The 60,948-nt window shown below is 39.6% G+C and overlaps 1 protein-coding gene across 1 annotated transcript; it reads left to right on the forward strand.

Annotated features, from left to right (window-relative positions):
* The first annotated feature begins 8,741 nt into the window (after positions 1–8,741).
* Positions 8,742–60,206, forward strand: LOC124162230 (mucin-2-like). Its single transcript, XM_046538689.1, has 10 exons — positions 8,742–8,911; positions 13,900–13,943; positions 31,653–31,939; positions 33,051–33,186; positions 36,629–36,796; positions 37,520–37,698; positions 40,122–40,257; positions 41,949–48,172; positions 52,140–55,018; positions 59,477–60,206. Exons 2-10 carry the CDS (start codon positions 13,911–13,913, stop codon positions 59,926–59,928), a joined length of 10,494 nt encoding a protein of 3,497 aa, XP_046394645.1. The 5' UTR covers positions 8,742–8,911; positions 13,900–13,910; the 3' UTR covers positions 59,929–60,206.
* Positions 60,207–60,948: the final 742 nt, after the last annotated feature.

The raw sequence follows: 60,948 nt of genomic DNA on the forward strand, positions 1-60,948 counted from the left end.
ACGCTGAGGGGAGTACTTAGTTAATATGGTAACTGAAGAACGTGTACATACGAGAGTGGTTGATACAAACGTCGCGAAAACCGTGGTATGAACCAGGCATAAGTTGGCATTTGTTCAAAGCAGTCAAAAATTGACTGCCGAGGAATTTATGGTAGAAGCCATCGACCTCGAAAAATCATACCAATACGTTGATTTTCATCTTTCTTGGTCTTTTGGCCTTTTTAGCAAACACACTTCAAGGAAGATATACCACAGCAAATAGAAATCATTAATTTCGGCATAAAGTTCACAATAATTTGAAAATTTGCTTGGAGAAATCGTTTTTCAATCAATAATCGATTATCAGTAACACATATAAAGGGTAACAGTTGGCCTTCGACCAATTGCAAGCGCTAGAGGCTAAAGTTTTCTCTTTGGTAAAATATATAATCAAATTTTAACAGAAATCGCGTTATAGTGATTTCACCATAGTACTCAGCGATAATATTTACTGTCCATAATTCTTGAAAATTCTAACAATCCATTCAGAACTTAGCAAATGAAGAATAGATCATATATCTTTATGATATCTTTAAAATATAAATCAAAAAAAGAAACAGAAGCTTTTCCTTCGAATTCTATGTGTACAGAATTAATGCAATGAACATTAACAGGTCTGAATATTAAAAAATCAAAAGATTTTTCACACAATCACTAAGGAAAAAACTTTACGTATTTACTTATTTCTATACCACCGAAAATAGTTATAAACGGCCTTTCACATCGCAGTTATTTATATGTTAACAATATAACGTGCACAAACAACGAAGCCCTGGATAGGGATGACTTATCCAGGCGAAACTCGAACCCGCGACCTCCTGTTTGGCAGGCGAGAACTATACCCTGCCGCCACCGAGGCCAGCAAAAAACTTCAAATAACCACGTCCACGTAAAATTTCATTCACTCGCTTCATTTACACTTCTAAAATCACTGCCAACGAGCCATATTATTGTCGTATCAACCTCAAATTATCAAATGATTACTTCGCACCTTTCCACTATTAAGGAGTTACGTCTACTCTTCCGCGTTTAGCCACAACGGGGACCCAGCTGGGTTTACAAGGACACCCTATGCCACTAGACGGCATTCCTGCGGCTAACCTGCTGTAACCTTCCTCCACCCGGATGGACAGTCAAAGAAAACCAGGCAGAAAAATCATGACTACGGAGATTTCAACGCTCGACCTCCCGATGCCGCTCCGGTAAAAACGTCGGTGACGCTTGACGACATCCCGACACATCCGAGACCCGCTCCGTCCATGACTTGGGGAGAGAATCAATGTATTGCGCACAAGTTGCCCGTATCGTGGATGCTGGGACGCAGGGATGAATGGAAGGTCAAAATACGTGCACTTACGATTTCCTGTATTGCTTTCGGTTACCATGACTCCGCACTTTGCTCGTTCCATTCCCAAATACTCACTCAGCAGGAAAGCAATAACAACTCCGCATGAAATTTTTAAGCTACATACTAATAACAGCGAATTAGGCTGTGAGCCACAGCCAGTTGGAGGCTGCACGCTAGCTTAGATTGTTTGATCAATTGAGAGTAGATATCTTTAAGCGCGACATGGAGAACATCATATTAGAGCCCCAATATATTTCCAGTTCCGACAGAGGCGATAAATTAAACGAAGTATTTTGCGAACTGATAGATACAGTAATTCGTTTTTCCAACGAACCAGAAAGGACTTTAAAAATACCAGCAGTAATTTCGTACGAGCATTTGCTTTTTACATTCAAGTGGCTGGTATCCTAACACCACCTGCCACACGCCTATTAGGCGGCTTGCGGGGTAGTAGGTAGATGAATAATTTAAGGGCAAACTTTCGGAGGAGAGCTACCACAAATTCATTCATTTATGAGTTGTGCATGGAATTCCTATCGGATTCTCAATTCAAATGATGAATTAGGGATAAATCATTGACCATAATCAGCTTATTGCATTGCATAATTGAATTATGAGATAGATAGGTTTTCACAGTGGAAAGGAATAATGGGTGAACACGGTGTCGGTGCTGGCCCGCCTTCATAGAAAGTGGGACCACAACAGGCCATCGGGAAAGGGTACCATCGCATTCGGTACACGGACTAATGCACTCGATACAACATGAATAACCGGAGAGAACTACTTTTTTATGTCAATTTCACCAAAACGAAATTAAATACGGTAGAAAACTGGACAAAGGGGATACGTTTTTTTTTCGAGCTCTTTGCCAATTGTATTGTACATATCTATAGCCTTTGAAAAGCTAGTGCAGGAAGTATGCTTGCATCAATTCGCACGATAGACAATATTTCTGTTTTCATCGTTTCTCCTTTTTTTTGAAATTCTATTCTATTTAGGTTGTATTAAGAGATAAAAACGCGGAATTCCACCGAGATATGATTTTGAAAAAACTTCGGACGTATTGACTACTAAACAGCAGTGATGATGGTATTTTAAGGGTTTTTTAGCTAGAATTTTGATGAATTGAACAAAAAAAGCAAAACTGGCCAGTGCAGGTATTTGATTATATTGACGTGAGGGTAATAATTGCTTGAGGAGGAGAGAGTGAGATATTTGAGGGCTTCAGTAGCCAGCCTACCCTTAGCAAAATATGCAACGGGGTCCTCATTGCTTAGTACTATCCAGGACCGGCCTTAGGGTGGGGCGACCGCCCCGGGCCCCGCGCTTTGGGGGGCCCCGCGTTCGTGAAAAAAACATTAAAATATACGATAGTTTTGAAAACGCAATTTCAACTATTACTTTATAGTTAAGTCCGTGCTAGACAAAAAATAATACTATGAAAAAGGAATAATAATGCAGTAATTTTTATTGTGCAATTGCATTTGTCAGTACAGTACTGTGTCGTGTGAGTGATAACAACGAGTGAGAGAACTTGACATGAGTGAGAGCGGGCGCGGGAATTTTATGAATAAATATAATTATAAATTTTATTTGTATTAAACAATTTTGAACTCAACTGCGTGATGGTATCATAACGGCGTAATTACGAAGTCTGAATTTGGGAGGGGAACACATACTTAGCCAGAGAGTGGTAGGGATTCGAAATGCTCGAGTTTTTAGATGGGGTATAGAGTTTAATATTATAAGTGAAGGGCCTCGCACTGAAGGTTCGCCCCTAGCCCCGCACCTGCTAGGGCCGGCCCTGGTACTATCGGACTGAATATAATAGTTCAGCGCTAAAATTTTACGACGCATGAAGCCTAGAAGACATCACTTTTCAATTTCACGCCACCAAATCACGTTTCTTACTTTTTCACTTAGAGCAAGTTAACAAAAGTTAGAAGGAGAAAGAAGTAGGAAGACATGGTGTCTTTTCTCCAAGAGCGTGAAAGCCTAATTTCGAAATATTTACTTATCCATGTATCAATTTTTGATTAATTCGGCGTTTTAGAAGTGGAACTTGGAATAATAATGTCTTAGATACTGGATTATTCTAATATTCCAGAAGTAATTATTTATCATAAAATTTATGTAAAGAATTATCCAGTGTCTAAGACATATTTATTCCAAGTTCCACTTCTAAAGCGCCGAATTTATCAAAACCTAATGCATGGATTCTGAAAAAGAAAGTTTTCATCGAAAGCATTTTTCCACAGCTTTAAAGAAACACCAAAAATAAAATAAATCTTGCTATTACACGATTTTTAATTTTATTTGTCTTATTCTTATTTTGAACTAATAAATCAAGTTAACAATAACGGTAGAATGTTTGTAAAATTTAATGCCAATAGTATGGATTTTCAGCCCCAAATAGGATTTTTATATGATACTGATTTAGTGTCTTGGAGTATAGGTCATTTATAAGGTATTTGAGATGCAAATTTTTGCCAAAGTTTTGGTAAATTTATACACTTTCATTAGGGCTTTTTTGCAATCACTTTTATTTGTTAATTCTAAATTTTTAAATAAAATACCTATGCTTCCAGACACGGAATCAACGATATTAGTCCTCCATTTCAAATACTTCACTGCACCGTATTGAATTGGACGAGACTGTGTACTGAATAGATTGCTCATATCAATAATATACCGCGTTTTGTAATCTCGGGTGGGGTTTAAGACATTTTTGCATTAAATAATTATCCTCCATGAAAGGAAATTCTTCTTTCTCCCAGATAATCAATAATCGTATCCATCCAGTCAACAGCCCTTTATTTGGTTAGGTATGTAAGCATTATGGGTGACCTCGTTAAAAGGCCAAAAAATGTGTCAATCACAGAGGATACAGTTTCCCCATCGGGGCTACCAGTAGTTTCCCTCTGATAAACAGAAATTCACGCTGTCATAACCGCACGAAAAAATTTTCCCATCCTTAGCATACATTACGCATACAATGCTCCACAGATTCCCAGGAAACGGGTTTACATTTCCCCACTGCCCCCTTTGACGTATTTATTTCCCCATGACATAACTTCGGTAACTTAATCTTGTTTCGTATTTAACGTAATGATTACTTGCTTACATTCCTTTGCTTAGTGCAAGAGTAATTATATTTTTCGGACCAGCTCTCACCAAACGTTCCTTCTCTTTCTTAACCAAATAAAAGATCGTACACCATTGAAATCTTTTCTCCCACCGTTAATCTTGACTCTCACAGAGAATCCGAAGCACTCCAATTCAACTGTGAGACCAATTGATCGACATGAAGAGTCCCAGACTCCAAAGAGAGAAATTAATCACTTTATAGCCTTTACATTGTCCCATTCATACTCCGTCGGCTGAGTTTTCACTAACGATTCTAAGAATCACATAGGAAATATTTCACCATCCTGGTTAGAGCTCTTTTCGGAATATTCGGACACTAATAGCTCTTTTCCGGGTCCGAACAAAATTTTCTCTGTGAAGACATCTTCTCTTACAAACATACGTACGATTTCCAGCAAAACTTTCCTTCAATATTAAAGGTAATACTTCGGAATTTCAATCGAAAGTCTTTAATGGGATCACTATTTCATCGGAATTCATCGCAGCAGGATTTATTGATTATCCATTCCGACAATCAAACTTGGATATGGTGCACTTGAAATTTTAAGCACTCTCTAAAGAAAGGATGAATTAATTTGTTACAGTCGTTGTAGGTCATTATCCATTGAAATTGTAGAAAAATATACTTTAAACTGACGTTTCCCCAGTTATGCAGAATATATTCATGATATTTTGAATCCATTAATGAAGATTTAACTAAATAGCTACAAAAATAGATCTTTACTTATCTTTCATCTGAAAATGTTCATAGCATGAATGAAAAGCACTATTTAAAAATATGAAGGATATTTAGAAATTTTTCGATGATTTTTGCCCGTGGTCATTGAAAAAAAAAACTCAAAATATGTGTTTTTACATTCAATATAGTACACTAAAATATTATAAATAGAATTTTTTCTACAGTTTTTAAGCGAATATTGAGAACCAATAGTTTCCATTACATTTCGAGAGGTACGCTTTCGGCCGAAAGAGTGGCCCTTCAATTCATCATGTTTCCATGTTTCCTTCTCATTAAATATTTAACGATCAATAGAAACTGGTCAGATAAATTCACAGCGCAAAAAATATTTATCCCAGCTGTGTGACTTACTAATCAAGATAATTGCACAAACCTAACTGGTTGATACATTTCAGGTGAATCTTTATGCAAGTAATTAACAAGCAAGCAAGCGAGGAAAATACAATGTCAGTCCGAAAGTACCCAAATAATCTCAATCAGTACACGGGTATTTTTTCCTTTCCATCCGTATAAATAAGAAGACTACATTCAAACACCAAAATCTGAAATTCAATCAGACTGCTTTCTAATATTATAATACTAATATCATTACCAAACTTCCCGAAGAATTCAAATTCACTTTACACCTGAGCGCATGCCATACTCAAGTATATTTTATTAATCCCAGTAATTTATTAATGGCTGTAATTTATTAATGCCATTATGTCTGTCAGTATTTTATAATGCCAGTAATGTACATGATAATTTTTTTGTTGATTTTATGAATTCCATTGCTTTAAAGTTATAATCCGAATTACTCGTGTTATAGAAAAATTTTATATAAATTAAAGAAACAAGATGAATTCGCCGCAAAACCAAAGTCTTAATAGACCGTCTTAAAAGTCGTTCGACCTTTGTCAACACTTAGTAAAAAAGCGCAAGAAAGGGTGAACTTTGACCAGAGGAAGAATAAGATACTATATGAAATAATGTACTTTGGATAAGTATATACGTATTAATCTCTCATAAAAACGACGCCAAAATAGCTCAAATATGGACAATAAAAGCAAAAGATAACATTAGAATTGGTTTCAGCTCCTTTGACTATTCATGACGCAATATTTAATTTTACATAAGAACAATGAGACGGGTTTAAATGACTATTTAATTTTTTAAATAGAGAAAACAAGAAATTTAACCACAGGGTTTTAATTTCTAATTCTGCGACACATCGGTATCATCACTGGGAATCGGGTAACATAAATGGATTCATCAATATGTTGTACTCCTTTAATTGTCGGAATTAATTTCTAATAAACACCATCCGGTCAATAAAATACGTAAATATTCATAAACCATTCCAAAAATTAACACTTTATACAATTTTAAGACTCCGGTATAGATGTGGAATATAGGAGGTCGAATAGCTTGAAATCACTTATTTGTTGATTGTTCTTTACATTGCACATGTGCTTTAAATAATACACACATTAATGAATATGATTTTACAAATAAAGTTTCGCAAACGAATCCATTTCTTTAAGTGAACCATGCTACACTTCATAACAACTGTTTTACGGAATGCTTCAATTATTTTCAACTCTGAGGATCATGACCAAGGAAAATAGCACGATATATTATAGGACTACCATAGAAAGCAGCTTAAAGGTCATGTATAATTTGGTACGTTCCAGAACGTCATAGCTATTATTATCTGATTAAACTGTTGATTTAAGTAAATTCGTAGTGGTAAATATATCCATGGAGGAAAATAAAAATCCCATACGTGGGTAGTATATTATTTCATGTGGCCCGGAAAGCTAAAGGTCCGTTGTTTGATTCCCGGTCCAGGGGAGTTTTTTCTCATGGCAATCCATGTATATTTAACCACCACTCATGCGAAAGGCTTCAAAATATTACACTTCGAGTATTGATCAGCGTCAACGCGCGCTCGAATTTTATTGTGTTAGCACTGAGGTTTCTAGTTTCTAGGGAATTCTTTCGAATTATAAGATTTAGACCTGTGCAACACTGCCATGTCTTCACTAAATCCCCATTTTATCGGGAGATGAATAATTAATCAACAATGGAAAATTTTTTCCCATGAATAGTCGTAGAGTCTCTGTAGTGCCTTGCTAACTCGTTTGATATACTTCGAGTTACCGAAGAAATTAGCCAACGTCAGCATGCGTGATGCATTATCTTCTTAAGCAAAGATAATGCTAGCTGTAGCTGGCCTAATCCATTAGCGATCCAGAATAACCGTCCAAATCGCAATATTTAGGCTTGTATAACACTGCTATTCCTAGTCTCAATCCCCATTTTATCAAACGATGCCATAATTAATCACCGAACGAAAATTTCTGCCTATGACTTGTCGTGGAATCCTCGTAGCGAAAATTGGTACATGTTTCTACATCAGTTTATGAACGTATTGGCGGCAGCATACCAACCTACATTTTAATGTACTTCAATTACTTCCTTTTGAGGAGGATATCGTTAGGCACAATTTACCACCTCAAGCAAAGTCTCTCAAAATCCTGGATAACCATTCAAGTCGCAATATTTAAGCCTATGTAACACTGTCATTCCTTCCATTAGACCACAGAATCTTTGATTTATGAACAATTCAAAAATCAAGACACGCGTGTGCAATATGACTCCGCGCACCATAAAATTAGCCATTTTTTTTAACTTCATGAACTCTGTAACTCAACCCATGGAAAACTATTACGTCCACAACATTTATCTTCCACAATAAGTTGCAAACACTAATTTAGATTAATAAAATGGCTTTTGCGTATTTTAGAACGCATATTTAATTGTAAAATAACGAAAATTTTTAAACACTATTTAGTCTACCCCTACATCTACATCTACATAATACCCCGCAAGCCGCCTAACAGCGTGTGGCAGGGGGTGTTAGGACACCAGCCGTTTACAGCTAAAAAAAATTGAAGTGCTCTAACGAAGTTGGGACTAGCGTTTATTAAAGTCCTTTATAAAAATAAAATTCCCTAAAGTCCCTAAATAAAAAATAAAATTGATAGAAACAATTCTTAATTCATTTGCAATTTTTCTATTATGGCATGCACTGAAGTCTAGATACAAATTTGCTAAGTACAGTGGCACATCATTTTGACGCCGGCTGTAATCACCGAACGAAAATTTTTGCTCATGACTAGTGGTGGAATGCCGGTGGAACGCGCCCCCTCAACGTAACCTCCATCCATCCCCCCTCCAACACTTTCCACTCTCATCCTCCGGCGACAGGATCCACCCCCACCCACGGGACGCTTTCCTTCGTCTCTCGGAGGATCCACCGCGGAGGATGGGAAAGCCTTCCGACTCCCACCCACAAACCCCATCTCCCCAACGCACACCTCCCCCTATTCCTCTCTTGCACCTCTTCATCTATCCCATCCTCTCCACTCCTTCACTGTACCCCGCTCCTCCCAGCACATATATATAGACGCCCCCTGGTCCCGCGCCCGAGCAATTCGCCTGCGTCTGCAGCGAGGCGAAGACCGAGCTTTTTTTTGTGTGTGAAAAAAATCTTTGCGTCGTCCGAGGAACCAATGCACCATCACATGGTGCGCTGAGCGAGCCGAGGATCATCCCCCCTTTCTACATTAGCAGAGGGGACCCCCCGGAAAAAGGTGAGTTCGTGTGGGAGCCTCCAGCACCCCCTGAAGTTTTTCCGGCACCCCGCGGGAGGAAGCCGCGCACTGTTTCCTTGGATACTGCATTGTGTGTTTTGTGTGCTAATCCGTGCCAATGCTTGATCGTGTGATGACTCTTCGAGTGACTTCAACGCTTGGTGTTAGCGAGTTTGGAGTTCATTTGTTTACTGTGTGGACTATCCCTGGACGTACGCTACGATTTTGTTGCTAATAGGTGTGAGATTCGGCAGTAGAAAGAGGTGAAACAGGTCTAGTGAACAAAGATGGACTATGAATGCTCTTTATATGGCATGTAATAGCTCGAATTTTAATGTTATCATCGAAATTGTACCTCATTCAGACGTAAAACTTAGAGTGCACAGCAGTGTATCCCTAAATCTAGATACGGCATGACTGTGGTTTCGTTTTTCCAGTGTAAAATACATCCTAAAAGGAATAGTAGCAAAATCAGTGTTTATAAAATACGCTATAGACAAATGAGGCAAAGACGCGAAGCATGTCTTCGGCGGAGCCGGCGAATTTAAGGTCAACAGAAATGCATCGTAATGCCTGCGTCTGTCATCTTGCAAATGGAGGATATCATGCATAAATCCTTAATAGATATCCTAAATAATCGGGTCACATAGCTAAAAATAAAATACGTCGTAAAGGGACAGTGAGTTAATTCCTAGCTATTTCAGTAAAGAGATAAAAACAGTTCTTTTGACCGAAATATACGAGAACAATTTAGCTTCTAAAGTAAGAAAAAACCGCAGTTCTAACACATTTAAATACGAGCGCGCGTTGACTCTAAACACCACTTGAAGTGTAATATTTCGGAGCCTGCCGCGTGAACTGCGGTGAAATATTTATGAGTTGCCATGATAAAAAATTTCCCTGCACCGGGAATCGAACCACGGGCCTATAGCTTTCCGCGCCACCTGAAGTAATGTACTACCCATGCATGGGCTCTTTATTTTCCTCTATACTTATATTTATCCCTACGCATGTACTTTAATCAATACTCGTGATATCCTCCAACATAAATAGACCCGATGCATGGGAACAAGAGATTAATCTAGGTTGAACTACCTAAAAACCTAGGAGGAGATGTTGAAAAAAATTCTGGCAATCGCAAGTAAAAAATGAAAATGAAACTACTAAGTAAAAGGCTACTTTAATCAATGGTGACAAGCAATCTCTGCGTGGACATAAAACAGGCGTGTTCATGTGCATCCTTAAAATGAACACGGGGAGATAATGTCATTTGGAGACGACTATCTCTCGCAGCATTTGTAATGCACCATAGAAAGAGGAGAAAGTTTTGAGGGATTGAATGGCCCATTTATCTTCCACCGAAAAGCCCGGAGAACGCAGCATGCAACGAATTTCTAATCTCTCGGGAATTACATCATGAAACATAATCCATCTTGTACGGTGAAAATGAAGGAGAAGAAAACAAATTACTGAAGAGGACCCTCGGAACTGCTTCACACGCAATCAATCTTTAATACTCAAATATCCCTCATACACTAAAAACTTATCCCTTAAGTCACTTGAAACTCTTCAATGATTCATGTGAAAAAATTAATTACCCAAAAAATTGTTAACGCTCAAAGAAATTTTAATGCCCTTACAGAAATTTTCACTATTCACTCGTGCAATTTTTCGCATAAACTCAAAAAGGAATGTATATTTTACCTTTACGCCAATATTTTTCCCAAAACTTACTTTCTCTAGTTATCTTTGAGGCGCATCCAAAAGTTTATGATTGCGTATTTATTCGTACAGCCATACCTCCCAAGTACAACCATTTTTTCCCCATCGAGGCGGCGATTTAAACCCTTTCCTTGTCAGAATTCATAATTTTTTACTTAGCAATTTATGCAATTCCGTCCGACTTGTTTTCCAATCACTTTATCGAACTAATATTGCAATTAAAAATTCTTCTAAATATCGTATTCATCTTCCAAAGGAAGGACGTTTCCGAGGCGTCTACAGCAGTTATGCGGGCTCGATATAGCCGCTACAAAGTGAGACAGCTAGGTATAAATAAATTCCGAAGATTCAAGCATGACGGACTGAAATTTTTCCATACTGAAATAAATACTTGAAATTTTCCACGATTATAACATAGATTACGACCTAGGTTTCAGTGTAATTACATCATCTTCATCACCTTGAAAAGTCCTTAACTTGGAAGAAGGTACATTTTTAAAACTTTTAAACTGCAATATTAGTTCGATGTGATGCTTTGAAAACAAGTCCTGTAGAGTTGTATAAGATGCGAAGTAAAAAATTATGAAATGCGACCAGGAGACCTTATTACGTCCCCTCGAAGGGGAACAACAGGTAGTAGTTAAGAGGAGTCGTTATTTTGATGAATACGCAACCATAAAAATTAGTTTCTATCACTAAGGTAACTTGAGAAGCTAAGTTTTGGGAAAAATGGTAGCGGAAAAGTAAAAAAAAATCTGTTTTGGATTTCTGTTGAAAATGGGTGAAAATGAATTTTTCCGAAAGAACGTTTAAATTTCTTTCCAATGGTGAACGATATCAATTTTTATTTTAATTAATTTTTTCATCACCTTGAAGATTATGTAGTAACATTGAAACCTAGGTCGTAATACATTTTTAATTGAAGAAAATTACAAGTATTTACTTCAATACAGCTAGGTATAGCTTTCCTAAATACCGGAAGACTTAATGGGAGGGACCCAACGAAGAGAGTGAAAAAATAAAATGAAAAAAATATACAAAAAAACAAGTGAGTCCTCAACACGTCAGCTTCGGCAGCTGGAGGATCGTCAGTGTGGAGCATCCGGAGACTTGAACGGGCGAGAGAGACGCCATATGTACACACGGATGGGTTAGAAGAGAAAGGGAGAGTTGTGTGGGAGCCAGGCTACGCAGGATGGGAAAATCTCTCGACGCACACACACGTAAGAGTGTGTCAATGTGCCTCATTGGCAAGACGATGGACCCCGCGTCCTTGGGCCGCCGAGCAGCGGTGGAGAGGAGAGAAAGACACGTCGCTATTCGGACTATGCGACTTGTTGCGGGAGGAGAGGGGCGGGGGAGAGTGCTAAAGACTACGGGACGGTGGAGTGGGGCAGAATTGCACAATTCGCATAGCCCGCGGGGAGAATTTTTTGAAGACTTTGTGAGAAGAGTTGGAGAGGAGGATGGGACTTTCAATGGGAATATGGAGGTGGGGGGAAGGGGGGCAAAGTCTCAATTCTTCCACCCTTAAGCTCTCACCAAACACTCCCAAGACCACGAAATGACCGCTTGGGCCAACGGCCACCTCCAAAAAAAGGGAAAAAAAGATTTTCCTTCCCATGTCAGTTTAAAAAAAAAGTTGAGAAGTTCTCACCGGGGAAGGCTGTGTGCTGGAAACACGATGTAGGCGTTTTTGATTAAGATTACAATGACTATGATGATGCTGGCCACCAGATCCTCGGCGCGGGACGATATTATCGACAAAATCGGGAGATGATGCAAATGGGACAGCCGATCGCGCAGGACCACGGGGGCTATATCGAAGGCATTTGACCCTCGGGCGCCCAATATCGAATCTCCTTTCGAAACACTATCTGCTGGATGATGCTCACGTCTGGACCTATCATGCGAGTCCGGTGACTGAATGGTGTGCCTCTAGGAATCTTGCGCAATAACACAATCAAGGAAGCTGTGTTTCGTAACGGTTTTAATGCAGACAGCACCATTCATCTATAGAGCATCCATGTAATAAATAACTGCATTTAACATTTTTAACTCGGGGAATCATTCCCGGTATGCCATATTTTATGTAGCGGAAGGGGATGCTCACAAACTCAGCTAGAATAACTCATGCCATTCGATTCAAAAATAAAAAGGGAAAGGATAGAATAACAATGATGCTAACGAAGAAAATTCCAGGAAAAGTTTATACACGAGAGTTGAAGATAGTAGATAGAAAATCTAAGAAATTCACCGATATAACAAAGCGACCGTACTTGAGAATTTCAAGGAAAACAAATACCAAATAATTCATAACGTATTAGAAAAACGTGGAACGAGGGTAAAACATTGGTAATGAATTTTATAGTTTCCATGAGTCGAAATTGGGTATTTCCACGATCTGGTGATTTTATGATGATCTGTACTCTCTCTCTCTCTTACATTAAAAGTATCCGAAGCCATAAATTCCAAATCTTTTGAGACAACCACTTTTTCAGTGCATATTCGTGGCTAGCAAAGCCTTTACTTCGACTTTTTACTATAAATACCTAATTTACAACATGTAAAATGTATTCATAGAACAAAAATTGAAGCTACAGCTCTACTAGCTCCAGAAATATGCATTAAATTTTCATCCTAAATGTATAAATTGTTCATCCTAATTACTGTCAAGTTGTCTCTTGTAGTTTTGTAATTCACAACTTTAATTACTTTAATAATTTATCACTTGAACAAGTATATACGTATAAATTCTAATAGAATTTCTGTAATTGAAGCATATATTCACGAGATTTTTTCAAAAACGACGTCTTGATACACATATTTGCTAACATTAAAACCGTTTTTTCATAATTAACTAATTTGAGCACATAATAACTTTAAGTCGTTGAGTGCTGCAATAATTTCTACTAAGATATTTCTACAACAGAGTAAATGATTCTGTCACCCGTCAAATCCATTTTTTTAAGCTTTCCCAACACCTCATTAATGAATATAAATTATTGAGTATAAATATAAATTGTAAATAATAAATTATACTTTAAATAAGTGAATAATATGCACCGATTCACTTAATTAAATATCTCCTCCCGAGCTGAACAATGATGAGATGTTTTACTCAACTAGAATGCGTACGCGATAGCCGTGATTGATTTTAATTTCCCCCCCCCCCCCCCCCATTACATGTGGTAATAGACATAGACGACAAAATATGCCAGCACCACGTTAAACATGAATCTAACTCTCTTTCTCTCTGTTTTCAGGATCAACAGCCATGTGGTTGGTGGCCGCGGTCTTACTGCTGAAGGTGAGTGAGCCTATGAGAACGTATGCATGGTGGGAAACGGTTGAGAAAGACGGTCCCGCCTTAAATGCGTATTGTGACCGAAAGGGAAAGTGAAGAGATTCAAGTTCCCAGTTTGTTTCTCAGAAGGTGACAGGGAGTGGAGCGGGGGTTGGAGGGGAGGGGAAGGAGTGGGATGGGCAAAATGAGGGGAATTGAGGAGAGAGGGGAGGGGGAAAAGAGGGGTAGAGTCCGAGAGAACTTAAAGACTGATCGCAGAGGTGTGATTAACTCGACAGGGCCATTGAGAACCGCACATCCAAGATCTCGCTTTGCCCTTTAACAGCTGCACGCACTTATCGGCATGCATATTCACGATCAAATGGAGTTACAGCGAAAGAAACTCTCAATTCAAGAATTTTGTAACACCGATTCTCACATCTCCATTCAGTCTCCAGGGCGGTAATAAGGTCCGCATCGAAAAAAGCTGCCTTTCTAACAACCATTAATCAGGGGCGTTTTTAAGAGTTTTTTGTTGGGGGGGCAGCTATTCTGCAGGGGTTTTAGAGGCTATGGAACTGCCCCACATTAAAACGGGAGGTATTTCATAGCCCCTGAATGTTCCTGGAAACTTTCCTTATATTAGGCTCTGAAAACAGCATTTTAAGCACTTAAAAGACTAAAATTTAATTAAACCTTTAATTTTTTATTTGATTTAAATTTACTTGAATCCACAGGTTTCGTACTTTTTTTTTGACAAATCACCATTTAAGCCAGAGGTTCAGACTTCCTCTAGTTCCCCCAAAACCCCGTCCATCCCATCAACCAAATATTAATCAAAAGGAAACACTATTAGAATCGCCCTTTACGTTTTTCATGAGCAAGAGAATCCAGGAACATAGGGATCAAATGGATTTGTTTTACCCATAGAGCCGCTAAAAAATTAAGCTACTATTTGTTGCGGAGCTATGCGAAAAATTTAATCACGCATGCTATTACACATCTTCTGCTGTAAATGCCCAAAATTTCATAGCCGATTATCAAGCTTGTATAATTATGCATATAATTATTAATGTAAAAAAATCTATCGAACTTCAAATGAGGTAAATGCTCTCCCGCATGCCAGAAGTTTTCCCAAATGTTGGCTTAAAATGGGAAATAATTAAACTGAGTGGAATGAACAAATATGTTGGACCTTTTTAAAATGAATATACTCATGCGTCACATGACTTGAAGACTTGATGCTTAATCTGACGTGGCTACAGGATCAATTAAAATTAAGATATTAATTAAAGAAAAAATATCAATATTTGTCATTGCATTCCCAAAATACAAGGTTGGTATGGAAACCACAAATCGATGGGAAAATATTTTTAAAATTTAAACAAAGAAATCTCATCAATGAAATAGCACTCTTCTCAGCATCATTTGTCCCACTCTCCACAATATAGTCCTGCACTTTGAAAGATATATTGACATCAGTGGCTATCAATATATGTGACATTTTCCGGGTTATAATTAGCTTAAATAAAAAGGCTACGCCAGGAAAAATACAGCACAAAATTGTATTTTACTTCAATTTATCCCTTGTAGGTGCAATAACATCAAATTCCACGGTTCCAGACGATATATGACGGTGAAGCATACATACAATATTAGAAATAGCACCTACAGAATACTCACATTTCATTGAACTATCCTGATTCCTAATAAAGGAGTTGCGACAAATATGTTAACTAATAATTGTTGTACTAATTATTGGATATGTGAAAGCCTAAACCTCTACAATCTGATTTATAGCATCTACTTCAATAAATAAGTCTTCAAGAAGACGTGAACCAAGTGGTTATAAAGTAAAGCAAGAAAGTAACCCGAAGTAATTAAAAATCGTCGATTTTAAATAGCGACAACATCCTTTCGCTACTTAGCAAAGGAAATACGTAAAAATGGAAGCAATTGTACATGAATTTATTTTATTGGAAAATCTGTGAACATTTGGCAATAACAAAAAGGATTCAAATTCAACGACCAAAGAAATATCATTTAAACATCGATCATTTTCTCTCTCTGAAATCATTTTCTCTACCATTTTCGTAAGTATCTAGACATAATGTCGCTCCGTGAATCGTTACTCATGCCATGACTGGCTTGGCATTTCCTATTATATGAGCTAAAACCTTGCAGAATAAAACCATGTGGAGCTGTTAGAAGGAGGTCACAATAGAATTGCTGAGAATTATGACCTCAACCGGTTGTGATAGCTCAGTTGACTGAGAGCCCGCGACCTTTAGCGTATACCTGCGTAAACATTAGGAGAGCATAGAACGCTCAATTCAGTAATATAAAGATTTTAGCAGTAGCGTAGCATAAAAATATAGACATCCAGCTGTGTAATTGTCCATGACATATAGACAAAGTTATAATTTCGGGTAAAGAAAATTTCCAATTTATTTCCCCCGGAATTATTGAACACTATGTCTAAAAAGCATGATAAAACCTGTAAAATCTTGAATTCACTTCAAATAATTTAACAAGACGAGATCCTATTGACGTAATCATGTCCTGAAGATATAGTATCACTATATTCTCTATTGATATTTCAAAGCATTTCATTCATGAACGTATTCCATTGAAGTGGAGCCCGAGATAAGAGATAAAATATCAAATCATCGAGTCGACACTTATGCAGATATAATGGTACTTTTGAATAAATTGGATTCTTGTATTTTTATGTTATTTTATTTTTGTAATGCAACAAGCACCAAAGAGAGAGCGGTGATCCTTACAAGCACACGTGAAATGTCTGTATCACGAAGTCTTTGCTGTATCTTTGCTTCGATGTATCTTTTTTTTTTCATCAACTGAATTAGTAATAAAACGAATATTAACACACTTCACTGATCTTAGATGACTGCCGGAAGTAAACACTAAAGTTCCTTCCGCAAAGTCACCGAGAGAATCACGTCGTCAATAAAAACAGGAGATATCGAGGACACATCAAGACAAGGAGAAAATAACCTGCCTAACTAGAGAGCGTTAAATGGGCATGACGAGATTGCCAACCCGAGGGTTCGATAGGAAAGTTCGAATAGAAAACATTGTTTCTCACTAAGATTATCAGCTCAACTAGTTTCAGTAATTTAAGGTTTTTCTCCAACTCTAAACGATATACAATATACAAATAAGAGGGTTTTAAATAGCTAAGGAAGGATTCAGTTAGATACTTTAGAGCACAAAAAATTATAAATTGAAATGTGCATAAAACTTACGTAATGAATTGATATGCATTTTAGTCTCCATTAAATAGGAATTTTTCACATCCATTCAAAATAAAAACAAAGTAATATTTTAATAAACTTCAAATATTAAAAATTTTCACCGTGGTTCCAGCTCGCAGCGACAATATTAAAATTCTCTGGTGGTGTTACCCATACTCGGATATTTAAAAATTGCTCTGTTACTGTTTATGGAGGATGTGCGAGATCCTAACCCTCTGCATTTTGATTTACAGTACTTACTTGCGTTAATAAAAAAAACTCTTCAAACAGACGTTAATCTAATGCTTCAAAGGAAAAACAAACAATTATTCCGAAATAGCGTAAAAGTCATCTATTTTAAACAGCGCCTACATCCTTTCTCCACTCAGCAAAAGGAATATGTAAAACTTTGTAGCAATTGTGCTTGAATTCATTTTAATGGCAAATCAGTCAAAATTTGGCAACAACGAAAAGAATTAAAATTCAATTAATGGAAACTCTAATAGATAGAAATTGCGATCATATACGTGCAGGGCCTGAATGTTTCAATGGGACCTCGCTTCGGTAAATTCAGTAGAGTGAACTCAAGAATTCACAGATTTTTGTCATGCATTTTAGACCCAATGATCAAGATATTCGTCGACAATAAATCATAATTATTCTCTACCCGAGGTCATAACTTTGTCTATATCTCATGGACAATTACAGAGCTGTTTTTCTTTTTTTTATGTTACACTAAGCACCGCTTCATTTCTCATGCCACTGGATTGAGCTACTGCTATTTTTTTGCGAAGCATATCATCAAAAGACTCGAAGATGAGCGTGACACGACTTTTTGCTGCCGGAGATTGAGTGGGATGCCAGAGTCTTGGAGGCTGGAAACCATTAAGAGGAGAAGACACTATGGTACGTGAGATTGAAAGTCGTTGGCGGGATTGATTTGATGTGGGTCCTCATTTTGACTCTAGGTGTGTCACTCACATCCGACTCGGGGAAAATATGGGCGCGCAAAAAAAAACAAGCTCTCCGAGAAGAAAGTTTAACTCCGGAATATGCCAATATGGATACGCATGACAGCCGAGTTCGTCGAGAGAATCCACGAAGTAAAAACCATTTGGATGCCGCATCATTCAGGAGAAAGCGGTCGAGGCAATTGGAGAAATACATAAAACCAAAATTGCTCCATTAGCACAAAATACTACGCGACTAGAATATGTTCCACAAGGTTGGTTTAATTTATCAACTGAAATTGTCGAAAGTCGGTATGTATTAAAAAAATATAATGAATACTAAAAACATCAGAAGGTATAAGATACCTAAAATGATTTAGAGGATACAAAAATATTCTGGTTTTTAATTTCTCCCAGTAACTTTTCACTACTTTCTCACCCTAAATATCCTATTAAAAGTATTCAGTTGGCTCCTGTAACTCAATGATAAATTTATGTGTACGTTCATTTAGAGGATACACGTCTTATTTTTAATTATTTTGCTTTCATAAGAGTCCTGAAAAGCCTCTATGCTAGATGAAGAATATGAGCGTTGAATGAATATCAATAGATATTACAACCTTACATTTCGGATTAAGAAAATGGAATTAAGATCATGATTCAATTTTTACCTGAAGTTCGAATAAAAATAGAATAATGGTCAAATCACCGCAATCACGATTTTAAAAGTCTACTTTTTTCATGGTAAATTAAATATAAACCATTTCTACATACAAAATACATCTAAAAAATACATCTAAATACATACAATTCTATATACATACATACAACTATAAATTCGTGTAGGAATTATATTTACTACTATGCAAGAGTACACGAGCAAATACGCAAACAGAGAGAAATTACTATAAGGGTGTGGAAATAAGACGAATATGTATTCCTCAACTTAGGCTCGGTATGAGTTTTCAATGTTTACATACGTTTTCCACGTCACTGCCGGTTGGTGACAGAGAAAGTTGGCGCTCATACCAACAGAGGGTAATACTGAGAAAATTCTGCGAAGACTTGAGAAGAGATGATCTTAGAACTTGACATTCATCTAAAACCACAAAAAATATCCTGAATAATGCATTTTAAACTAAGATAGGTTTTAAAGTTGCTCCTTCTCGACAAATTAAAAAATATATTACACAATATTCAAACATTGCATTTGATTTAATAACACTGGAATAACATTTCGAATCTGTGTCAGAGAATTGCAACTCTTATATTTCACGTTGAAATTATAGCACCTGATGCTGTTTCTTGCTAGACAATTTACTTTTCTGATACTTCACTTACAATTTAGCAAAACTATGTTGTAACCGCGAAACAAATAAGGAGTGTCAGAATGGAATATCTAATTCACTTAATTTCAACATAATATTTTTAAAGTTAAAGCATGATTATCTATCAATTGTTCTCAGAAAACGGTTTAATTAACCTATAAAAAAGGTCATCATATTCCAAATTTCTCCAACATAATTAGCAGTGATCAAAGAAATTATTTCTACCATCGTATCACACATAATCAGGACTGCACTATGATTATCAATTTGTAATGGCTAAAAATTCTTATTTACGACAATAGGAATGAAATAAGAGAGCTATATTACGAAATATAGAGGATAAAAATTCTTTTATCCCCACGGATATATGTTGCCGCTGTAAATAGTGGACTTAACTCAAAATTTGAATTAATTCCTCTCGGGTTTCCAACCGGGTTAGGGTCTGTATGATTTATATTACCATAGAGTAAGAATATATACGTAGAGAATATACTTACTCTATGATATTACTCAAGCAATTTAAAGATAGCGCGCAGCCGCCGGGACTCTAGCGGCTCCCAGTCAAAATTGTTTAGCATTAGTGCAACCTAGTCCGTAATACCTAGTCCTCTTGACGTAATTTTTATTTTTTTGGCCCTTACGTCCCTGAAACAGGTTTCATTGAGTTCTTAATTTGTAAAACGCTCGGAATACCTTTTGTGTTTTAATTACCTTACTCTTTTTATTTGAATATTTAGTAACATCATGAGTAATTTAGCGCCGTTGGAGATAATTTCCATGTCAAATTGAACTTACGTATTTTACTTCTCGCTGAGCGGAACGAAATACCTATAATTCCTCAACTTCACCAGTGATATAATTCCGAATTTTAATCGGTTGTCCAAAATGTCCCCATTGCGTCATAGGGTGCAGAACAATCCATTTATCCCCCACGAGGAATACCACTGAAATGTAATGACTTAGATGGAATATATTTGAGAACTTGAGTGTAATAGCTTAGTTACTACCAATAAATAATTCCAAGTCATTACAAAAAAGGTACGTCAAAATTCTAGTCTCTCTTTTTAATTTATTTACAAGTGAATTCTCTTTCTTTTTCATTTTATTGTTGTAAAAAACATTGCTATAACTGTTATGTCTTTTAATTATCAAAACTATGCACTCAAATTCATTTTGTATTTTATTTCTCACTGAGCTGAACGAAATACCTTTAATTCCTCAAATATTGGTGGTAAGTATATTTCCATTAAGTTTTGCCTTTTTTCCCTCTCTTATAGTTTACCTTGAGGAAGCTACGTAGTAAAGGACCCACCCTGCACAATCGCCCTAATGAAAGTGTATTATGTGTGTACCGAAACGTTGGCAAAAATTTGCATTTAATATTCTTAATGACCTATACGCCAAAGACACCAAATCAACGTCTATTTTATCGTCACGAGTGTAAATTTCGATTATTATCCCTAAGTATTGCTTATTTCCCCCTATCTCCGACTGGAGAATCCTCGATTGTATACTCATATTTTTTGTCCCAGCGCATCTCCGTTCACCATCTATTTTCTCCTCGACATCCCTTCGCGCGCTATGACGTAAAAATAACCACGCCCACTCACTCCACCCTCCGTCCCAGAATTCCACGCACCCCGCCTTCGAATTATCCGTTGAGACCACTCCACCTGCTTCGTCTTCTCCCGGAGACTCTTCGACAAAATCGTGTCATAGCTGTACTCCTGCCACAATTTGCATATAGTTTTGCAGTGTATACAACTCCCATTTCAGGAGAAATCTGCAAACTTCAAGAGGTGGTAGTGGAGATATTTTAAGCATTTTTTGTTCATAAACTTTGGGTTGCAACTCCATAGTTACCGAGCTATTAAAACGCAAACGGATGGCCTCTGATGAAAACGTTTTTTCTTGGGTATTCACCCTTTCCGACATTTTATTTATTACTCTAGATTTTTAAGGACATTAAATAATTAAGGATGGAGGAAAATGTACGATTATAATTGTCCGAACCAATTTATCTCAAAATGAGTAAAATTGCGCAATCGTATGGTTGATACTAGCTCAAAGGTCTCGTTTAAATAAGCTCAAAGATTAATTTTTTCAGACAATTATAATCGCACCTTCCCGCCCAACCTTAACTTTTCAACTTCAAATAGGTTTAATTAATAAAAAAATCAACCAAAAAGAAGTTTAAATGAATTTGTGGGGGCTGATACTTTGTGGGAATCCATTGTAGGATATGAAGTAAAATACTGGGATCTTTTCCGTATAAATATTTATTTCAAAAGGAGTCAATATGTTTAACCTCTCTGCAGCACTGCACTGCAAAGTCTGTGGAGTTAGTCCTGATGATTCTTCAGTGGAGTAAAACATGTTTACGCCTTTTAAAATAAATATTTATGTGGAAATGGGCAAAGTATTTTACTTCATTTTACAAGAAAAGGAAATCCCGGTCGATAAAACGTCTGACGAGACCTTGATTCCCGTGGAAACTTCAGAGAACTGCGAGGCATGAGTGCGGCAAAAAACAATTTATAATATATCACTGAACTTCCTACCCTGAAGAGGTCAAGGTTGAGCTCACCACTCTTGACTTAACCAAAATTCCGATTTCGAAAGCTTAAACATATCTTGGCGCGGAATGGAGAGCCGGCATAAGAACACCAGTTATTATTTGGAAGGCAATTTTACAGCCTTTGGGAGCGGTTAATAGTTGTGACTGCGGAATAATTCTTTGATTAAGTCGTTATTGTCTGCAAAATGTCTAAAGTAAGAATTAATTAACTCTGAGGGAAAAGAATGCTATATCAGATCGATAAAAACCTGGAATGACTCATTCAGTGAACTCAACATCAAAAAACAATATACTGCTATACGATAATTCCATTTTTAATGCAATATGACCTTAAAAATAAAGGTCTACCACCCCTAGACTATCTTCTTAGATAACCAACTATATTATCACTATATTATCTTCTTAAATAAAAAGTTATTCCACAACCCCATCCCTAAGCTACATTGCGTTATTACAAACTTATTTAATTACAAATTCTTTCATTCTGTTCAACGACTATCTAAAAAAATGTCTTGCGCAATATCAGCGAACATATATGAATCTTAAGCGTGTACTTGAAATAATGGTGCACCTCATCTGTAATATTGTGTAGGCTTTGTTTCGCAATATTTTACCTCTTAATCCACGAAACTTCAAGTTAACCCATCACCACGTGAAGCCAAAGAATAGGATTGGCGGTAGCTGAGAAGGAAACTTGGGGCAAGAAAATTCTTAGCATATATATACCCAGTCTTCTTTCTGCTTACAACCTCATAATTAAAGGTTATGAATTGAGTAAACTTGCAAAATTCAGGAATTATTGAATACAAAGATCAAAATCTGACTGTTATTAACCTTCCTCTTGTCCAATAAAGTCATGCAATAGCATTATCGCAGTTATAGCGGCGTTGTGCGACTATTATCCAAATAAATATATCATGTGAGAGATGGTATCGAAAATCTCTACCCAAAAGTGGAAATTTTTTATTATCGGTTAACATTGACGGCTCCTTTGCTTCATTGATTATTTTCTATCAATTACCGAAAAGTAGCACAGCATAAATTCATAATTTTTTCGGTCGACCAAAAACCAATATCTATCTATTTCCCTCTCCCTCCCTTAAACCAATCTCTGCCTCCTTGTGAAATGTCTCCCTCCCGTAGTTCCTTATGCAAATACATATTCTTCTTTCGTTGGTATAAAAACCTTTATGCTTAAATTCTAGGGATTATTAAGTGGGGTCAATGTCTGGTTGTAAATAAGCTCTTGGTGAGAAAATAGCTATGAATTATTTGCAATTTTTGTTTCCAATTTCCACTGAAGCTCACATCTTGTTCAATTATCAGACATATTATTTCTTAACCCACAGTTTTCTGGAATTTCGAAACTCGAATAACTCTGAAGCATATAGAGTAGAATGCTATCATCAATACTCTTACTCAAACTTATTTCCACGGTGAAATAGCAAATACAAAATTTACGTCAAATATACCAAAACCTTTCATGCAAAAAGTATTATCATAAATTCTTGAATAATAGCAACCCGCCGCTTTTATTTCAATGACTAATACACTCTCAAGTGTGATTAGCTTCAAAGCATTAGAAATTTAAAGCCAGCACTGACTAATGGAGTCAAGTCAAAACACACGAAGACGTAGATGATATACGTAAAGACGATGCTATCGCTCCAGTCTGCCATCCAAAAGGTCACGGATTTGAATAAGGCCTTTGAAATACGACGTTTATCAGTATAAGAATTCTAACTATGGATAAGATGTCGCAATGCTACAAAAGTATTGACTCATCACAAAAAGTCTCTTCCGGCAAATTGGCGCCGAAAACTCAGAGAAAAGGCGCAGGAGGAGTGGGGGATAAGTTTCTAAACTTAACTGCCTTATAAGAAAGAAAAGAAGCGTACATCTGATAGAAACTAGGTAGTAAGATAAGATTCCACACTTCGTTAAAAGAACTGCTTTCACAGATCCTTACTGTGGTTAATGAGGTACAATTTTCTTCAGAAGATACGAAGAATGCTTAAAACATTACCATATTCTAAGGATTCGTGACATAACTTTTTATAATGATAATTTTTATTACTCCACAATATTTAAAATCAAAGAAATAAACTAAATATTAGGAGATTTAGGTAACCTTGAAGAACCTAGTAAGAAGTTGAACCTTAGGAAGAAGGCTTGTGTTTAGATTACCATCATTATATAATAATCTCCCATGCATTGGTTTAAATAGCGGAAAAAAGGAACATGTACCAATATTAAGAAAAATAATATCTTTGAATAAATATATAGTGGTAATTTTCAATGACCAATCATGATATCAATATGTTAAGAATACTTGAAAACTTCCGCGTCCCTACACCAAACTTACATCCGTTACATAAGTTTCTCAAGGATCCCAAGCTTCATTCCTGTATCATAAGATATCCAAGCGTTTTTTACGTGAATATTGGTTCGTAAGGGAAGACGTAATCTCTCCGATAGTCGAAGGGGCTTGCACAAACGGGCTGAGCAAAAGTTTTGCCGCTAAAAAATACGTCACATCCAGGATACGACATAAATTTGACCACAAATTTGGGTTACATGACACACCGTTTTATTACGTGAATATTGATTCGCAATGGAAGGCTTAATCCCTCTCGCAGTCGAAAAAAATTGCAGAAAAGCGAGGAAAAAGGGAATTTGGCGCTTAAAATTACGTTACATCCATAATTCGGCGTAAATTTGAGCACAAACTTAGGTAAAGTGACACGCCGTTTTTTTGCGAGAATGCTAGTTTGTAAGGAAAGACGTAATCCCTCCGATAGTCAAAAAGAATGGCATAAACGAGCGGAGCAAAAGATTTGGTGCTAAAAAGCACGCCACGTCCAGAATTTGACATAAATTTGAACATAAGTTTAGGCAAAACGACACCCCCTCCTCCTCCCAGTCCTCCATTGACGGAGTCGACACGAGAGTATATTCGTGGAAGGACGCGAGCGAAGAAAGTTTAATGCTTTGCGCTGCCGCTAAATAATATAGGGAGATGGGGAGTTTGGAAGGTGGAGAGGGTGAAGAGGGGAGGTAATGGCGGGGAGGGACAGCGGCGGGTGCTGGAAGGAAGGCCAACAGGTGGCACGACTATGACCTTTCAACTTCTCTTCTCTGCCATGCGTCCCAAGCTTTCTCCCGCCGGCGGGAAGCCGAGAGAAACTTAGCAAAGCAAATAGAAGTGAGGAACACGGGGAAGGGGCAGATCGAATCTCAAAAAAGAAAAAGAGATAGATTAAACAAAAAAATGGCAAAATCAGGCGTCACCTCACACGATGTTTTACCAAAAATTGACATTTATAAAATTCCAAGTTAACCCATTACCACATGGAGCCCACAAAAAGGATTGGCGGTAGTTGAGAAGGAAACTTGGGGTAGGGAAATTCTTAGCATATAAGCAGTCTCCTTCCCACGCACAATCTGATAATTATAGAGTTAGAATAAACCTGCAGAAATCAGGTGTTACGGATTACTAAGGTCAAAATCTTCCTTCAAATACTTCACTTCAAACTAGCAAATACAAGCCAGGAACATGGGGAAAAGGTAAATTGAATCACTAAAAATAAACCGGGATATATTGAACAGTAAATAATAAAAATGAGGCATCACCTTATACGAGCACTTAAAACTAATAAAATCTGTAGATCTAAACGTGATTGAGTGGAATTTTTCCGTATTTAAATTAATTAAGCAATTTTCCACTATTATAAAATTTATTACGACCTAGTTTTCAATGTTACTTCCTTGGGGATAATGTAGTAACATTGAAGCCTAGGTCGTAATCAATTTCACAATCGTGGAATATTGTAAGTATTTATTTCAACATTTAAAACTAGCCGTGAAGAACTCCCTATCTCACGAATTAATTTCCCCCATAGTCACCTACCCCAAAGAATCTTGTCCGCCCCTGCAACCTTGATCCATTACTTCAAAAGCTCTCTTGTTCTCAAAGCCCACGTGTTGAATCACATTAAAAGGACCCATCTCTTCCTCTAAAATGGTCTCATTTATTTTTTGTTTTGACGACGCGAATAACTCGAATAATATTTACGCTGCCATCTTGAAATATTTATGGTAGATAGAGCTGATTATCAGCAATATTAGAAAAAAAATTGCATTTGATAAAATGATAATAAAAAATCTTTAAATTTAGGCAAAGGACAAATTTTGATTGTAGCCTACTATATATACTCTGAAAAACTCAGGATGACAACGTAAAAAAAAGCAATAGACTCAGGTTTTCTTTTGTGATATTTTTCAATTAAGATGAGATTAGAACGCACAAACTATCGCAATGTTTCACATTGTACTCAAACTTACACAACCAAGGTATCGACCATCACCTGTCGACAGCTAGGTCAGTGGATGACCTTGAGAATGTCGGTTACCCGTCGACACCTAAGCCCGTGTAAGTTTGGTAAATTACTTAAGTACGTGAGTTCCTCTATCATCATGACCACTTTAGTTTTGATCGAGTTATTCGTCGTTAGAAATGATTCATCAAGATGGAGAAATAGTCCGTCCGTCTTGTACGTCAGAGAACTGGCTTCTTCCACCGGAGGTTTTGACTCAAATCCTGGGAGTGGACGATGATTTGCTAATTATTAGTCCGATCCTACAGAGGAGGGGATCGGGGTGGTGACATACCTGGAGCGTTGGCTTCCCCCCTATAGGCTCGGGTTCGAATCCCGGCGGTGCCAGAGAATTATCAGAGACTGCCCGATCCCTGCTTGAATGATGTGTGGAGGATATTTCAAGCGCAACTCTCCGTCCATCGAATGGGACGCTAAGTCCTTGGCGCCTTGCGAGAGCAGGCTAATGCCGACGCCGGGGGTTTCTCTCCAGCCAGCCATGCCCTTCCCTCATGACACAAATGACTTCAACTGTCGGCTACTTCCTCCAAATACCATGCCAAACTAATCCCTAAATCAATCGCTCGAATTTTGCTTAATGCCCAAAAATTTGTGTAAATTACAGTTAATCCAGTTCCTTACATTAAACATATTAATTTTTTGTAAGATTTCATGTGACCCATTATGAACATCTTCAGCTGAGAAATTGTCACTGGTTTCACGCCCATAGTAAAAATTAATTTATCACTCCAAATGTCTTAAAGGCACAAATTTAGTGACAAAAATTAAGGACCTTTCGGTAGCTTCGGTGGTTAAAACCTCGAAGAGAAAAAATAAATCGATTGTCATGGAAAAGACCAACAACCATAAATCGAAGTATATTGAGTCATCTTGCCCTTTGGCGAGTTATTCTGATGAGTAGGACATATATAAATAAGAGAAAGAGGTTTTACACAATTTCGATGGCATTTCAACATTTAATGCTGTGGCTCTTTCGACTTTCTCCCATAACGGTAGGGCATAAGGGGGAATTTTGGAGAGTAAATGAAAGTGAAGAACATAGAAAAAGAAAATTTGCGAGAGGACAAGAGAAATTACAACATAAATACTTTAAATTGCTTTATGACCACGCAAATTTCCAATCCACCATCGTTGCGAAAGTGAAATTGCTTTAAATTTCTCATGGGAGGGAGGCAATTTTTCATACGGATTCTCCCCCTTTGTAAGAGGAACGGTAACTTTGAAAAATCTTACGCAATAACCTGATATACCACCAAAAAGGATATAAAATTAGCAGTAATTTAAAATTGAAAATATGTGACGAAGAATACATATATGCCTCATCTTCACTGGTCAACAAATCCTAAGTTTGGCAGCTCTCCAATTAATTCTCCTATCAGCTAATCTTTTCACACCAACGTATTTATTTCTTCTTCACTTGCCTCTTTACCTGTTCCATTTATTTTATTCGAGGCCTTCCTTTTCCGTTCTTGTCATCTACTTATCCCTCGACGATTGTCTTCATCGGGCCATGATATCTCATGATACGGCCTATAAGTTTATTCCGTCCTCTTGCCAAAGTTTCCATGTGGCTTCTCTTCTCTCCTACTCTTCTTACGACTTTCTCATTACTAATGCGGTCGATCCATTTCATCCTCTTTCTCCTCCTGTAGCACCACATTTCGAAGGCCTCAACTCATGATTTCTCTGCGGCTCTTATTATCCATGCCTCACTTCCGTCGAGAAGGATACTTAAAATATTAGTTCTGATAAACTGAAGGGATATAAACTGAATATGAAATAACCTCTGAATTTACAATTTCACCACAGATTTGTGTAGGTGAAAAGGGCAATTAAAATATTATTATGCACTTATTTGTACTCATAACTTTCCCCTATTCCACATTCGAATTTCGCAATGTCCAAAAATCTTGAGTGATATGTTATGCTGTTTTTTGTGTCCTTCCTGTGTCCCATTGCGATCCATCTCCAAAGCCACTAACGACTTTAACCGCTAGTACGAGCCCGAAATGCATTTTTTTCGTCCTTTAGCAGATTTTCAACATTAAATAGGCTAAAAAATAGTCACTTCATATTTTTAGAAATTTTCTAATTTAGACAATGGAGAAAACGTATCTAAAATTAACGTTATTTATTAATACAGGTATGATCAAAAACAATGCAATTCTTCGCATAATGGCTTCCCATTAAAATCTATTTCTTTTCGTCGGTGACAGAAACTTTCTCCCGCTAGTTTCCAACTATTAACTGAATACATTAGTGTGATATATCATCTGTGATATATCATAGTAATATTTCTTTCCCCTCTACTCAATGATCTGTGGTACGAATATGAGATGGTTGCTTCCTCTACCAAAATCCTATATAATGCTCCGTAAGTCAAGTTAATTGCTTTTGATATATGACAATTTAGGCCGTGTTTTCGCCTTGTGACCTCCTTGCACTAAAGGCGATCATAGTATCATTATCTCTCTCTAATCACTAATAGGCTCAAAATTATCTCTATTGAGGTCTTATTCAGGCATATGCATCAGTTAGGGCCTCGGTCCTTTTTCAGCGGGCGTGATATCTAATCTTCGGTAAACCTCAGCTCTTTAAATAGTAACATTTGTAAATTTTAACGCATTATCGTAAAATTGAGTAATTTCGAGTCATTAACATTCCGAGACCGCCATCCTTAAAGAGCCAATGAAATCGAGTCTCTCACTCAATTTCATTCGACTCAACAAAATATTAAACTAAAATTACCAAATTTATGTTAATTCAACACTCACTTCATTAAAAAACCACTGATCATTCTCCAGAGGGTCAATTAGACTTTGAAGTTGATTCTACTATGTACTGCTGACGATTTCAACATCAAATTTTATCACATTTTGTGGTTATTTTCAAAATAATTTTTACAATGTACGCAATATATACGGAGCCACGAGCCAAAATATGAGCTTTGAGACGGGTCGCTTTTCAAAAAACAATAACTCAGCAACTAAACTGCTGATTTAAAAAATCAAGACTAAGCATATCTTACATTAATCAATGTCGTGATAGCAAAATAAGAACAGCATGTTTATATTCCAAAAAATGATCAACTATTTTTTCTTGGAGGTGATACATTTTATTTTAAATACATTCACCTTTTAAATACATTTCTCGCCTGTATCATTTCAAACAGATTGCAATGAGAGGGTTAAAGAACATTGTTAGCAAAAGTATAGATAACTTTGCGCGGATAGTCGATTACGTTATTAAATGACGCCAGTTGGCAGATCAAGTGCGGTTATAACGATTGAAGGCAGGCTAGAATCTGGCTTTCTGGCTTTGGCATCTGTGAGTGCTAATTGCAACCGCAACGCTCGATGCCTTCCCGCCTTCATTGCTTTACGGTTTCGAACGCGAAATGAGGACACCGTCTGGCGGGCGCGACCCAAGGACGCTTCATCCTGCGGGGTAGACTGCTCCTAGGCACACGAGTTCACTGCGTGCACCTTCCGGCAAGGCGAGCAGTAGCGAAATATGACTTGAAATATATTTTTTTTATTGCTAATTTCCGTTCCAGGGGAAAATTGGAAACTTCAAAAGTAAGTAGTACCTGATTTGAAATAAAAATTCACTTGGTACGTTCCACACCGCGTTCTTTATTTCTGACCATAGTTTCAAAAAAAGGATGTCATTATCAAGAAATGAAATACGGTAAAAAAAATAACTATCAATTATCAAGAAATAAAGTGCCAGTACGGAACGAACCAATTTTAGTTTCATCTCCTGTTTCTTGGATCCAAAAAATAAAGCCACAAACTTTAAACAGATCACGGGTCGGGTCGTTGAAAAATCCGTTGACATTGTGAATTGCAATCTTTTCCAGCGGTATCTGGAGTAAGCTTTTGGCTCGTAAAAAATAATTAGGTAATATACACCAAAATTTGTTATCTTTTGATGGGAAAAATACCTTAAGGTGGTTAAAAAATAATAGACTATGCAAATATAAATAGAAATGGGTATATAAGCTAATTGGCATCTAAAAAGATAAAGAGATACTTTATAGGACAGTCGAGGATACTATAATTTAATTGACCTGATAGGGATTGGTTGATTTATAGAACGTTAGATATATTTAGTGAATAGTATAAAAATACATATTATTATATTTTACAATAGTATAAAAATTAATTATAGAGAGTTTCTGCATGGATTAAATCCAACATTAGCCATTTAAGTACATCGGAGGTAGTACTTTAGATGACTAAGTAGAATGAATATCGCCCACCTATAAATACACACCATAAAAATTCAGGAACCTGGATAGCCCAGTGGTCTGCGAAGTGATCCGGTAATCCAAAGGTCCTTGGTTCGAATCCCAGTTCAGGGGAATTTTTTCACATGGCAATTCATGTATATTTCACCGCCGTTCACGCGGCAGGCTTAGAAATATTACACACACGATAACATTAGATCAGGTAAAACTGAGACAATTGTAAGAAGAGACTATTTACTCTATTTAAATCTGCGAGAATATCAGGGAAAATATGCACTGGTTGAAAACAATTATTTACAACCATTTCTAGAAAATCAACTTCCACCTGGAGCAAGAGTAGGCCAAAATGGAAAAGAAAGGAGTAAATGTCTATCATTGACACTGATAAGGGCATCCTTTAATGAAATAAATTCACATCTGCGAGTAGGAAAAAAATTGTTAAAGTAAAGTTCCCTCGTATAAATCATAAAAAACCCTATGGCAGCCGACATATCATACATTCTCAACTAAAACCTCTGTACGTAGGTTATCTCGATTTCTGAAAGCACTACTCCGTGTCAAGGCTAAGACGAAGACAGTTAAATGCATAAATTTCGGTATTACAACCATGATTTTGGCACGTTACCAAATTCATGGTAAAAAATCATATAATCATGAGGAAAGCTACCATGCATTCCACTGGCAGTGACAAAAATCCTTCATCCCTCAATCACAATTTCACACAATCAAGCGAAGTGAATGAAGGTTAACATCCTTTATAAGTTTTTACAAAATACAAAAACTGTAAAACTAGTAAAAATTTTAGAAATTTTATAAAATTTGGAAGAATCATGACCCCTGTGACACCCCTCCCCTAAATATGCTCCTACCTGTAATCATTGATTTCATGCCTTTAAATGCTATTGATTTCTTCGATTGACCAGCGCACACTAAATTATATTCTAAAATTCCATTCTTGATTGTCTCTACAGCTGGCTGCAGCCCAGCTCACCTTCGACGAGCACCCCGTGCAGCCGCCCGGAAATGCGCTGGACACCGTGGGTTTGGTGCCGAGCGGGGCGCGGGGTCCAAGAGCGAGGGACCTCGCCGCCAGGCACGACGAGCACAACGAAGTGGGCCACCATCACCACCACCACACGCACGTCGACATGATCGACGTCAAATGCGACTCCCGTGGCATGGGGGTGAAGATCGTCTTCAGCGGCCCATTCGACGGAGTCATTTACAGCAAGGGCCACTTCGACAAGGCCAAGTGCAGGTAAGCGAGAGAGAAGATTATCATCACCAATGGACAGAAAATGAGTGACACTAACTGAATGCGAGCTCCCAGGTTGACCTAGCTGGGCTGCCAGTACCATGGTCCAATCATGAGAATAGGGTGGTTTCCTATTATTTTTTTATTGCCTGAATTGAAAGATTATTACTCCTGGAGTACATATTTCACGCTTTTAGATTTTTAAATGATGATATCTATTTTTTACGATTAATGAAAAGTGAAAATTTTCAAGCTCGCGAAAACGCGACGGCTAAGTATGAATGCTGGGAAAAGCCCGTGTGACGTCTGGCTGCTGCTGTGTGAGGCCACCTAGGTGGGAGGCTATGAACGCCGTTACGATGCAGGCTGCTTGCTGCCGAACATGGCGGTACCGTAGAGTACCCTGCTAGCAGGTAGCGCTTGGCTTAAATAAGGATGATTAATACCCTATCAAACGAAGGAAACTTTGTGACCATAGGCAATTTTAATATGTGATTATTAAGAAATGTTTCCCTGAGCTCTGTGCCTCATGCATGCATTGGTAATCTCAGACCATGAAAAACTTCTATCTACACGTATAGAATCTATATCTCTATGACGTCACGTGGAGTGGCATCGCATGGGCGCCAATCTGGCCCTTTTCAAATAAGGATAAAAAGAAAATTTTTTAACGTAACGATTACTCAAATGGTTTCAGACTCAACTAATATGGCTTAGGGCGGCGGCTTACATTTGAATATCATGCGAGGATTAAATGCTTGGGTATGCGTTCCGGTACCTAATTTTTTAGAAACTAAGCACTGCTTGTAATGTCAAGTACATACGACAAAATCTTTACAAATACCTTACTGAGGCGTATTCGAGGTCGTTAAATAGTATCCAACGGAATGCGTAGCGGTTAAATGTAATACGTTGTGAGGACGGAGATTTCCGCGGTGAACGATGAAGTTCTTCATATTCCATTGGGACCGAATTAGTCGAACAAGGTCATCCGTGCCAGCGAAATCGTAGTCTTCACAACATTAACCGATGCGATAGTAACAGAAAATGAGGAGATTCAACGGAATACCTTCTCTTTCGCTCATCTTCACCTGATGGTTGATTTTTCTTCCAGGTACGTGGAACCAGGTGCTGGACAATCAACGTACTCGTTCACCGTTCCCTTAGACGACTGCGGCACGGTGCCTTCTGGGGGATTCGGCCGCTCAGTGGAAAATATAATCGTCATTCAGACTGATGACGTCGTGCAGGTATGTAAACATGGCCCTCGCTTCCACCATTAAATGAACAGAAATACTTCCTCCACGAAAAATACAATATAGGATCCACAAGGCGGCCTCTAAATGTGATGTCACCCACCCCACATTTAAATGGGTTCACAAAATTCGTCACTCTTAAGTCAATGACGGACAAATTGATCCGAGCTTCACGGGGAAATAAGACATAATTAGTGGCGCTAACCCAAATTTGTATACACGATGATGTGATCTATCAAATTCATAACCTTTCAATTCTATTCCTTCCGATCACAAACACTATTCTGCAAAATATTGTAAAAAAGTGGATCGCATTCACTCATCAACGCGCCGCGGACGTTTGTGAAAACCGATTAAAATGCAAATGAAGTGGCAACAGCGATCAGCCTTCTGTGGGATGGAATTGAACCTCATCTATGCAGTCCGCTTGACTTTCTTAATCCAAACAGTGGCGCCGACTCCATGGGGCCCGAGCCCCCTCAAAAAGTCGTTATGGGTGTAAAGAAAAAATGTGTCAGGCTAGTCTATTTTCCCCGAAGTGTCCAGATATCGAGATTAGAGTGATCAGGGTTCTAATGTTGATCATATGACGCTCCTAAAATGCCTAAAAAACTTAAAACTCACTACTTGTAAAATTTCCTGGGGCAAGATCCCCGGTTTGGGCCCCCCCAATATTTTTTGTAAGTCGGCATCCCTGAATCCAAAGAACAAGCTGGAGATCGTAAAGGCTGTTTTACACGAGGCACGTAATTGCGTAGGTTAGAACTGCATTAATTTCTCATTATGGCGTGCAGTCGCGCGAAAACTCGAACGAAATTAGAACAGGGGCTATTTTGCCATCTCACGTTTAAGCATTCTCGCATGCATTCTAGCAATTCACCGCTTTACACGATAAAATTTTGACTGCGCCTTCGCACACATGTCATATTGTGCAATTACGCAAGGGCGTACCCAGGATCAAAACTAGAACTGGTTGTTCAAGTTGTAGGTAAGATTTAAGCATAGAAAAGGTGATTTAAATCAACATTTTAAGGAAACTGTAACAGATCTTTATTTTTTTATTATTTGCTTGTAAAAATATTATTTTCATACATTATATAATTATATAATATTTAGACATATGCGATTTGTGCTTTCAGGGGGGGTCAGCTGCCCTCCCCCCCTGCTCCTCACTGGGAACGCCCATGCAATTACGTGCCCTGTGTAAAAATGCCTTGAGAAAGGATTTATCAATAAAACTTAAATTCTAGCATCTATACTAAACCCTGGTAGCTATTTTTCTCTTATCTTATATTATCCTACGGATATGTCAGCTCTTTGGGCTTCCTCGAATGATATAACCGTCCATGAAGCTCCAGAATACTTATTTGCATTTCTTTAACGTACCACCTAATATGAATTCATGGTGAAGCAAAAACCTAATACTGTTCCGCAAACTTTTATTTGCTGTCGACTAGTTTCGATGGCTATAGCGTCATTATCAAAACAAACAACTTTGTTTTTTTACAGTTTTTTACTGTTTGTCTTGATAATGACGCTGTAGTCATCGAAACTAGTTGACAGCAAATAAAAGTTTGTGGAGCAGTACTGGGTTTATGCTTCCCCATGAATATCTCATTATTCCACCAATTCATGCCAAAATCAGTTGATTTCATAGCCCAATATGAAGATATCCTCTCCCATAGGGTAATATATTTTGATTATTACTAATCTACACGCATCACCATTTGTCTCCAGCAGTAACTATGAAAATATATCATTTTGAAATCAACGATTCAGCTTAAGCTTTGTGAATATCCATGTTGAAATGAAAAATAAACAACCATTGGTAACTTTTCACTGGAAATTTTTATTGGTGTGACACGTTTCAACGCTGAGGCATCATTTTCAAGTACCTACTTAAAAATGACGCCTCGGCAAGTAATGTATAATACCAATAAAAAGTTGCAGTGAAAAGTTACCAAGGTTGTTTATTTTTCTTCAATCTATCTATCTGATAGTCTGTTCCCAAGAGCGAATGATTAATTCAAATATATCATGCGTTTTTACATATCCTAACCAGTTAATCTTAATTTATTTTTAATTCGGCCATATTTTAATTAATTTTGTCACCACAAACGCTCTCCTCCCTGTGCTATCTCTGTAATTTTTATCAATTGCCTTTCCCTCACTCGCTTCAAAAGGAAGTGAAGAATACCACAAGACATATCATCTGCGAGGGTTAATGCAAAATTTTAGGCCTCAAATTACTTAGTTGTACTCATTTTGTTAGCCTATTTGGTGAGGCAAAAATAGCAAAGGCGAGAATAAGAGATGAGGTACACGATACTGCAGCATAGAATATTGCTACGATAAATTATGATTGCCACTTAAGAGTAATGTATGATAACTATTTCAAAGCTCATTTTGTCCCCCGCATTGGGCTTAATTAAAGTATTTAATCCCTACATCTCATTTATCAACAGTGAATACCAATGCAAACTTAACATTTACAAAAAGAAGTACAGCTATGTCGTCCCAACAACAGCCTTTTTATAATCATGAAAAAACCTCAGTTGATAACTAAGTCATTTCATATGTTATTATCAAGATTGAATTCAAACTGAACTAGCATTTAGGCAATTTAATGTCAAGGGAAACATGAAAAAACAGCATAAAAGCAAAAAATTAATTAAAAAAAAAATAGAAAAGAAAATGAGCTGAAAAAATAAAGAGCACAATCAAAGCAGGGATTAATGGTCGCAGAAATTTTCACCATATTCCACTTCTAAATTGTACACAACTTTAGCTACCTAACCGTTAGGATCAGAGACCTCTACTTTAAATTCTTCCATATTTTTTCACAACACTGAAACAACCGAGCTGATCATTAATCCGTATCAATCCATATGCACGCTTGATTATACAAACATTATGTACACAAACTATCTATTCCACTTCATTATTCCCTACATATATCATAATTAAATTCATGGCACACATTGTTACTGTATTTGAACAATGGATACCGAGTTAACAGGTCATACTTGTAAACTTAACTGCTTATTTTCTGAAGTCCCACACAATGAATGACAATATATGAATTCCTATTTCATATTAAAGAAAGTGCAGGAAGCTAACTCATACTTTCCGTAACTAGAGTGCTTTTGGCAGGGATGAAAGAGAACATTAATTTTAATATGACAACAGCATTTCTGGATTATTACAAATTTTATATGACTTCAATGTTATCATTTTCATTTTAATTGCATGAGTCTTGTAATTGTTTTAAAAACTCCTAAGGAATAAATTTCTTATCTTGGGCTCACTCAACCCTAAATAAATTTTGGTGGTTGGCCTATGGTTGACCATCTTTCCTTTCTCCTCAACTAGCAAATACATCCCCGATTTTTGTCATTATAATACTGCTAATCTGATTTTAATTTTTTCTGATTAGGAAATCTGGGATAGCGCAAGGAAGATATCTTGCGCTACAACCGAGAGAAAAGAGAAGACTGTGATATTCAAGCCATTTGTAGTTGATATGTTGGAGGTAGTATCAGTGCCTGTTTCCACAGGCTCAGTTGACTGTTGGATGGACATCCGTCGAGGAGAATATCCAAATGTAAGAACGCTTCTAATATTATTTTTATTGGGGGTAATATTCCTGTAAAGGCATAAAGATATTAAGCTTCACGTGTAAGAGATGAAACCAAAAGGATATTTTTTCAATATTCAAATGTCTCTGAAGGATATAAAAACTACATTCTCGTCATTATCAAACAAAAATTATGACTATTGTGTCTTGACCCCAAGCGAGGGAATAAACAACATCATAAGAAGAAAATTTAACTAAAATCCTTCCTTTCACCGAATTATTTTATGATACCCTAATAACAAATTGAGAAAATAGCTTACAAATAAAAATATTTGATTGATATTGATTCAAATAAATTTTGAGTATGTATATAAAATTCCTAAATTCCTTCAATAAAACTCTCAAATAAAGATACACGCCGTGTATATGCCAGATTTCATGACATAAATATTCCAGTAATGGCCAGGAAACCTAAAACCTATCCTTATTTCAGAATCAAAATCAATAAGCCTTCTGATAATAATAGCAAGACCACAATAATTCCGAAATAAGGATGTCTTACGTTTCCTGACAGTTACTGGAATATTAATGACATATAAAAAAGCTTCAACGAGGCATATTGCTTTATTTTACGGTTATATTAAACTCGAATAACAACCTCCTGTTGCTGAATTTTTAAATCTTAATTCTTGCTGAAGAAGGCAAATTCCCACCTTAAATTTCAACTGTCAAGCCTCCTCTACTCCACAGACTGCTCCAATCGAAGAAGTCATCAAAATCGGAGAAACGCTCACCATTTTGGTCTACCTCAAAGACGAAGAAAACCAATATGACATAAGGGTTAGAGATTGTTGGGCATATGATGGAGAGGATTATGAATCACCCAACACAGCAAGACTCCAGCTAACAGACACGGAAGGTTGTCCAAAGTAAGTACTAAAATTAACTCAAAACTTCTGGTGTGGAAGTAAGCACCCAGTCCCAGTGAGAAATGGGTGGTGGAATCCACGTGGAACCCACGTGGAATCCACGTTGAGTGGTGAATATTTGGTGGTGGTGGATATTGAGTGGTTGAACCCACGTTGATTTCAAGTGGATTTGTGGTGATTAGCATTAAATGTTAAACAGGATTTCTAATTTGTGGAACTTAACTCTCTGGTGACATTGCGTCATTTATCATCCTGAAACCACGCTAGTTATGTGAAAATGTATCGCACATTCTATTTTTATATAATTCGTGGAAAGGCAGCCATGAGAGCGCATGAAAAATCGTAGACACATATATAGAAGGTTTAGCTATAGAGTGGTTGAGGTTTTAATGGTTTTAGGACAGCACCTACTGCTGTTTTAATTTTTCGACCAAATTTCCACGTGGGTTCCACGTTGATTCCACGACCAAAAACACGTGGTATCCACGTTACATCTCCACGTGGGTTCCACGTGGATTCCACCACCCATTTCTCACTGGGGTGAGAAATGGGTGGTGGAACCCACGTGGAGAATTAACGTGGATACCACGTGTTTTTGGTCGTGGAATCAACGTGGAACCCACGTGGAAATTTGGTGGAAAAATTAAAACAGCAGTTGGTGCTGTTCTAAAACCATTAAAACCTCAACCACTCTATATCTAAACCTTCTATATATGTGTCTACGATTTTTCATGTGCTTTCATGGCTGCCTTTCCATGAATTATATAAAAACAGAATGTGAGATAAATTTTCACATAACTAGCGTGGTTTCAGGATGATAAATGACGCAATGTCACCAGAGAGTTAAGTTCCACAAATTAGAAATTCTGTTTAACATTTTATGATAATCACCACAAATCCACTTGAAATCAACGTGGATTCCCCGTGGGTCCAACCACTCAATATCCACCACCACCAAATATCCACCACTCAACGTGGATTCCACGTGGGTTCCACGTGGATTCCACCACCCATTTCTCACTGGGCAAAGTTTCATTATCAGAGCCATTATCATCAGAAATTATAGAGATCCAGGAACTTTACAACGAGACTATTTTTTTTAAATATAGAGTTAAGAGCACATTGGAATAATATACTCCATCAAAGGCTTTAATTGAAATACATTTTCAAAATTAACTTCGAGCTACAGGAGAGAAATTATCTCATGTTATGCTTTAACATGAAATATTCAAGAAGGAATAAATTGGGCATAACATTCTAGGGGGAATACGTAGGCTATATTCAAGTGTTTCCACCACGATTATTTTCCGAATTATGTATTTACAGTGTCTTCATGCCCAGTGAGAAATGGGTGGTGGAATCCACGTGGAACCCACGTGGAGAATTAACGTGGATACCACGTGTTTTTGGTCGTAGAATCAACGTGGAACCCACGTGGAAATTTGGTGGAAAAATTAAAACAGCAGTAGGTGCTGTCCTAAAACCATTAAAACCTCAACCACTCTATAGCTAAGCCTTCTATATATGTGTCTACGATTTTTCATGTGCTCTCATGGCTGCCTTTCCACGAATTATATAAAAATAGAATATGCGATACATTTTCACATAACTAGCGTGGTTTCAGGATGATAAATGACGCAATGTCACCAGAGAGTTAAGTTCCACAAATTAGAAATTCTGTTTACCGTTTTATGCTAATCACCACAAATCCACTTGAAATCAACGTGGATTCCACGTGGGTCCAACCACTCAATATCCACCACCACCAAATATCCACCACTCAACGTGGATTCCACGTGGGTTCCACGTGGACTCCACCACCCATTTCTCACTGGGCATTCTCACAGTTTATTAACAATGATTTCAGTAATTCCACAGTAAACCCTTTACACATGACTACCTACTTGGCATTTTGGTCTTTCAAAATGTTACACACATGACGCGCATTCAGTATAGTTTAAAATTCAGTAATCCTAAAGCTCGACAGCTAATGACTGCACAGCTTGAACGAACCCATAAAAATCATGGTGTCCAGTGTGTCTGCACCACATGATTACTTCATTAAAGTCTACAATAAGCAATGATGTGTATGCAAAAGTATTTAGAAGGAAATTCTATGGATACTGACTCATGAATTGCATGGGAAGAAGGGAGAGATTTGTGAAAGCTTTTTCACATGATACCAAATACCTATGATATGGTAAGTGTCTAACATATCTCTATACAATAAGATGAAATCATAAAATGCTAGATACCAATATTTTTAACATCACCCTGTTTTACAATCATCTGATACTTTCCACGATATTGAGGTACAGCTTTGTTCTAAGCAAGCCCAGAAAAGTTTAGTGTTTTCTATGATAACTATTGACCCAAAAATACCAATATGGTCTACTAATCTGAAGTTTCAAACCCACCTTCAGGAAGAAAAAGCTTATACATTTCTGGAGAAGAACTTACCAGACAGGAAGGACTGGAGCCAGTGTTATTGCCTTCAACAACATTACAGCGTTCAAGTTTCCCGATAAAATGCAAGTTTTCTTGACCTGTAATATTGAGGTAAGATATTTTAATTAATTTTCACAAATATTATCCACAACTGATACTTAATACAATATTCAATAGTTATTGGGAATGACTGATATATTTATATGTTTGCCATTATTCTCTAACCAATAAACCCAAGTATTAATAAAACAGAAACAGTATGCAAGAAGCAAAAAATAATTATGTTTCACCTTTCATGGATAGCTGTTAGCATGTTTACAATAACATTCGAATATGGTGGCATATTAGTGATATTATATCACATGGACTCCCTCCACGTGCTAAAAGATATCCTATAGTTTGATCACATAAAAAGCTATTACAGGCAAAATCAATAAATATGGAAAAATAAACTGATGGAATAAATTAACACCTCATTTTTTACCAATACCAAAGGTCTTTTTAGATGCAAGAGAGAAAGACTGGCTTTCTGAAATCAATGGTAACGGTGGCTATTACGTCATACATAGGGAACGCTGGCTAGGGTGGGCAAGACTATAGTCTCACTATAGTCTTGCCCACACTAGACTATAGACTACGCTCATTTCTGCTAGCAATTTCGAGTGCAGGTATCGGAGGGTCTACTAGCTGAAACATTGGAGCATAAGAGTTTTGAAACTGCCTGAGGTTCTTTCATAACATACTTTCATCAGAGAAAGTAGCTGACCTGCCAAACCTTGAAACCGATTGGTAAATGAAAGAGTAACTTAATATTGTCAAAAACTGAAATAAATTATTTCACCATGTGAACAGTTTCAGTTTGAAGAGGGAGAAAAATTCATTGTTACATCGTAGTACCTATAGTAATGAACGATCATTTCCGTTTATTATCCACAAATTTTCAATACACCCGCTGCATCATAAATGGTTTAGCAGAAAAGGAAGACCTAATTCCTTTATGATGACACTTTTGCATTGTGACCGGTTGGACATTAATTTTGAATAATTATGGTACCTAGATGTCTAAACATCATATAATATCTGGCCAGCAAGCTGCAGAGTAACTAGAATATTATGTTATTGCAAAAAAAACTATTTCAGGGAAAAGTTTTGGTATAAATTAAAACTTTTCCAAGATGTCATTTTGTTAACATCACTTGCATAGTGCTCAATTAACATATAATAACTCAGAATTTTCAGAACACACATAAGTTTATTACCAAGAAGAAAGAGCTCAGATGTGGGAGACATATATGTATAGTTGTATTTAAAAGCAAAAAATTTTACAGGATTAAAATAGTACGAAATAAGAGAAATGAGTGGATGGGATAGCTTTCAAATTACATAATCTTCAGATTGTTGACTAGTGATGATGACGAAGGATCATACAAGAAAGATTAAGCAAACAAAACGCAGAACAATAATTAAAAAATTCTACATTATATCATCCGCAAAGGCCTGACAACATTATGTGTATAATTAGATTATGACTCCAGTTAAGTTAGTAACCCTAATCAACGGTAAATAATAGTACGTTTATCATGTAGAGTAGTACATATTTTTCATGAAGCATATCAACTTATTCCTATATTGATATTATAATTTTAAATATATCCCATATTAATGAGATAATCAATAATGATTCATAAAAAGTTCAAAGTTTGAAAAAATAAATTTCATGGTATTCGGTTAATCCACATTTTAGGACACTTTTCTAAATAAAAAAATTGATAACCTTTAATTGAAAATTTAACAATCAACAGATTTGCCAAGGAGAATGTGATGGACGATGTTCTGGTGAACCCACTACACCAGTAACATTTAGTACACCAAGACCAGGACAAGAAACAACGGCCCTGTGCAGCTACGGAAGTAAAGATCCAAGATGTCAGACTGAAAGACCAACCACAAGTAGGCCTAACTGCTATCCTGGCAGCAGCGATCCACGTTGCCCGAAGCCACAACCTAACACAAGTCCACCATGCTATCCAGGTAGCACAGATCCTCGGTGTCCAAAGCCAACACCGACTACGACGCAAAAACCTGTGTGTTACCCAGGAAGTACTGATCCAAGGTGCCCTAGGCCAACACCACCACCCACAACAAAACCACCATGCTATCCAGGTAGTACAGACCCACAATGCCCTCCAAACTGCTACCCTGGCAGTACAGATCCAAGGTGTCCAAAACCTACACCAACAACGACAAAAAAACCTGTTTGTTACCCAGGAAGCACGGACCCCAGATGTCCAAAGCCAACTCCACCTCCAACCACAACAAAACCACCATGCTATCCAGGTAGCACAGACCCACGATGTCCTCCGAACTGTTATCCCGGCAGTACAGATCCAAGGTGTCCAAAACCTACACCAACAACGACACAAAAACCTGTATGCTACCCAGGAAGCACAGATCCCAGGTGTCCCAGACCAACGCCACCTCCGACCACCACGAAGCCTCCATGCTATCCAGGAAGTAAAGATCCTCGTTGCCCTCAAACAACACCAACACCAGTTTGTTATCCAGGAAGCAACGATCCAAGATGCCCCAGACCATTCACCACAAGTACGACAGAAAAACCTAATTGTTATCCAGGAAGTGCCGATCCAAGATGTCCCAAGCCTCCGCCTACAACAACAACGCGTAGGCCACTTTGCTACCCGGGAAGTACAGATCCAAGATGTCCACAACCAACTCCACCGTCAACTACTAAGAAATCGGTATGCTACCCAGGAAGCAACGATCCAAGCTGTGTAACACCTTATCCCCCAGCAACAACCCCGAATCAACCTTTGTGCTACCCTGGAAGTAAATTACCACAATGCCAACCTCAACCACCGCCAACAACTCCAAGACCACCTAATTGTTATCCCGGAAACAAAGATCCCCGCTGCCCAAAACCAACACCAAGTACAACCCAAAAACCGATTTGCTACCCTGGTAGTACAGACCCCAGATGTCCTCGACCGACACCACCACCAACAACCACTAAGGCCCCTTGCTATCCAGGGAGTACGGATCCAAAATGCCCCCCTAATTGCTACCCAGGAAGCACGGACCCCAGATGCCCGAGACCGACACCTCCACCAACAACAACGAAACAACCGTGTTACCCGGGCAGTACTGATCCACGTTGTCCACCAAGATGTTACCCAGGAAGTACGGATCCCAGGTGCCCGAAGCCGACGCCTCCACCAACCACCACGAAATCGCCGTGCTATCCAGGAAGCACCGACCCAAGATGTCCTCCAAATTGTTATCCAGGGAGTACCGATCCTAGATGTCCAAAACCAACACCAACTACGACACAAAAACCAGTGTGTTACCCAGGAAGTGCGGACCCAAGGTGCCCAAGGCCCACACCAACGCCAACGACCAAACCACCATGCTATCCCGGAAGCACCGACCCTAAATGTCCTCCAAATTGCTATCCCGGTAGTACGGATCCTAGATGTCCAAAGCCAACTCCGAGTACGACACAAAAACCAGTGTGTTACCCAGGAAGTACGGACCCACGGTGCCCTAAACCCACTCCTCCGCCAACGACAAAACCACCATGCTATCCCGGAAGCACCGACCCTAAATGTCCTCCCAATTGCTATCCCGGTAGTACGGATCCTAGATGTCCAAAGCCAACGCCGAGTACGACACAAAAACCAGTGTGTTACCCAGGAAGTACGGATCCACGGTGCCCTAGACCCACTCCTCCGCCAACGACAAAACCACCATGCTATCCCGGAAGCACCGACCCTAAATGTCCTCCAAATTGCTATCCCGGTAGTACGGATCCTAGATGTCCAAGGCCAACGCCGAGTACGACACAAAAACCAGTGTGTTACCCAGGAAGTACAGATCCACGGTGCCCTAGACCCACTCCTCCGCCAACGACAAAACCACCATGCTATCCCGGAAGCACCGACCCTAAATGTCCTCCCAATTGCTATCCCGGTAGTACGGATCCTAGATGTCCAAAGCCAACGCCGAGTACGACACAAAAACCAGTGTGTTACCCAGGAAGTACGGATCCAAGGTGTCCAAGGCCCTCACCTCCGCCTACAACGACAAAACCACCGTGCTACCCTGGAAGCACCAACCCAAGATGTCCTCCAAATTGCTATCCTGGAAGTACAGATCCAAGATGTCCAAAACCAACACCGACTACAACACAAACACCGGAGTGTTACCCAGGAAGCACTGACCCAAGGTGCCCACCTCCTTACCCACCGGCCACAACACCAGCAAAACCCTTTTGCTATCCCGGAAGTAGGCTCCCTCAATGCCAACCTCCAACAACACCCACACCGACTTGTTTTAAAGGTAGCACCGACCCACGATGCGCAAGAACTACAACTGAAAAACCTGTATGTTATCCAGGAAGCAATGATCCGAGATGTCCAAGGCCACCACCACCGTCAACGACCCCTAAACCTAATTGCTATCCGGGAAGCACCGACCCGCGATGCCCCAGGCCACCGCCAACGACGCCGAAGCCCAATTGCTATCCAGGAAGCAATGATCCGAGATGCCCAAGGCCGCCACCACCGTCAACGACGCCTAAACCGAATTGCTATCCGGGAAGCACCGACCCGCGATGTCCCAGGCCCCCACCACCGCCAACGACGCCTAAACCGAATTGCTATCCGGGTAGTACCGACCCGCGATGCCCCAGGCCACCACCACCATCAACGACGCCGAAGCCCAATTGCTATCCAGGAAGCAATGATCCGAGGTGTCCAAGGCCGCCACCACCGTCAACCACCCCTAAACCTAATTGCTATCCGGGAAATAACGACCCGCGATGCCCCAGGCCACCACCACCATCAACGACGCCGAAGCCTAAATGCTATCCAGGAAGCAATGATCCGAGATGTCCAAGGCCGCCACCACCGTCAACGACGCCTAAACCGAATTGCTATCCGGGTAGTACCGACCCGCGATGCCCCAGGCCACCACCACCATCAACGACGCCGAAGCCTAATTGCTATCCAGGGAGCAGTGATCCGAGGTGTCCAAGGCCGCCACCACCATCAACGACGCCGAAGCCTAATTGCTATCCAGGGAGCAGTGATCCGAGGTGTCCAAGGCCGCCACCACCGTCAACGACGCCTAAACCGAATTGCTATCCGGGTAGTACCGACCCGCGATGCCCCAGGCCACCACCACCATCAACGACGCCGAAGCCCAATTGCTATCCAGGAAGCAATGATCCGAGGTGTCCAAGGCCGCCACCACCGTCAACCACCCCTAAACCTAATTGCTATCCGGGAAATAACGACCCGCGATGCCCCAGGCCACCACCACCATCAACGACGCCGAAGCCTAATTGCTATCCAGGAAGCAATGATCCGAGATGTCCAAGGCCGCCACCACCGTCAACGACGCCTAAACCGAATTGCTATCCGGGTAGTACCGACCCGCGATGCCCCAGGCCACCACCACCATCAACGACGCCGAAGCCTAATTGCTATCCAGGGAGCAGTGATCCGAGGTGTCCAAGGCCGCCACCACCATCAACGACGCCGAAGCCTAATTGCTATCCAGGGAGCAGTGATCCGAGGTGTCCAAGGCCGCCACCACCGCCAACGACGCCTAAACCGAATTGCTATCCGGGTAGTACCGACCCGCGATGCCCCAGGCCACCACCACCATCAACGACGCCGAAGCCCAATTGCTATCCAGGAAGCAATGATCCGAGGTGTCCAAGGACGCCACCACCGTCAACCACCCCTAAACCTAATTGCTATCCGGGAAATAACGACCCGCGATGCCCCAGGCCACCACCACCATCAACGACGCCGAAGCCTAATTGCTATCCAGGAAGCAATGATCCGAGATGTCCAAGGCCGCCACCACCGTCAACGACGCCTAAACCGAATTGCTATCCGGGTAGTACCGACCCGCGATGCCCCAGGCCACCACCACCATCAACGACGCCGAAGCCTAATTGCTATCCAGGGAGCAGTGATCCGAGGTGTCCAAGGCCGCCACCACCGTCAACGACCCCTAAACCTAATTGCTATCCGGGAAGCACCGACCCGCGATGTCCCAGGCCGCCACCACCGTCAACGACGGCTAAACCTAATTGCTATCCGGGAAATAACGACCCGCGATGCCCCAGGCCACCACCACCATCAACGACGCCGAAGCCTAATTGCTATCCAGGAAACAATGATCCGAGATGCCCAAGGCCGCCTCCACCGTCAACGACCCCTAAACCTAATTGCTATCCGGGTAATACCGACCCGCGATGCCCCAGGCCACCACCACCATCAACGACGCCGAAGCCCAATTGCTATCCAGGGAGCAGTGATCCGAGGTGTCCTAGGCCGCCACCACCGTCAACCACCCCTAAACCTAATTGCTATCCGGGAAATAACGACCCGCGATGCCCCAGGCCACCACCACCGTCAACGACGCCTAAGCCCAATTGCTATCCAGGGAGCAATGATCCGAGATGCCCAAGGCCGCCACCACCGTCAACGACCCCTAAACCAAATTGCTATCCGGGTAGTACTGACCCGCGATGTCCCACGCCACCACCACCGTCAACGACGCCTAAGCCCAATTGCTATCCAGGAAGCAGTGACCCAAGATGCCCAAGGCCTCCACCACCATCAACGACCCCAAAACCGAATTGCTATCCAGGGAGTACAGACCCGCGATGCCCAAGGCCACCACCTCCAACAACTACTTCAAAACCTTTATGCTACCCAGGAAGCAATGATCCTCGGTGTCCTCCGCCAACTCCACCAAACCGTCCTAATTGTTATCCCAGTAACAATGATCCCCGTTGTCCCCCGGAACCATCCTATTTGCCACCGGTAACAGAGGTACCAAATTGCTATCCAGGAAGCACCGACCCTCAGTGCCCCAGGACTCCCCCAACGACGACAACAACAGCCAGACCACTTTGCTACCCCGGCAGTACCGACCCGCGCTGCCCAAGGCCTACGCCTCCATCAACCACGGCCAAACCAGTTTGTTATCCGGGCAGTTCAGACCCAAGATGCCCTAGGCCTCCACCACCGTCAACGACCCCAAAACCGAATTGCTATCCGGGTAGCACCGACCCACGATGCCCCAAACCACCACCACCACCACCAACGACCCCGAAGCCCAATTGCTATCCAGGAAGCATTGATCCGAGATGTCCAAGGCCGCCACCACCATCAACGACGGCTAAACCGAATTGCTATCCGGGTAGTACCGACCCGCGATGCCCCAGGCCACCACCACCATCAACGACGCCGAAGCCCAATTGCTATCCAGGAAGCAATGATCCGAGATGCCCAAGGCCGCCACCACCGTCAACGACGCCTAAACCGAATTGCTATCCGGGTAGTACCGACCCGCGATGCCCCAGGCCACCACCACCATCAACGACGCCGAAGCCAAATTGCTATCCAGGAAGTAATGATCCGAGATGTCCAAGGCCGCCACCACCATCAACGACGCCTAGACCTAATTGCTATCCGGGAAATAACGACCCGCGATGCCCCAGGCCACCACCACCATCAACGACGCCGAAGCCCAATTGCTATCCAGGAAGCAATGATCCGAGGTGTCCAAGGCCGCCACCACCGTCAACCACCCCTAAACCTAATTGCTATCCGGGAAATAACGACCCGCGATGCCCCAGGCCACCACCACCACCATCAACAACGCCGAAGCCCAATTGCTATCCAGGAAGTAATGATCCGAGATGTCCAAGGCCGCCACCACCGTCAACGACGCCTAGACCTAATTGCTATCCGGGAAGCACCGACCCGCGATGCCCCAGGCCACCACCACCATCAACGACGCCAAAGCCCAATTGCTATCCAGGAAGCAATGATCCAAGATGCCCAAGGCCGCCACCACCATCAACGACCCCTAAACCGAATTGCTACCCTGGCAGTGCCGACCCGCGATGCCCAAGGCCTACACCTCCACCGACCACCGCCAAACCAGTTTGTTATCCTGGCACTACAGACCCAAGATGCCCAAGGTACTTATAATTACTTCTTTTATGTCAAAACATTTTACACATTAACAGTTTTTTCATTTTGTATTCTATTTCATGCTACAGCAAGGTATCACCTAATAATGGGCGGACAAAAGAGTAACTTTAAGATATGAAATGCCACATGTAAAACTTTTAACATGAGACAGGCACTCTTTTATTATCATTTCTTATCGTACAAAGTATAGTGCATTATGTGGAAGGGTTTACTATGACCATTAAGCTGGGAACATTTTTTTTACTCAGGAAACCAAGTTTTAGAAGAAATAAGCTCAATTTCAGCAAAATTAAGGCAATATATTACTGCCTTAAAATGCATACTTTACCTGTTCATGACTTTTTCTGCTGATATGGCCTATTTAATGACCTAACCAAGCAAATTTTTTCCAATGCCACAAAAATGGTCTTCATGCACTGCAGATCTGCAGCTCGAGCTAGTCTGTTATTTCAGTTTTTTTTTTTTAATCCTATAATACTGAAATAACATCACTAAAAATGTATGAAGAAATATCATGTTAAAATATTTCTTTTGAGTGTAGGTCAACGTAAAAAGGAGGCACTATCTTTACGTTGACCTACACTCCAAGAAATATTTTAACATGGATTAAACATGGTCAAGATAAGGAGGAAAAAAATTAATATTTAAAGAAATATCATCCAAATAATTAATATTTAATAAAAAAACAACAAATGTAATTTTACATTATTTGTTTACGTAATTCTTATAATTGCCAAATGCTTATTTGTTTTTTTAAGGCAACACTCAGTATTACTGAGTTTTAAGATATTCCTCTTAAAGTTGCTCTGCCTGCATGGTCATTACTTATATTCTGGAAAGCATGGCTAAATACTACATTATAATCTGCAGATAAAATTATTGAAATGCCTCAGGTATGAGACAGGAATAATGAGAGCCCCAATACATCAGTTAGAACATCTTTTTTATGCACTTAAAGGTATGGGAACAGGGGGCAGAGTGAAACAAATAATCAAAATTTAGTTGTAGATCCACTTTTATTTATTCCAATGGCGTTTTGATACATAGGATAATGAGATGCCTATTTGCCCATTGTACAACACAAATTTCATAGCTGAGAAATATTTTCTAGTGTCTGTGATTATAATTTTAAATGAACCGTGCATTTGTTTCACTGTGCCCCACATAGAGGAACCATAAGTATTTCAGTCAATGATCAAAATTTCAGATTCTTCTTTGTGGCAATAAGCCGCTTTATGTTTCAAGTTGGCCTCAGGGGTAGCAGGGTAAAGCCTTTGCCTGCTAATCTTGGGATTATGGGTTCGAGTCCTACTTGAGTGGGTATTTAAAGTTTAAACACTCAAGGCATGGATATGTATGCCCAGTTCTGTTTGACAGGTCCCTGGAAAACCTGATTAACGGATTAGCCTCTTGCAATTACAGGACCAATGGAATCATTAAAAATGCAAAAATATATTTTAAGCACCTAAAATTTTAAAATCTCTACCTCAATTTTTTAATAAGGGTTTTATAAAAAAAATGAATTTTTAGGTATTCAAACAAACATAAATTAGGTACTCTTATTGCACCACAGGGGATACTAGGAAGGACTGGGACACATTTTCGTATACAATTTTTGTGAAAATATTTATTATTGGCCTAAATCAGTTTTTTTGGAATACTTAGCTGCCTTAACCCTTCTGAATTCCATAGAAAATTTCTCGAGAAATTAGAATACGTGAATACTGAGTAACTTAGCATTTTATGAACATATTACATTTGTCCCCTCCCTCATTCCGGGAGGCATGGGACGGTTAAGTGGGAGGATTGGGACACTTATCTAAATGTGCAAAAATGGTAAGAAAAATAAATGATTGATTCACAATTCATAACTAGGGGGGGCAAGCCATGGCCAAGTAGTGACATTTTATCTTGGAAAAGGTGAATGAAACCAACATTTTAAGAGAATTATAACAGCGACTTATTAGTTAATGAAATTATTTCCTTGAAAATATAGTATTATTTTAGTTACATATCTTGTACTAATACATAAAATTTTTCGTGGGTTTAAAGAAAATTTGTTGGATACTTCTGTTTCAATTCAGTGGGTACTGTTTTTGCTTAAAGACTTTTGAGATTTTATGCTTCTGGAGGGGGGGGGGGAGCTGTCCCCCCCCTTGCCCCTCGCTGGTATGCCCATGAACTAGATATAGAAGTTATTTCAGATCACATTTATACGATTTATGGTAGTAGTGAGAATTCAATTTCAGAAAAATATCTTTTTTCTCTATGAAAGTAATGTCTTCTTGTTGTCTTCTAAAAATTATAAATTGGCTCCCCTTTTTTTTGCATGAATTTTACATTGTATCCATCATCATACTCATTACCACAACCTTTCCCTGTGTAGTACAAAATAGAAAAACCTTATCACATATCAGATTACTTTTAAAACATTACCCAGCCACTGTCCTTGGAAGCTAATGCTTACAGTGCATGTCTTAATATTGCAGATTTAGATGAATTCTTTACTCTTGCTACCTCTCTCACACTGTTACTTTCATCAAAAATCATCTCTACAGCTTCCAGAATGGTACAATGTGGCACTAGTACCCTATCTGGATTTTTTCACTGGTACCATTCTGGATCACTTATGAGGCATAATCAGGGGTGCCGACTTATAAAAAATATTGGGGGGGCCCATATCGGAGGTCTTGCCCCGGGAAGATGCTAAATTCAAAGTGTGTCGCAGCACCGAAACAACATCATGATTCACACCACTTGATTCAGTTAACCTGCTTAACCTTATAATTATTTGTTTTTACACATTGTTGAATTTATTTTAAAAGGTAACTATCGTCAATCATGGGAAATAAAAATTACCAATATATTTTTGTGATTTCGCAAAGCATAATATGTATAACTTAATTATTTTCTTGAGTTATTGAGGGGGCTCCGCCCCCCCAAACGAATCTTTGAGGGGGCTCGGGCCCCCTCAGGCCCCATGGAGTCGGCGCCACTGGGCATAATTACCTAATACTTAAAATTAACTGCTTTATAAAATAAAACTTAAAAAATAATAGAGCTTGGAAGGAGTGAAACACTGTCCCATTCCACCCACATATCTGATGACCCAGACTCCCTTATGGGTCATTTTGTATTTTACATGTATCATTATAGGCTTTAAGAAGCAACTATGTACATCATGGGTGTACCCAGCAGGGGCAGGGGGTGAACAACTGCCCCACCTAGAAGCAAAAAAAAATTTAGATCAAAACAAAAGTTTTGAACAAATTTTCCTTTTGAATAAAAATGATATTTAAGTAAATAGTAAAGGATATGGAACTAAAATAAAAATAATTTTTTTCAAGCAAATAATTATAAAAACTAATAAATTGCTGTTATAATTTCCTTCAAATTTTGGTTTCATTAACGTTTGCTGTGCAAAATAGTTACAACTTGAACGACCACAGCTAGTTTTGCCCACCCCCCTTGAGTTTTGATTCTGGGTACACCCATGAACTAGATATTATTAAAATTACCAGTTATACACCTGAAAGACATAAATTTTCATCAGTGCTTCCAGAGAGAGTAAGTCATAATTAAAATAATAGAAACTTAAAGTTAATCATTCTCAGGAAAGTTACCAAAATTGGTGTGAAAACCAATATCCTCTTCTTAACTCACATTCACAGGAGTGAGCCAGGAGCCATTTCAGGAGGAAATGCAGCTACTGCTTCTCATACATGTGAGAAAAGCAAGAGCTAAAATACTTAAATTAAGAGAGGGAAATTTGAACTGTCCCTAACCTCCCACTATCCCATTCCTCCCTTTTTTCCCCTACACATAAAAAAAACAATTTTAAATCATGATTTCTCTACCATCAAATATCCAGAATAGGAAGCAACATGATATTTTTCAAAAAGATAATCCGATATTGACACTACAGTCCTAAATTGATAACTCATTCTTTTCCAGGCCTCCTCCACCTACAACAACGCCAAAGCCAGTGTGCTACCCTGGAAGTAATGATCCAAGATGCCCACAACCAACAACCACATCAAAACCAACATGCTACCCCGGGAGCACGGATCCACGCTGCCCTCGACCAACACCCACCACAACAGTAAAACCTGTCTGCTATCCTGGAAGCACTGATCCTCGTTGCCCAAGGCCGACACCTACAACTACACCAAAGCCAGTATGCTACCCTGGAAGTAATGATCCCAGATGCCCTAAACCACCGACAACCACAACTAAACCCCCATGCTACCCCGGAAGTACAGATCCTCGCTGTCCACGGCCTCCTACCCCGTCCACCACTCAGAAACCTAATTGCTACCCAGGAAGTAAGGACCCACGGTGTCCTCGACCACCCCCTCCCACAACGACTTTAAAACCACTATGCTACCCCGGAAGTAACGATCCACGTTGCCCTCCCCCGACGCCAGTAACAACAGCCCGACCAAGATGTTACCCAGGCAGTAACGATCCCCTCTGTCATGTCGGGCCACCATACCTTCCACCCACAACTGAAAAACCAAACTGCTATCCAGGGAGTAATGATCCTCGTTGCCCACGACCACCAACTACTACCACCAGACCTCCATGCTACCCAGGAAGCCCTGATCCAAGATGCCCTAGACCTCCACCTCCACCTACTACCACCAGACCTCCATGCTACCCAGGAAGCACTGATCCACGTTGTCCAAAGCCCCCACCTCCACCTACTACCACCAGACCTCCATGCTATCCAGGAAGCACTGATCCAAGATGCCCTAGACCTCCACCTCCACCTACTACCACCAGACCTCCATGCTACCCAGGAAGCACTGATCCACGTTGTCCTAAGCCCCCACCTCCACCTACTACCACCAGACCTCCATGCTATCCAGGAAGCACTGATCCAAGATGCCCTAGACCTCCACCTCCACCTACTACCACCAGACCTCCATGCTACCCAGGAAGCACTGATCCACGTTGTCCTAAGCCCCCACCTCCACCTACTACCACCAGACCTCCATGCTATCCAGGAAGCACTGATCCAAGATGTCCTAGACCTCCACCTACACCTACTACCACCAGACCTCCATGCTACCCAGGAAGCACTGATCCACGTTGTCCAAAGCCCCCACCTCCACCTACTACGACCAGACCGCCATGCTATCCAGGAAGCCCTGATCCAAGATGCCCTAGACCTCCACCTCCACCGACTACCACCAGACCTCCATGCTACCCAGGAAGCACTGATCCACGTTGTCCTAAGCCCCCACCTCCACCTACTACCACCAGACCTCCATGCTATCCAGGAAGCCCTGATCCAAGATGTCCTAGACCTCCACCTCCACCCACTACCACCAGACCTCCATGCTACCCAGGAAGCACTGATCCACGTTGTCCTAAGCCCCCAACTCCACCTACTACGACCAGACCGCCATGCTATCCAGGAAGCCCTGATCCAAGATGCCCTAGACCTCCACCTCCACCGACTACCACCAGACCTCCATGCTACCCAGGAAGCACTGATCCACGTTGTCCTAAGCCCCCACCTCCACCTACTACCACCAGACCTCCATGCTATCCAGGAAGCCCTGATCCAAGATGCCCTAGACCTCCACCTCCACCTACTACCACCAGACCTCCATGCTACCCTGGAAGCACTGATCCACGTTGTCCTAAGCCCCCACCTCCACCTACTACCACCAGACCTCCATGCTATCCAGGAAGCCCTGATCCAAGATGCCCTAGACCTCCACCTCCACCTACTACCACCAGACCTCCATGCTACCCAGGAAGCACTGATCCACGTTGTCCAAAGCCCCCACCTCCACCTACTACGACCAGACCACCATGCTATCCAGGAAGCCCTGATCCAAGATGCCCTAGACCTCCACCTCCACCTACTACCACCAGACCTCCATGCTACCCAGGAAGCAATGATCCACGTTGTCCAAAGCCCCCACCTCCATCTACTACCACCAGACCTCCTTGCTATCCAGGAAGCCCTGATCCAAGATGCCCTAGACCTCCACCACCCTCTACAACTCCCAAGCCAGTTTGTTACCCAGGCAGCACTGACCCTAGGTGTCCAGCTCCTTATCCTCCAGCAACCACACCTAAAGTGCAACTTTGTTATCCTGGAAGCAATGAACCTCACTGCCAAAAGTCAACACCACCAACATGTTACCCAGGAAGCAGGGATCCAAGATGTCAACCAACCACAACAGAAGAACCAGGGTGTTTCCCAGGAAGTAGAGACCCTAGATGCCCAATTGCTGATCCAACTGGCACTACAATTACACCTGTATGTTACCCAGGAAGCCCAAATCCTAAGTGCCAAACTCCATCGACAACTGCAAGGCCAGGTTGTTATCCAGGAAGTAGAGACCCACAGTGCACAAGGCCTCCACCATCATCAACAACACAAAGGCCTGTATGCTATCCTGGGAGCAATGACCCAAGATGCACAAGACCTACAAGGCCTCCAACTAAAAATCCATCAAAGAAACCACTCTGCTATCCTGGAACAACAGATAAACGTTGCTACTCAACAACTGAGGCCCCAACTCCAAGACCAGGTTGCCTTCCAGGAGTTCCAGGAGAGAACTGCACAGATGATTCCACAATTATCACAGACAATAAGGTCCCTCTCTGCGAGCCTGGATCTACCGACCCCAGATGCATTACCACTAAGCCTGATATAACATGTGAATTTGGCTCAAAAAGGCCCGAATGTTTACCTACTCGCAGACCAGTGACTCCAACACGTAGGCCTATTCCCACACCATCTATACCTCATGAGAAGGATGACTACCACTCCAAGGATGATGACCCAACATACCATGCCTTCCATTCATGTAAGTTATTATTTCAGTATTATCCTGTTTCCCATAAAAATTGAGATTACATATTTGCTGGTAAACCACAGCCACTATTTAAACATTCCTTTACCTGTCTCTCAAGTGACCTTCCATGGCAATGAACGGTAACTAATAATGGCCTTCCATTCAGCATTTAAATAGAAAGCAATTCTATTCCTTCATGCATAATAATCATTTCTATCTTGCCAGTGTATAACGCACAGTACCGAAATGGCAAGAAAAAAAAGAGCATTAAATAGTCACTTGAGGTTAATCAAATACCTCATTACTAAAGCCAACTTTGAAGAAAACTCCTTCCCAAAATTCTCCAGGCTTTTGGAGGCAATTATTGATATTATGAATTAGTGAATTTAATGCACAAGTGAACAACATGGTTACATTCAATAGGATATCAGAGTAATAAAATTACAAAGATTATATCATTAAGAAGACCAAATTCCAACTATCTTGTCCAACATACAAAGGTCTCAGATGAATTACTGTTCAATCACATGTACTATGTACTTACCTAACAGAAAATTAGTAAACACAATCAATAGTAACAACTTAACCAAACACATAAAAAAGGAATTAGACACACGAATAAGGGCCCTAAAATATTTCTAATGTAAAAAAGAGCACCGATCAGTGGCGGCGCGTGCGTATACGCATGTTAGCAAGTGCACACCCAAAGATGAATAAATTATAAAAGAAAACTATTCCTTTGCAACGCGAAGGATAAAAATACTGTCTGCATATGCAAGAAACATGAGCCTCCGAACGCTACAGCTATCTCCTTTTCGAATTCACCGCTCTACAAGTGTGCGATCCCGTGGCGTCATGCCGGGCGCATTTTCGGTCTGTGCGATCGCTTGAGGGTGCTCTGGCGGGACGAGGTAAGCGGGGGGGTATGTGCTGTTCAAAGGGGCGATGGGAGCAGACTCAAAACCATGCGAATGCGCACGCGCATGTTTTTGGTGACTGACTAGCAGGTAGTGTAGTGGTGTAGCCGCCACCTACACTACCTGCGCCCAGGATCCTAGTCCGTCTACAGAGCCATCTGTATGGCCGTTTTCTACACTACTTCCTCATATGGTGTAAGGAAAAGAGAATGAATTTCAACTTCCGTCACTTGTAGAGGTGTGTTGAGAAGGTTGAGAATAATTGTTTTCACACATGCTAATATTATTTCTGTTCATGCAATTTTAAGGGTAGAGTGTACCAGTGATATGTTTTGCTTGCTATGTATTCTATTACGACGAAATATGATGCTCATGGATTAGCATTAATATAATATAATTAAGTCATCCTATATCTGCTCTAATGCACACCCTAGATAAATTACCACCAGCCGCCACTGGCACCGATATCAACAATTGTACTATTAATACATTCATAATCCAAGACATTCAAAAACAAAAACATTTAGCTAGGGGAAACAGACATAGCAGTAATTTAAATTTAAAAAATTGAATTTCACTAATATTGAAGCATTCGCTCTAACTAAAAATGAAGAATGGTTATTAAAATTAGCACTGCTTTCCACCTGATTAATTAGGCATGCTATACAATACCTATATTTTGATCTTTGCTGTCCAATAAACCATTGATAGAACTAGCTCCCACAGACTTATTCTAATGGGGAACTTGCATGAATTTTTTTTATTTCACAGGCGGATAGAAAATTATTTTCTGAATACAACAAAGAAAACCGCATGTATATCTGAGTTTTCCTTCGCGAGATATTTAATGATAAATATTACGAATTTTAAAGCGCGGGAAAAACTACCTCACCCCCCAAGCCACTGCCGACGAAGCCTCGATGACGTCAAAGGTGCCTAAACATCACGCGAAGCTATTGTTGTGATTGTTTATTATAGTTGCCAGCAGTTGTGAGAGCTTCGTTTGTTAGACGTGTTGATTATTTTATATTTAAAGATAAATATCCGACGATAGAGGCTTGGAAGCCCTCATATTTTGCATTATTTATAATATTAATATCTGAGTACGGGCATAAAATATAAAACTGGAGCAGTTAAACCAAAAATTATATAATACCTAAATAACATCGTGGTAGGAGTCTGAGCCACGGCCATTGGAAGGGGGATACGTTAATTGTAAGTTGATGTTATCGACGGCATATCATTCATTTAAGTATGCAATTAGAAGGATTTTGATGTTTACTGATGTCCGCTTAGCTTTTATATACAATAACTTCATCCGTTTATTCGTAGGTACCGGAGAATTCGTCGTTTAGGACTATCTGTGCTTGTATTATGGGGTGAATTCCAGTCAATGCAACTTTTGCTCGCTGATTGGAGACATCTAGGAACATTTTTGTGCCAAAATAGTGTTATTTTCAACGTGACGTCTCCGGTTAAGCTACTGATAATAATCACAGTGCCAGTGGTTGTAATGCACAAAGTTTGACAAGGTTGAAAAATATCGGCCAAGAGTTATCAGTGTTCCATCGTGATTGAATTGTAAAAAGTGCTATTACGCTATCGATAAATGTCTAACAGTAGTGTAAAAATTGTCAGTGGCGTGCTAATCACCGTTGTTCACCGTAGATATGACATTTCACGATCACGCTATTGAAATAAAAACTGTGTGTTAAGTTTGTTATTCCATTATTTCAACGAATAGTAGTGAGAAAAGTCACCTGTGTCACTTGTGTGGGCTAATTTAAGGGTTTAAATCAGTAAATAAATAGTTGTATTCATCATAACGAGTTCTGTTATTGTAAGTTGTACGTGATGAATATAAGAATGTGACAGTGACATCCAGTTTTTGATAAGAGTATTTGCCTATTTCCCGCTATATTTTTATGGTATATGCTAGTATTTTGTTTATGGATTTACCTATATTATTGAAATAGGTTGTAGCTTGTGTGTGTGTTGGCAGCGGAACCGATCGCGATCTCACATGTGGATTGTGTGCAGACTGTTTTGCTGTGCATTCGTACCGTAGGACGGATAGGACTACCTTCTCCGCTAATCCGGCGTTGCCAAATTCAACAGCACAGCTTACTCTAATGTCAACAGCACAGCTTACGATCGTTATCCTCCAGTATTACAAGTTTCTTTTACAACTCGATTTGCCGCCAACATATAGCAATAATTTGTCTTAACAAATTCCATGAGGGTCATGGCATCAATTTTTGGTGTCCTAAAAAAAGGCTGGTGTCCTAACATCCTATGCCACACGCCTTATAGGCGGCTTGCGGGATATTATGTAGACGTAGATGAATTTCAGGTGTACTATTCGAACGAGTGGCAACGTTATCATCCATTTTTCTGATAACTAAAACACGAAGTGAAACGCTTGTACTTCATCATCCCGATGCCGCACTATTAATATCCCAAGTAATAATCTAGGCACAATAGCAATAGGAAAACTTGCCCAAGAATAACAGAACAAAATTAAGTGACGATTAGCGGCTAAATACTCCCTCAAAACAAATTTTACTCCAAGCGCTCAGCGTATTTCCCTACTCCCCACGGTTGTTTAGGCACCTATGACGTCACGCCTGGCCTCGGCAACGCTCGGGTGTCTTCGCGCAGTGGTCGGCTCAGAGAAATTTTTCTCGATTTTAAATGCAATTTTTTTATTTCTTTTGATGTTGAATGGAGAAACTGAAGGTATTTTTGCGAGCTAATGTATCCATTTGACTTATTCAAAATAGTTTTTAGAGCAATCTACGACCCATGCAAGTTCCTCATTAGACATTGAAGAAATAACAGTCTCCTGCAGGAGCTTACCATCACATGCCATTATCACTAAAGTTATTCAAGGGTGGTTCCTCATCTCCCCCTACACTCAAGTACACCACATTTTCTTGCCTTCGCCTAAGAATTTAGATGGCTAGCTCACTTCTATTCATTAAAAATAATTATAAAACAGCAATGGTATACATGTGATAACATTTCTCCTTATTCCCCACAAAGTATCACATTACACTAAAGCTAAAAACATCACATGCGTATAATGTATGTACCATTGTATTTCATTCAATAAATTACCAATCATCATTTATTTTAACATATGATAGGAAAACCTTAAGGGTATTTTCATGGGCATACCCAGGATCAAAACTAGGGGGGAGGCAGGCGATGGGCGTTCAATTTGTAACATTTTAGAACAGTAAAGTTTAATGAAACCAAAATTCTAAGAAAATTTGATAGCTCTTTATTATTTTATGAAATTATTTGCTTGAAAAAATAATGATTTATATTTTAGTTTTATGTCTTGAACTGATATAATTTTTTTTAAAGAAATTTTTTTCAAAACTTTCGTTTAGAAATACATTTATTTCTGCTTTTAGGGGGGGGGGGCGGCTACACTCCCCTGCCCCCTGCTGGGTATGCCCTTGGGTATTTTAAGAAGAAAGGCATTCTCCACAAAATGCAAAACAAGAAAACAAATTTTATAATGGTACGCTTGTTTTCGTTTCAGGGCAATATCAGCGAGGGAGACCTTCAAGAAGGCGACTTTATGGAAAACGTGAACTATCAGATCCATCTTCTGTGGATGACAGTTATGGTGAGGAAGAAGCCTTGATAAATGAGCCAGAGATAGAGAATACAGGATCTAGAAAGAAGCGGGAAGAACCACTGAAGCAAGTTGTTTCGATAACTCTGGGTGTGCGTGGTTTGATGGTAGGATCCAATGAAAGGCAAGAATCGAGGGCCAAACGAGACATCAGCAATGAACATCACAATGAGAGGCAAATCACGAATGAAAATGTTGAAGAACTAATAAGCAGTAACCTTATAGGTGGAGTAATTTTTGCATCAGCACTCGTTTTAGGAATTGTGGTTTTAATAGCTCGAATGAAATATTCCAACAGCACAAAGAATGGACTAGCAAATGAACAAACAGCGAAAAGTTCTACGATTCGAGTGTGAAGAGAAAAACCTATGAAAAGATGCAAACAAGCACTGCTACAAAATCCTAACATGGATAAAACTTGATGTTGCAAAACATTGAACTGAATTTACAAAATGCTTCAAATTAAAGCACATGAACAAAAGTATGTGTGATAAAAAGATCATAAGTTTTTTTATGGATTCTTTATGTGAATTTTTCTTATCAACCACACTTTGGCTTATGATTTATTGTTTACAATTTTTTGGTTGATTTTTTTTATAAGAACATTAAAATTTCTCATATTTTTGTACATACACACCAGTAACTTTATTTCCCACCAATCGATTGCATGATTACTTCCAGGATAAAAAATAATTGGCAAGTTTTCGTGAGATCATATTGGGATTTCCAGAATTCGAAATACATGGTTGTATAATTTCAATGTTTCAATGGACAACTCATCCAACATTCAATTACCCTAATGATGATGGACCAGTCACTGTTGAAACATTGTTGATATCCATCGATTTAAACTACTGGAAATTCCGAGAAGACATCCCACAAAAAATTCACTAGGAAAGAATTACATCCAGATTGGCAAGTGGCTTGGAGTAAGTACCAAAGGTTGCTTATCTAATATAGCACATACGAAAACCAACCAAACGAATTCAACCAACTAATTGAAAATTGTGAAAAATCTTCCTCCATCACAGAGCTCATCGATTATTGCCAAAAGAAAAATGAAGATGAGCACGATTACCCAAGCTACAACAAAAGCTTTAATCTCCACATTTAACCCTTCCCAAGAAGCAATCAATATCCCAACAACATCCAGACAACATTGCCGCAGTTAACATATGACATCCCTGCAATATCCATGTTAATCCAATTAACATTGTTTTGATATCAGTCAAATATCCAATGGACCCGACGAACAATGTTGCAGCAATGTCCAATAGTGGACAGGGAGGTCCTTAATACAACATCTATCAGATATCTTCACAACATCTAATGAGTAGATAATGGGCGTGCTTATTTGGTAATCCCCAGACATATAA

This window comes from Ischnura elegans, chromosome 7 (assembly GCF_921293095.1).
Source record: "Ischnura elegans chromosome 7, ioIscEleg1.1, whole genome shotgun sequence".
In the NCBI taxonomy this organism is placed as follows: Eukaryota; Metazoa; Arthropoda; class Insecta; order Odonata; family Coenagrionidae; genus Ischnura; species Ischnura elegans.

What these genes read in the sequence shown, in the direction of transcription:
- LOC124162230 (XM_046538689.1), top strand. Translation starts at nt 13,911, where the DNA reads ATGTGGTTGGTGGCCGCGGTCTTACTGCTGAAG. An exon ending in CCGCGGTCTTACTGCTGAAG is followed by an intron (nt 13,944 to 31,652) that starts GTGAGTGAGCCT and finishes TTGTCTCTACAG; the next exon opens with CTGGCTGCAGCCCAGCTCAC. An exon ending in AGACTGATGACGTCGTGCAG is followed by an intron (nt 33,187 to 36,628) that starts GTATGTAAACAT and finishes TTTTCTGATTAG; the next exon opens with GAAATCTGGGATAGCGCAAG.